We start from the raw sequence: 71,199 nt of genomic DNA on the forward strand, positions 1-71,199 counted from the left end.
AATTGGGATCAGGTTAAAAATCCAATTTTAATAAACTTTCCAAGTCCTGATTTAGATGGTGCACTAATGGCTCTTACTGCTGAATCACCCGAAAAGTCAGATGTATTTTTAAAAGGTCCTTGTTGTATGGGAAGCTTGATGGATACCGTCTAATTGTACCTTGTGCGTTCTTGCCTTTATAGAAAAGATCGTGTGTAAAACTGATGAGAACAGATAGGCAAATGCACCATCCAGAAAGCTGGGCAGAGGGGAGGGCATTGGGTGTGAAAGATGATTTTCGCTCATTTGACCGAAACAAAGAGAACATGATTACACTGTGTGAAAATGGTATCCTCAAATAACTCTGCTAATTTGATTGTGCTCAGGTCTAGGATTGTTTCCATTTCTTTTGATTTGCTAATTAGCTGGCGCAGTTGGCTCTAGAGAGAGAAAATGAGGGTCATATCCAGAAAACATATAGGATGGCAATTCCTCCCAACTCACCCCACCCATCATGTACCTCCCCCAACCACAGTGTCCAACTCCCAACTTGACGTGCGTCCCTACAAACAATCGACGCGTCCATGATTAACGGATTATTTTATGCCTTTCTGAAAGCCAGACTTTTATCCCCTTGTGACACCAAATTTATTCTTGGCATGTGTGGTTACAGGGTTGAATTATAACTTTGACCTTTGTGGGACCTAGCCTTCTAAATTAATTAACGAACAATTAAAAGTTAAATTTCATGGGGCGCCTGGGTGGCTCAGTCGGTTAAGCATCCCACTCTTGATTTCGGCTCAGGTCATGATCTCCGGGTTGGGGAGATCGTGCTCAGCCTCAGGCTCCAGGCTGACAGCATGGAACCTGCTTGGGATTCTCTCTCTCTCCCTCTCTCTCTGCCACTCCCTGGCTCAGGCAAGGTTCTGGGGACCGAACACAGAGTTCTCTGTGGTTCCCTTAATGGTCCCCACAACTCAAAGCATTTCTAGTCTAGTGGGGAAGACAAATCTCTACGCAGATATTTTCAATACAATATTTGTGTTCTTAAAGCTGAGCTGAGTCCTGGTGATACATAAATGCCTGAATAGGAAACCTAACTCATGCCCAGAAGAGGTCAGACGAGGCTGTTTAAGAGAAATGACAAATGTCTTGGCAGAGACCTAAAGCTAACAAAGAACAAAAAGGCCAATAACACTTTCTTATTTATCTGAACATAAGAACGTGGATCATTTTTAATTCACATTGACTGATTTTTTGTTTAAATGAGAGAAGCTGAAAATTCAGTCCTCAAATTCTTTTTTTTAATGTTTTATTTATTTACGAGAGAGAGACAGAGTGCAAGTGGGGGAGGGACAGAGAGAGAGGGCGACACAGAATTGGAAGCGGGCTCCAGGCTCCGAGCTGTCAGCCCAGAGCCCAACGCGGGACTCGAGCCCACTTACCACGAGATCATGACCTGAGCCGAAGTCAGAGACACTTAATCCTCAGTCCTCAAATTCTTGTCACTTGCCAGATCTACTTGGAGTTGCTTCCTCCAAGAAGTGAAGCTTCTAGAAGAGACTCGGGGCTGGGGCCTAAGGTTCTTGTTCCTTTTCAGGACTTGTAGTGGGGAACTAAGGGGATCAGTGAACCTGCCCTCTGGCTCCCAGGGTGCTAAATGGAATGACTGGCAGCCTCCCTGGGCATCTTGCAAATGAGAGGCGAGATTCCCAACTACGCAGGCAAGCAATTTGAACCCTCAAGGAAAAAAAGTAATCCTACCAACACAGAACATCAAAGCTGCCCCCTGTTTTGAAAGAACCCCTGATCTGCACTTGGCTTTAGCTGCTGGTAGGAGCTAAAGGATGTTGGCAAGGGGTTATCTCAGATGACCGTTTGACCTGTACCACCTCATATATTATTTCACACAGCTTCATAGAATGGGGGGGGGGGCCGAAGCAGTTCTTTTAAAGCTAATGTAAATTTAAATGCTGAGGCTTTTCAAAGTAGGGCTTTAAAATGACTTAAAAATTCATCTATACATGCATATATTACTCAAAATACCTATATCAGCATTAGTCTGGCTCAGAGAAATAGCCAGGGTCACAAAAACCCCTAAAAGCTTGTTTTCCAAAACAAGTCTCGGGTCTAGGCTCCCAGATGCTACTGGCTGCATCAGATAGAAAATGCCGGGGGTCATCGCCTCGCTTTCTAAGGGGGCAAATAGGTAACCTTCCAGGAGTAAAGGGGTCCATTTCCCCCGGCAACCGTTCCTTCAATGGGCAAGTATTTCTAAACTAAGTAAAATTAAGGAAAGATTGTTTTTTCAAACTTGAATGACAAAGTCGAATTCTTCCACATATTTATCTTCCAATATTTACGAGACGGAAGACGTGCTGCAATCTCACTGAGAATTAATTACCTGGAGGTGCATTTGGCGTGTTTCTTTGCGCCTCCCTTCCTGCTTACCAGCACGTTTGTCTGCCGACCTGCCTCTGAGGGCAGCTTACTTTGGCTCAGGTAAGCGGGGCAGGGAGGCGATCCAGCCTCCGCAAGGGGACCCCAGCCCCACACCCCTCGAAACCGTGACTCCGAAGTTGCACTACTGAGATGCTGGTGGAATTCTCACCCCAAACCTCCAGCTACTGGATCTGGGGAGGGGACAGAGAATCCCTGCTTGATTTCCGAGCAGACGTTTGCAACCCTGGGGCGCCAGCAAAAGCAGAGGTGAATTCTCCGCGCTCTCCCGGGAAATCCGCATCCACTCCCGGACGCGCAACCGAGCCGGCTCCGGGCGCGGATTCCCGCGCCGGCTGGGGCTCCCGGGTCGCTGGCGTCCCGGCCGGGAGGCGGTGCGAGCTCCCGGGGAGGGCCCCCTCCGCCTCCAGGGCGGCGCAAGCGGGGCCTAAGGTGGGTCACCTGCCAGGGAGGAAACTGGGGGTGCAGACGCACGTGGGAGGGGCGCCGACCCCGGGGCGGTGCAGAGCTGGAGGGTGCGGAAAAAGGCGGGAGGGAGGCTGGAGTTCGGACCTAGCCTTTCCCAGCGGGGGAGAGGGCGTGGATGGGACGTCCCAGGTTTGCGGCGCAGGCAGCGTCACCCAATCCACAGCCGACCCCACCCTCTGGGCCGCGCGGGTCCCCTCCCTCTGGACTGAAACCCGAGGAGCCGCCACGCCGCGGGGCCTGATGCACTTGTCCGCTGCCGGTCGGCGGGAGGCGAGAACCCGGCGCGGCCGCTCGGAGCGGGCCCGACTCGGGGCAGCACCGGAGCGGGCCGGGCAGCAGTGGGCGCTCGCGATCCTCCTCTGCCCAACGCGCTCTCCCTCAGGGCCGGGCCTCCTCCGTCCCCTCCTCCTGCTCCTGCTCCTCCTCCCGCTCCTCCCCTCCGCGGGACTGATCGCCGAGCCTCCCGCCTGCAAAGTCCCCGGCGCGCCGGCAGCTACCAGCCGCCGTCTCTGCTGGATCTCCGTGGGTGCCTGCGCCCCAGCCTCGTCCGCCTGCCCCGAGGCGTCCCCCTCCCTCCCGGCTCGCTCCGCCGGCCGCCGGTGCTCCGCGGCGCTGCCCATGGCCCAGCCCGAGAGCCGACTTCGGGCGCCGGACCGGCTGGACCGCGGCGCAGCTCAGGTGAGTGCCGCGCGCCTGTGGCGGGGGCCTCCCAGGCTGGGGAGTGGCAAGACTTGGGGCCGTCGGGGTGCCCTCACCGGCGTCCCGGATTAAGGGCGAGCGCAGAGCCCAAGGTGAGTCGAGGCTGGAGCAAGTGGAGTGGATTTGGGGGAACAGGGAAGGAGAGATCCGGGGTTTTCTCATCCTCACCTCCTGCCTTGCCCTCTCAGCTCTGCAAATCCCGAGGGACTTTTTTTTTTTTTTTTCCTTATGGACAGGTTTTCGGGTTTTTGACTTTGTGGATTGGATCCTCCCCCAGCAGAGCCAGGGGGCTAGTTCCTGCCCAGCGCATCTCCCTGGGACGGCTCGGGGCGGCCGGAGCGCAGCGCGCAGCAAAGCCCGGGTACCACTCTGGCCGGGAACTGGGGCAGGGATACAGTCAGCAAAAGTCAGTCGCTGGAGAGAGCACCCCGGGTGGGGAAACCTAGGTCTGCCTTGCCTTTGCATTTGGATGGAGTGGAGGAGACACGGGACATCTCCCAAGGGGCGGGGATGTTCCGGCGGAGAGAGATTAAGGCGATGGACCATAGGTAATCTCTTTCCCGAATGCCAGTTCTACACCGTCCTGCTTTTTCATAGTACTTTTCACCGATTTTTTTCTGCTTCTGTTTCTATTTCGAGCACCACCTTGGGTGGTGGCGGCAGATGAGGGTGGGGGGAGGCGGGGCGCCCACCCGCGATGGGAGCGCACAAGACCCCCTCTCGGAACCGGGGGCACAACTAGGCGAGCCTGACATCTCCAGGTGCGCTCTCTGAGCCAGCCGGCGGACTGCGCGCTGCTCCCCCTTCTGGCCCCAGCCTGTCCCGGGAGCCGGAGGGCCGGCTTCCAGAGCCGGGCATAGGATGGAGAAGCGGGCGGGAGCTGGAGCGGGGTTGCAAGGCTCGGGGTGGGGGGTGCGCTTGGCTGCGCGGTTGTTTGCCGGCGCTGTGCGTCTTCCATTTCACCCCCTTCGCTGGCGGGCGTCCCCGCTTCTTCGTGCGCTCAGGCCCCTCTCTCGGGAGCTGGGTTGCATCTCTCCTCCGCCCTCCACTGTGCAGGACAAGACGTAGCCTTGCCTCGCTTCGCCTTGCCTTGCGCGCGTCTCGCTCCTCCCCCAGCGTTATCCGCCGGCTATTTTTAGCCACTACTTGCAGGAAGGTGCTTTTGGGGGGATTCTGGGGAGGCGACTCCAAATCCATTCTCTTCGCACTGCGCGCCCAGAAGCGGTACCCTGCTGGCAGGGAGCAGCCGCGAGGAACAGCCAAGTGAGGATGGAGAGTATCCGCTCCTCCTCCCGCAGCCAGAGCTCTCGGAATCCGGGCACCACCGGCTCGGCTGCGCCGCCCGCCGCCCGCCACGGGAGCCGGTCCCGGGAGGAGTCCCTGCGTCCGGGCGCCGTCGTTTGGCTGGCTTTCGTGGCTGCAGCCCGGGCGCACGCAGGATCCTTTGGGTCCTAACTCTTGCGTTCTCGCTTTGCAGCCACATCTCACCCAATTTCATTGAAAGGCAATTACCAACTTCCACTCAAGGGTTAATTCCAGGAATTCCGTCTTAAAAGGGGGTGGGGGAGGAAGGGACATAACCTAACTTCTGTCTCCCTGTGTTTAGAAAGCCCATCCTTTGGCGTTTGGAAATACTCTCGTTTCCAGCAAGATTGGGTGCAAGTAGAAAAGCCTGACCTCGTGAAATTCCGGGAGATGGACGCTTCAACTGCAAATCCTCGCGTTATTCTTTGCATTTCCAGGGCTTACATTCTTTTACTTCCATAAGATTGCAGAAGTAACATGTTCAAATGGACCACTGTGTTACATAAGGTTTTCCCCAGAACTAGAAGAGAAAGATCAGCTTCTCAAGGAGCCTTTCTGGGCTCCAGTGGGTCCCTCTAACTCTCAGCCGGTGTTGATGGGGATCTGGGATTCACAACTTCGTGACTAAGCATTCCTAAGTCCTCGCAGTTAATTAGGACAGCAGCATTGAGCGAGGATTGGCCCAAGCTGCCTGGTGTATGGTGCACTGTAGCTTTAAAATGGGAGGTTTGGTTTTTTGTTTTGTTTTGTTTTGTTTGCTTGGGAAGCTGATGAGAAGGTGGTACCTTGAACTTGCAAATGGGATTGGGAAAATCCCAGGGCTCGAAGCTCTGTTGTTGGTACCCCTAGTATGAAGCCACAAGTCCTCCAGTCCAAAGCAGTGCTTTGCACTGTGTAGATGCTTAGGAACCCTTTGCTTGGACTCCCCAATACAGTTGAGGCTTGTGCTTTCGTTGTCAAAAGAAGAAAGTTCCTTACTGGAAAAGCCCCGAGAGAGCTCTTTGAAGGGAAAAGCAATGTGGAAGCTTTTCTTACCTTGAATTACCATCTGATAGTGACCGGAAGGGGCTGGAAGTACGGACGGGCTGATGTAGAATTGCTTGATCCGTGCACACTGCCTTTCCCCTGCCAGGGCATCTACCCAGGGTAACACACACCCACCTTGAGTACTGAGTCGTGAGTCGTGTTCTCTCTGTTGAGCCTAGAGACTGGAGAGAAGAACACTACAACGTATTGATATCCTGTAGGTGAGCCTGTCCCAGGGTCAGGGCTCAGACAGCAGGCTCCGGGGCCTGTCTCTAAGCCAGGATCCCTGTTCTGAGAGACAGTCTTGGAGGGGTGAAGACAAAGCTGGAGAGTTGTAATGCTCTAGCTGCTATGTAGCAAATGCAGTAACTTTTCAGTGGGTGTTGGAATAGACCAAGTTGTCCTCTGTGATTTTGGTGTATCTTCTTTGGACTCCACCAATGAACCAGTGCTTCCTACTGAAGCTGCCCTTTTCTAAGTGGGGAGAGTGGTGAGTGTGCTAGTGGGATTTGCAGGCCGCCTCTTGCCCCAGGCCCTAAGCAAATTAGCTTTCCCTCGGAGCCTTGAATTCTTCCTCTGAAAAATAAGAGGCTGAAAGATTTTTTATGAGAAAGTGAGAAAACGTATGTGCAGAGCATTTGGCAATTGTGAAACAAGGGTGAAAAATGTTCAGGGCTACTTACCATGTATTTCCTGCAAATTTCATTTGGTCTGTTTTAATGTTAATTACAGATTGCTAATGTCTGTGTCAATTACATATGCTAAAGGTTAAATGGGGGAGAGGATTTCGTATAATGGGCTGGTATCTCCTTGTGATCACCTCAAATTCGTCAGCACCAGGCCTCCCTGCTCCTCAGAACCGTTAGTCTCTTGTTTTCAGGGTCAGAGTTAAATTTTTTAGAGTATTTTTTAAGAGGTAACTTAATGGATTTTGTATCTTAACCTATGTATGTATGTATGTATATTTCGAGGATGGGAGCTGAAATTGATTAATCAGAAAAGGAGAAGAGTTGCAGATGAGTGCATCAGTTGGGGCAGAGTAATACATGATCAATTTCAGGACCGGAGCTGGGTCTCCCTTGTCTAAATCTGTCATCAGCATAAAGCACTGGGTCTCTGTTGCATTGTGGGTGTTCCAGATTTGTCCCCGGGACCTAGCTAAGGGCCTGGTCACTTAATAAATGGCTCGACAAGTAGTTTTGAATGAACGATTGGACGGAATCTCCACAGCAACCCTGTGTTGTGCACAGACAGATGGCATGATTTCTATTTTAGAGATTTGGAATGTGTAGATCAGAAGAAAAGTTAACTGGTTTTCTTGAAGGTACAGAAGATTCCAGATTGGAGTTCGGGTCTGTCTGTTCTCATCCTGTGCCGCTGCGCTGATCGTATTGCCCCATCCCTCCCATCACCACCTAAGATCCTCCTGCCCCACAGTGGACTTTTGCATTTTGGAAGGTGCCCCTGGAGGGACTTTTCAGTGGGAGGTGGGGCGCTCTTTCTCCTTGTCCATCTCTCTGGGCCCTGAACGGAGGCTCGATTGGAGGATCCCACCTGGGACCTGGCATCTTGAGGGACTTGCTAAGGGACGTCAGGACAGCTAAGTGTTCATTTACCACCGTGAGTCATGAATCAAGTGGCGTCAGCAGCAGCGGGAGATTTCAGGATTTCCCAGAGGTTCTGTTCCCATGGCATGACCCTGACATGTTCCCTGGCACCCAGGTTTCCTTCCTTCTCTTTTTCCAAGCCTGGCTTTTTAGCTTCTCGGCTTCTCATCAATTCCTGGAGGTAACCCTTAGTCTTCAAGGCAGCTCCTTTTTCTGAGTTAGCCGCAATCGTAACCGGCTCTTGTGCAGCCTCTCCCGATCCGTCTTCAGGCCTGCCTCCGGCAGGAAGCTTTCTCAGCTTCCTCTCCCCACAGGGAATTAAGCTCATAGCTTTTCCAGGCCGTTAGAATAATATTTACTGGGCCATAGTTTGTCAATGGTTATGTGGTACCACCAGAGTTCTAGAAAAATGAATACATTATTCTTCCGAGGAATAGCTTGAACATAATGGAAATAGATCCCAGTTGGCATCTTTTCTTTACTTTTTTTTTTTTTTTTTTCCTCCATGTTGCCTGCTTTTTGGCAGCTTTCCAGCAGGGGTCGTACGTTCAAATGCCTTCCGAGGCCAGGCCAGTACCAGCCTGAGTGAAACAGGCCTTAGCCGGTGCCTGGTTGAGAAGTGTGGGGTTTGGGCACTGGAGCTCAGCCCCAACATCGGGGTGGCCAGGACTTCTGGCCCTGTCCAGCCACATCTGATTTTTTTTTTTTTCCCAAGAGCTGTAAGCTCACCATTTTGCAAGGAATCTACTGAGTTTTAAGTACCCGCAGTTGAGTCGATTTTTTAAGAAAATAATACCATGTGGGCCAAACAGAGCACTTCTGTAAGTAGACTTTCTGTCTGTCACACAGGCCTCCAGTGTATGGCCTCTGGTTTCTGGGCAGAGAGAAGAAATCGGTTGGAATATGAGACTATGTACAATCAGTTACCCAGAATGTTGAAGCAAAAGTGTTATCGGGCGTGCTGTGTAGACAGCATTCCAGTGAGTTACCCTTCATGTTCATGGAGCGTTTGCTTGGCGGTTCCTGTTCCCTGTCCTAAGAGGCAGTTACAATGATCACATTTAGACCTTTAACACATGTGTACTGACTTCCAGCCATGGACCGAGGATTGCACTACTCACTGGTGGCACAGGAGGGAATAACACAGGTGGAAATCCTTGACCTTGCACTTACCTTCCAGGGGACAGGACAGATTAAAGCAAGATGGATGATAACCTGTCCTCCTTTGGATAGTGATAGGCTAAGGAGAAATCAGGAGAAGGCCATACGAAAAGCCAGAGTGCTAGGCTAATACCTTAGGCCAGTAGCCAGGGATCTCAAAGTTCAGTCTCTGACTCAATGTAATCAAAGTGAAATGTCATAATCTGACATAAAAGATTGTTGGTGTGGGAGTTTAGACCCTTGATCGTATTCTAGGAGTTGCTGTTGCAGATAAACCCCTGATAACAGACTGTACTCTTTAAATAATAATAATAATGTTTATTTTTGAGAGAGAGAGAGAGAGAGAGAGAGAGCAGGGGAAGGGCAGATAGAGATTGGGAGACACAGAATCCGAAGCAGGCTCCAGGGTCTGAGCTGTCAGCACAGAGCCTGACTTGGGGCCGGAGCTTAAGATCGTGACCTGAGCAGAAGTCAGACGCTTAACCAACTGAGCCACCCAGGCGCCCCAGACTATACTGTTAATTTTAATGAAATCGACTATTGAGTCCATTTGTTGAGTGTCTATCGGGTGCCAGACCCTGGAGTAAGTGCTGGAATCCATTAATGAACAAAACCCATCAAGGACTAGTCCTCAAGGAAATTGGAGACCAGCGTGGAAGACATTAATAAATGATCACAGAAGAGTAGGTAACTAAAGTGAGCAAGCATTGTGGGACGTCCGCCTTAACTATTGAGGTTTGCCACTTGGAACTCTGGCATGCAGTACCTTTGTAATCAAGCATCTGATCGGTGCTAGGAACCCTTTCTGTCTCTGCTTCTCTGCCTGGTGGAAGCCAGGACCCCACCATCAGTGAAGATGTTTTTGAACCTTTAATTTCTTTACCTGGCAATGACATTTTGTGTCCTTCTGAAAGTTCATTTTGTATCACAAAAACGAAGTATTTTAATTTTGTTTAATGTTTCTTTTTGAGCGAGAGAGCATGAGCAAGGGAGGGGCAGAGAGAGAAGGGAACAGAGGATGCAGAGAGAGAGCATGAGCCGGGAAGGGAGAGAGAGAGAAGGGAACAGAAGAAAAGAGGCAGGCTCTGCGCGCTGAACTGAGCCACTCAGGTGCCCCCAAAATGAGGTATTCTAAAAATTGTTTCTATGTGTGAAAGGTACTTGTGCCCTTTGAAACTCTGATACGTACTCTGCCAAATTTACCCTGGGCTTTGATGTTGACTCTAGTGTAGAAGATTAAAAAATAGATCTTACTCTTAAGGAACTTAGAGTGAGTATGGCAGTCAGATCAATTAGCATGTTTTTACACAGGAGGGTAAATGCATAGTGCTTGGGGCTTTGCCTGGGCCCTTGACACACCTTTCCTGGAGAATACCTCCCTCCAATCAATGTGTTGATTCCTTTCATTGCAGTCCTTTTCTCTCATAGCATGATTTTGTAGCAGTAATGTTTATCTGGAGTCACCGTGTTAACTTCTCAGGCTCTCTTGCTTTATTCTGTGACTCCCCATCAGAACATGTGCCCCAGGGGGGCAGACATCTGGCATGCAGGCATGTTTCTCCCACCAGCTCCTAGAACAGTGTTACTGGTTCCAAGTGGTTGCTCAGAAAAGAAACAAGAGGCAACATTTCTTTCCGGGGGAACTAGGGAAGGCTTCTTGGGGAAGAAATATTTAAGGAAAGAGAGAGAGGCATGGAGAGAAAAGCCAAAGAAGGATGATAAAACGGAGTCACCCTTTGTATAGACCCCCAAGCCCTCGCTGAGTCATTTGTCCAAGTTAGGGATTCCTAATGTGGTCAGCCCAGGTGAATAGCGGGTTAACAGGAACCCTTTGCTGAACAGATCTGGGCTGTTCGAAAGCATTCTGGCATACAAAGAATGAAAAAAAGAATAAAAAAATGGGGAAAAAAAAGAAAATCATGACACTGATAATTCCTTACTTCTATGTAGAGTGATAATACCCATATTCTCCTTTGTTTTTTGTTTTTTGGTGGTTGTTGTTTTTCCTGCACCCAGCCCTTCAAGGGAGCCGGAGAGCTCTTAGCATCTTCATTTTTTTTTTTTTTTTTTATATTTAAGGAAACTGAGGTCTGGAATTGAGGCAACTTTTCTTAGATCCCAGAACGAGGGAGGCAGATCCCAGATTTGCAGCCATGATTCCCCACCTGCACTGAGCAGATGGCCCAAGGTGGAGACTCCTTAAATCCCTGGAGGACCGAGGAGCCCGCATTTTCTTTAAAGGAAGAAATATATTTAGATTTAAAACATTCGCATCTCCTTTTATTTGTCAAGAACTTCCATTTCAGCACTTTCCGAGATGCATTTTGTGTCTTGTTGAATTTCCCCTAGAATTCCTGCCGATTAGGTACACGCGCAGTAAGCTGTTTCATGTAAATGTCTCCACTCCTTAGTTTAGGAGAGTCAATCAGAGTCCTGTATCAGCAGTTAAATACAGCGGGAGAAAGGTGATTGCGGATGCCGCTGAAATGAAAAGCATGCTTGCCTTGCTGTGCTCAGAAAAATAAATACTTGAGTGGCGAGGAGTGAGCACGGACTGGGCGTCTCCTTCGGAAAACTTGCTGGCACTTTATTTAAATTATGTCTTACACCAGGTATTTTTTCCCCAGCGTCCAGGATCGGAAGGAGGGAGAAGGTGACAGTGACAGATTTCTGGGATTAGATTTTGGAGTTACTGTTGTGGTGGAGAGCACGTGGCTTTTGAAGTCACATCCGTTTGAATGGCTGATGTCCCCCTCACCGACCGTCATCCTGAGAAATACAGTTTTCTGGGCCTCTGTTTTGTTAACGTTCTAATGAGAATTACAGGAGATTGCCATTAGAAAATGCCTAGCAAAATCTCCAGAAAACCTATATTCTTCTTGTGTAGAGTTGCCAGATCTTACAAGTAAAAATCTAGGGCCTCCAGTTAAATTTCAGTTTGAACAACCTGTCATGTTTTGGTATAGGTGTATCCCAGATACTAAGTATTAAAAAATTATCCATTGTTTTATGAAATATAAATTTGACTGGGAGAACTGTATTTTATTAAACGTTCCTATTCTCGTGGGGACTGTTCTGAGAGATTATTTTGGTGAAAGTCCTAGAATCCTAAGAAGTTAGAGAGGGGAGAACAGTAATATTGAAGGTGATGTAATCTTGACCTTGGACCGGGGTGTGGTCCAAGGAGAAAAGGAGGGGTTGTTTTCTCTGGTGAGCTAAGCAGCGATCAATCCAAGGCAAGCTTGTTTGTTTGCTCACAGAAGCAAAAGAATTGTGGCTCTAACCAGATCTCTCAGTGCATTTAATAAGTGAGACAGATTCTCTCCCAAGTGGTGACAGCGTGCACCAGATTATTCCCAACAACTTCTGGAAGACGGGGTTTCAACCCCGGGAGGCCACCAGGATACAGTCAAATATTGCACCGAGCACATTCCCGTAGGGCTGGGGTTGCAAAGACAAGGCCCAGACAAGGGCTCCGCTGAGGCCACTGAAGGAAACTTTGGACTTTGAAAACCCGCACCTGCCACTGCTCCCCCTTCCGCCGAATCCAAAGCTAATACAACTGTTACAGGGTCTTCCAGACTCGCTCCTCCCAGCAGATGACCTCAGGTGATAAATTGAGTCAGAAAGCTCCCTGAAGACTGCTGGAGTAGGTTGCTCTGAGGACGGCAGTGAAAATGCTGTGTTTCCATTTTAGGTAATAACCTGGTGGGGAGCGAAATTAACAAGGCTTCCGTGGCACGTGGACTTTCCAAAGCAGTTTTATGGTTTCCTCAGTAGTGAGATACTGCCCATGGCCAGGTCATTCGTTTCTGTTTCATAGAACATTACTAAGTCTTCATTTAACCTGAGCTGCTCACTAGCAGTGTTTATTTACCTGCAGCGCGCGCCAGAAAATAGGCGAAACAGCACAACAGTTAGCGCCCAGGCTTACCCAGCCAGGGATCTAGTTAGAATCCACTTTTGCTGCTTCTCAGCCACAAAGCAACGGGTGCTTCTTCGCGGCAGAACAGCAGGAGAGGCCAGTTCCTTCTCATCGCTAAGCCTCCGTCTCCGCATCTGCAAAATGGGCATAATTACAATTATAGCACAGGATCGCTTAGTGCACATTAAACCAAACAAGCAAGGCGAGCATCCCACAGTGCCTGACTCACAGTTAACGTTACCAAAAAAGATCCATTATTAAGGCGACAGAAGGAAGCGATACAGGCTCTATCTAGAATGTCAGGGACCAGGACTGATCTCATGCGTCGTTTTCAGGGGAGACTGAGTTTTTTGCTCTTTGTTTCTCGAGTGTTCATTTATAGAATTTAAACCAACCTTATTATTTCATTTTCCGGGCCAAGGGATTGGAAGCAGCAATGCAGAGAAGGTAAGGAAGGAGATGTGAGGGCAGGAACCGAGTGGAGGAGGGGGACCTGGGCAAGAGGGAGGGGGAGAGAAAGGAACTGGAGAAGCAGCCTTGGACGGAGAAACCATTAAAAGCAGAGAGCAGAGTTTGAAGAACGTGGAAGGCCGTGACCTGTTGTAACGGGGCAGTCTTCGGGAGCCCCGGACTAAATCCCAGTGCTGTCATTTCAGTCAATGCCACCTCCACTCCTTTCCCCGAAGCTTCTCAGGACCCCAACTGAATGTCCATGGCCTTGAGGGAAAGACACACAGCTGTAATGGTGGTCCTGGAAAGAACGGAGAATGGGATATAAAAGGTGAAGCTGGGGCCTCTCTCGAGTTCAGTGACAGCACAAAATCACAGGTACAGACTGAAGACCGGGGCACCCAGTGCTGTCTGGTGGAGGGACCGGCCACGGTGCCCCTCGTCGTCTTCCTCTGGCTGCAAGGGAGTTTTTTGCTCTTGAGTTGGCTTTAAATCGCCTTTCATTAAATATCAGCCCTTAGTAAAGAGGGTTTCAGGGGGCATCTCTTCTGCCTGATTATTCCCTGTGAAATGGTTACACCTCCCTGGTCTCTAAGCCCCGTCTACACACATCATAGGAACCCACCATTTCCATGGGGGATGGACCCATCCTCCTCAGTCTCTCTCAAGGGGAGAGCATCCTTGGGGCCAGGCCAGTCTAGAGTTCATAGTGACTCTGGGCACAAAAGGATACCCTTTGCCCCAGAAAGGAGTATATTATTTGACTTGGGGGAAATGATTTTGTTTTTCCAAACCTTATATATAGTCGCCTTACCTGTTCACTGGGTTTATGCTTCTCATGGACTTTTGAGGTGAGAGTCGCGTTACATGATGCATGTAAAACACCTATTTGAGAGCCTGGTACAGACCAAATGTCTATAATGCAGTACTGAGTGGCCCCGGTTAGCTTTTCTTGCTGGTAAGGCTGATTTTGTTTGAAAAGCAGATCAGGAATGTCCGTAAGGATAGTATTTCACCTTCCAGTCTGCCTCCTCCTTCCGGCTGACCCCCCCCCCCCCAAGCTGGTGAGAGGGCCATGAGGTTGTCCCCGGGGTGGCCTCTCTCAGTGTTCTGCTCTTACAAAAAGAACAAGGTGGGGGGACTCTCTTGTTTTCATTGGAGAAGGAAATCTTTCTCAAAAGCCTGTGCAGGATTCTCCTATAGGTCCCATTAGCCAAAAACTCGGTCACATGCCATGGGCCAGAATCACAGAAGAGGAAACGGAGGCACACAGACATTTGAAACAGTGGGAGGGGACAATTAATCAACTGCGTAACCCTGAATTGGTCCCTGTAGCCTTTGAGCAACTATTACGCTCATGTTTGTACATCGTAGTCCGGGAATTGATCCTGTTCCGCGTCCTGTCTCTTTTATTGCTGTCTTCAGCCGAAACACACATCTTGTATTCTTCCAGTTTCACTTTTATTTGCCTCCCCAGCTCCGTCACTTTTACAGCTATTTGCAATCTGCAGTATTTCTCTATGTTAAGCTCTCCCCCTGACCCAAGCAGACTTCGCAAAAACATAATCGGGTCCCTGCCCTGTCCCCCGGTGCAGAACATCCCAAGGAGCCCCATTATTTACAGTATCAGCGTTTAAGTGCAGGACTCTGAAACACAGGGAGAGGTCCGTGCCCGGCCGCCTCGCTTCACGGCGGCATCCCCTTGGGCAAGGTAGTCTCTCCAGAAGTCACATATTGTTCGTGATTTTTAATTATGCGTGTTTATACACTTATTTACTTAATGTTTCATCTGTTTCAGTAGGTGAAACTGTAGGAGGACAGAGGTGTTGTCTAGAGCCCCCAAACCGGGAACCAGCCTGAACCAGTGCCTGGCAGGCGGGTGGCACCTAAGAAATAATGCAGGACCCCAGTCCCCTCTGTTTCAGGGTTGTCGGGATTAAATGTGGTGATTCGTACAGGATGTTTCACGTGCATGGTGGGTGATCAGAGGCTAGCTTTCCTTTGGCTGTTTTGTCTTTTTTTATATAGTAAAAGGAATGAAATTCAAGTCCCCGCAGCATGGCATCCACGTTCCCGTCTTTCAAGCCTCACGCTCGCTGTTTGCTGTTCCGTCCAATGCCTCGTATTCAGACCATAGCACCACCACCCCGCGTTCCCCCAGATAAATCAGGAATGTGGACAAGAATTCTGCCCTGTGCAGTCTTGTGCCCGGCTGCCCTCTCCCCATCCTCCCCAGTTATGGGCCGTGTCACAGGCGTGTCCTGGATGCCCTCGCTGTCCGCTGCCCCCCACCGCGTGATGAATAAATGTGCGTGTGGTAGCCCCGTGGACACACACGAGGGTCGCACTTTTCCTATTGGAAGGTGGGCGTGGCCGTGTGACTTGCTGTGCACAAGGACAGTGAGGCCAGGTGACGCGTGTCACATCTGGCCCAGAGCTTTGAGAACCGCCCATGCATTGTGCATTTTCTCTTCCCCTCTCGCTTGTGATGTGCACTGCTTGAGACAGCAGGTGTTCTCTCGTTCTAGGTTTCTGGGAGACTTTCGTGAACCGAGACCTGCCACCAGCCCACTTGGGACGAGCAGCCAAGGGAGGAGGGGCTGCCTGGGGAGGGGGTGTTCATCTCCCTTAGCCTAGCGTGGCCCTGCCTTTGCAGTTGTCCTGGAGTGTGCCTTCCCACACAGGTGACATTACTGTCATCACTTGCTGGTTCGGCCGCATCCCTCAGGAAACAGCTTCCCTGGAGAGCGGGGCAAACCCCCGCTTCTAGAGCTGTGCACCCCCCGCGCCTGGTCCAGGAGATCGATGCAGGACTGCTGAAGAACGTGGGGACCTGCATGGTGAGAAGGGGTGTGGGAGGGTTTCCGGTGGAGTTGAGAAGTGAAAGTGTCATTATTATAAACATATATTTTTTTTAAGCTCACTTATTTTTGAGAGAGAGCGTGAGCGGGAGGGGGCAGAGAGAAAGGCGGCCAGAGGATCGGAAGCGGGCCCTGCGATGACGGCACAGAGCCCCACGCGGGGCTCCAGCTCACGAACCTGAAATCATGGCCTGAGCTGCAGTCGGACACTTAAGCGACAGAGCCACCCAGGTGCCCCGAAAGTGCCATTATTGTAAATAGAGATATTTCTGTTTCTTGGAGAGGAGGCTGATGTTTGCGTTCAGATGTCTCGAGCTTAGATGGGCAGCTCTCCTTTGTCCCAAGAAGATGTTCCCCGGGTAGAGCCACCTCCACCCAGTGGCCTGTCCTTTGTAGAGCTCCGGTAACAGCTGTGTGCACACGAGCCTCCCCAGCCTCGCCCAGCCTTGGTCCGGGGACCTCTTTACACTTTCAGTCTTGAGGGGTGGGGCCTGCCTTGCTGGCTGCTGATCCCCAGCGACCCCTTCTCCGCGGCTGATCCCCAGCTACTCCTTCTCCGTTGCTGATCCCCAGCTACCCCTCCTTCACCATCCATTTCGGCAAAAGTGGCAGAAGGGCTGTGGGTTGGCAGGGAGCCATTCGTGAGGATCCTGGTGACACAGGCCACCGGGCCCCGCTGATTTCCACGACCCCATGTGTTGAGAATCGGCTTCACCTGCTGCCTTTTCTTACTTGAATGGTGCTTTATGGTCCTTCGCTAAAGATGGCACAAAGGCTAATTATCTCATAATGGCTGTCCTTTAAAAACATTAGATTAAGAGCCACTTTATGCTTTTAATTCTGCTTTTTTCTTGTCATCTGTATCTCTCTGCCTGGCTATCAACACAGCAGAATTTCCTGTTTGCACCCAAGAGGGCTTTTTTCTTATGGCCAACTTTGGGAAGGGTGCGGTTCTCTCATTACTTGTGACAGTTATGTAAGCAGACCCGTTGTTATAAAACCTAAATTGTTGCGATTATTGTTCCTTCGGGCTTCTCTTCAGGCCGATGTCATCAAGCGCCGTTGACTGAGCAAATATTATTGTGTAGGAAGGATCCACCTGTCCTGTACAGGTGGGCCTGGGTTGCTGTTGTTGTTGTTGTTGTCCCCTGCAATACCTCATTTAATTCTTCAAAAAACATTTTTTGTTGTTGTTAATGTTTATTGGTTTTCGAGAGAGTGAGAGAGACAGAGTGCAAGCAGGGGAGGGGCAGAGAGAGAAGGAGACACAGAATCGGAAGTAGGCTCCAGGCTCCGGGCTGTCAGCACAGAGCCTGACTCGGGGCTGGAACCACGAGATCATGACCTGATCCAGAGTCGGACCCTTAACCGCCTGAGCCATCCGGGCGCCCCTCTCATTTAATTCTTGTAGCCACTCAAGATGATAAGAAAAGATGTCTGTCTTCGGGTGGGGAAACTGAGGCCCAGAGAGGAAAGTGACTTTTCCACGGGCAAATACCTAAGGCAGGGTCTAAATCCTGTTAGATCTGAACTCCCTTGCTTTGATCTTCCCTTTGATCTTCGCTCACCCCTGCATTCATTTCTCTATTTCCTTGTTACTGCTTTACACTGAACCTCAGTTAAAAGCATTGAACTTGAGGGTGTCTGGGTGGCTCAGTCGGTTAAGCATCTGACTCTTGAGTCTGGCTCGGGTCTTGGTCCCAGGGTGGTGAGATCAAGAGATCAAGACCTGTCTCACACTCCGTACTCAGCATGAAACCTGCTTGAGATTCTCTCTCCCTCTCCCTCTGCCCCTCCCCTGTTTGCACTCTCTCTCCCTCTCAACAAAAGAAAAAAGAAAAAAAAAAGCATTGAACTTGGTTTTTGTCCTCACCAGACCTCGGAATATTTCTCAGGGGTGTTTTCCATGAAGCATGTCCCAAACTACCCTCTTCTTGGATGGTTTTTAAGTTGCTAAAATAGTGTCCCTCCCATAGCCTCCTACATCTCATCGGGCTGGAAGTGCTTGTCTCCCTGTCTTGCCCCCTACACAGTGAGTCCCCTTGGGGCCGAGGGGACACATCTTCCCGTGTCCCTGGGCAATGCCGGCAAGAGGACCAGCACGCAGGAGGCCTGGCATCTGTGTTCTGAGTGGACGACCTAGGCTCCTGGGTTGTGTCTGAGGGAAGAAGGAAGATAGTAATGGTGAGAGGCAATCCTCTTGGAATCCGGTTTAGTGACTCAACATTATTCAATGTCTTAGTCTTTATGACTCTCAGCATTTGAAGACAAATGATGGAAAGCCAAACCAGAAATCTCAGCACGATCTTCAAGGCTCATTTAATTTGAACTATTGTTCCTTGTCAAACCTATTCCTTCTCCGGGGTACATTGGATGCTAATGAGCCTGCTGGTTTAAGTTGGGTGCCAGTCTGGAGTCCAAAGCCCGGTCTGCATGTTCAGACCAGTTGGTGGGGGAAGTGAAGGTGGTTGTCAAAGTCGAAAGGCAGCGTAGGGTCCGTCAGTTTTGTTGTTTCGATGCCTGTCGAGACTCCTGTCGCAGAAGCATCCTATGGGCTAGCAGGTTGCAGGGCCTCAAGGTATGGGTTGCCTTCATTAATGCGTTAATTTTCTTGAAGGCGTGTGAGAGTAGCAGGAAGTCTTGAAAATTCAGTTCCTCATTGGAGCTGTCACACAGGTGCGCACACACACGAACACACAAGCTACACTTCATGTAGTAACGTGCCCTTTCGTCCTCATGGCAATCTGCAGAGTAGGCGCTCTCCCCACCCCAACATTTCAGGGGAGGGCATGAGGCACACACGGCCACATCACTCGCTGTTGGTCACCCAGTGGGAGTCAGGGATGAGCCAGGACTCAAAGCCGCTCTCTGAACCACCAGCCTCCCCCGTCGCGATGATCTCTGAATGTCCTCCCCTGATGCCCGGTTGCTTCAAATACTTTAAGACCTAACAAGTAAATACTATATTAAGAGTATAAAGTAGAAATCATTCTGGCATCAACGTTCAGAGAGAATCATCAAGGTGGTGATAGATTTAACTTAACGTGTAGTAGGATGTTTCATCTGAAGGTACTGAAACAAGAGATAACAAGAGATCATTGGGTCAAGGGCAGGGTATAGGTGTTCTGGCTACATTCAGGGGCACTCCGGGAGAGAGAAAATAAGACAGGAACTCCCAGTGTAAGTAAACTCCTTATACAGAACGTAATGCTTCCGTCAGAGGCAGATGAAATACTGGCTCGTTTCGTAGAACCCAAAGCTTCAGAGTAGAGGATTAGTCAACTTGAATAGTGTTTTTCAAGTTGTTTCAAGCGAGGGGTAGAAGGAAATCACGGTCACGTGTGGGAATATGTGTGGTGGGGGAAAACACTACAAGCTGTTGCTTTAGTCGGTGCCATCACGTGAAGAGCAACACTTTAATTCAGGACAGGAGGAAATACGGCCGGTATAAAATCCAAACCAGCCACGGCCTCCCGGCTTTAATGGTCCACATGCCTGCTTCCCCTCAGCTGCTCTCAGGCAGGACCGGCTTCCTCATTGACCCGCTGGTGAGTTTCACGGTGCCTGGCAATGCCAAGTGCTCACTTCAGTGTCTGGTTTTAAACGATCGTGTGAAACCAAGAACAGGCACGTTCAAAAGGAAAGACGGACTCTTGGGCCAAACGTGCGCGGTAGTTTCCAAGATTTTCCGTTAACCCGCCCCCACTTGGAGCGTGTGAATGGTGCTGCTGGGATTCAGGCTCAGGACCTGATGCTGCCTTCCATTGCCAAGGCTCTTTCCCCCCTCCCCGTCTTTCTAAATCCCTGAGCCTGCCGCCTCTCCGGACCCCACGCCTGCCAGCTGGGGCAGCCTTACCACCGTGTCCCACAGGCTGCACCTCCGAAGCAGCCCCAGTGCAGAAACGGACCCCAGGTCTCCTCCCAGGTGGTGCCTGGACATTGGCTGCCTTTGCCGAGGGCTCCTACCGGGCCGTCCCTGCCCTCGTTCCAGCTCGGCGTTGCCTCTGGGCTATCGTGTAACTGTGGCTGCATCTACGCTCACACTGAATGCGGTGATCACTTCCCTTCCATGCTTGTCTTCTCCTCTGCAGGGTGCTTTGAGGACAGCGGCTAGATTCTTTCTATATCCCCAGTAACTCGGGACAATTTTAGAAACACTGTGGGCGCCTTGCCCAAGTGATCACCTCTGGGCAGAGTCTGGACCTCAGGCATCGGTCTCCGCAGCCTCGCCCATCAACCTCCCCACCTCCCGACCTTCACCACACTTGACAACTAATATCTGTTTGTGACGTTCATGAAAATCCGGAGCCTTCACGGAAATATTCACAGTTGAATCTTGGAAACCTCAAAGATCAGGTCACACAGGTCCTTCCTCTCCAGCATCCGGGGATTTGGCAGCTGCTGCCTCTTTAAGACAGATCACATCCACGGGTGCTGGCTGCGGTCCCCACTGTCCAGCCAGCTTTGTCCCTTGATGTCACCTGTTACCCCAGGACATACACAGCGGTCCCAGGAAGCCCACTTGTCTTTGCTTTTACCGGTAAGGGCTGTGTGTCGGTGGGCTTGGGCAGCTGTAACTAAGTACCATACACGACCCGCTAAAACACCAACAAACGTTTCCGCAGTTCTGGCATCTGCCAAGTTCAAGACCAGGATGTCCCCAGGCTCAGCCCCTGCGGAGAGCTCTCTTCCTGGCTTGCAGGCTGTGTCCTCACTTGGCAGAGAGATCGCTCCGGTCTCCCTTCTTACCCCGTCACTATCCCCATCTTGGGTCCTTTTCCTTACGACCTCATCGAAACCTCATTCTCTCCCAGAATCCCCACCTCCAAATGCCATCCCATCGTGGCTGAAGGCTTCGACGTGGGGATTTTGAGGGGAGACAGAGACGCCGTCCGTACAAGCTGGCTCAAGAAATGAGATAAATCCTCCCTCCGCCTTGCTCGTCTAGGGGAAGGATGTCCTTTGCTGTGCTCGTGTGTATTTCAGCAGCAAATTATTCTAACGTTCGCTGCCCCAGCACGAGACAAGCCTCAATTTCCATGTCTCTGGGATCCAGTGGGGTAGGAGTCGGGAGACCTGGATTTCCAATTCAGTTTAGCCCCCTGCATGCTTGACCTTGGGGTCCGCATGCTCCCCCTACCCTACCGACCCCTTCTGCCGGGATAAGGGTGAGACAGGATGATGGCAGATGGCCCTTTGGCTGCGGACGCCCTGTGTGTCTTTTCTGGGGACATGTGAGGGATTCATGGCTGTCCCCACCTATGGGGCCCAGCCATGCCCGTCCCCCCCAATCAGATGGCCCCTGTCGGGAGGTTGGGTCCCCCCTGGCCTGACGCTGCGCACACCCAGGTACGCCGAGGAGGCCTGTCTCCCGTCTTCTGTCTGCTAGCACGGCCCCTTTTCCACTCAGCTGCACCGAGTAATAAGAGAGGCCCCGTCCGCCCTCCTGTCACAGAGCTCTGCCGAGCACTGCCTGTGCCAGTGTGTTTCTGCCTCTAATGAAGGATTTATTTAGGTCACTGCTGCCTTCTGTGCACAGCCACGCAGATTAAACATGTTGAGTGTCTCTTCCTCCCTCTTCCCTCCCCGGGGCCTCACCGCTGCACTCACCTGGCTGTTCGGGATCCACCAAGGGGGGCATTTGCACCGCACACCCCTTCGGTCACAGAGAGCTGGAGCCTTCCTACCTGCCATTGTCCTTTCTTCCTTGAGCCCCTGCCTGGTTGAGTCACCGCAGTACTTTGGATCATGAACAAATGTGTTTGACTAATTATCATCTCCAGATCCCATTTATACCACACAGCCGCCTTTTTTTTTTTTTATTTTTAGGGACCAGAATAGCTACCATGATTTGAGGGCTTGCCATGGGCCAGGCAATATGGGAACATCCTCGGCATCCACGTAGGGTGTTTGATTTAATCCTTGCAATCAGTGTATGGAGCCAGTGCCTTCTATCTGAGGCTCCCAGGCTTCAGGGCTGTCTTGGGGGTTTGGAATCACAGAGCAGAGATGTGAGCCGGGGTTTTTGGCTCTGAATCCTCTGTTAATTCCAGCGTGGCCCCTCCACCCTGCTCTACAGATAATTCTACCTCTGTGGCCGGACCGATCCCTCTCTAGTTCGTCTGCCACAGTTGTTAAAATCCCGGTATTAAAAACAAACTGCCCCAACAATAGTAAGAAACAAACACCAGAGGAAAATTGCCCCCCACCCACCCACCCAAAGCCAGCGCAATCGGGATCTGAACCCGAATGGGCATGAGCATTTGGAGCTCACAGAGTCCTGGCCATTCTAAAGGGCTGAGGGTGGGCAGGCCGGGTTCCCTGGGAGCTGGTTAGAAACACAGACTCTTGGGCCTCTCTTCAGACCTCTTCCATTCGAGTCTGCATTTTGAACTAGATCTCCGGGGGACCGGTGGGCACGTCTGCCTGTGGAAAGCCCTGTGCTAAGCAATTGCAGTGGGGCACCCAGGGCTCCTGGGAAGGATGCTCTACTCACCCCACACCGGCCGCTCCTCACGAAGGTCCTTCCACCCTGATACCTCGTCTCGTTTGGAGAAGAACGTTGTGTGGGTTGGTTTCAGACTTCCTATGGGACAGGTTGCGTTTGTCAGCCTCATGATACCGTGGAGTTCTCAGAGGCCTAGAAACAACACTATCGTTGAAATCTTCTGGCCCCAAACCCCTTCCCCACCACGTTGCCCTCCCTGGCTTGCCCAGATAGCTTCTTCCTTGACTCCTGCAGAATTTTGTGCATTATCCTGGTAGCCTTTTGTAAATATGGAAACTCCCAGCGCTCCTGTGGATGCTAGGAGGCGTAGAAAGGCCGGAGGAGGCAGTGTTCGAAAAGTCCTCTTGTGTTTCGGGGGGGAGAATGGGGTCAGTGACCCTTCCTTTCCCCAGACAGTAAATGTGGCCCACAGAAACTTATTTACATTATGTGGACTGACCTTGGGTCTTTTCTGCCTTGAACCCTTTCCACCCCACGTGAGGTAGGCTTCTCAGCAATTACCATAAGTAAATCCGAACAAAAGTGAGTGTCAACATTTGTTGAAGAGTGTCATGTGCAGGCAATTTCAAGAAAATAAATATTTATGTAAGTCTTGAGATATCACTGTCCTTTCATAGACTGACAGGCACAAGCCGAATCTCCTTCCTCTTTCCTGCTTTCCAAGATGATCTGCCAAGGATGGAAATTCGACACCATCGCGACGTGCCCTTAAGAAGTTGCTTAAAGGTGAAAGTGAAGACGTTGTTGACTCCTAAAGATGAACGAAAAACCTTCACTGTTGATTGCCCGGAACTTTGGTTGAATGTGGAAATGACAGTTCTGTTGTTCAAACTGTCTTACTGAGGTTTCAGTACATTCCAGAAGATTTTTTATTTTAATTTTTGATGTTTTTATTTTTGCGACAGAGAGACACAGAGCATGAGCAGGGGAGGGGCAGAGAGAGAGGGAGACACAGAATGGGAAGCAGGCTCCAGGCTCCGAGCTGTCAGCACAGAGCCCGACGCGGGGCTCGAACTCACAGACCGTGAGATCATGACCCGAGCTAAAGTCGGACGCTTAACCGACTGAGCCACCCAGGCGCCCCAACATTCCAGAAGATTAAATCACTCAGCACTCTTGGATGCTTGTTCTTGTCTGGTAGTAGCATAGATCCCATCCTGTCTACTCTTCTTACGCTCTTGTGTAAGCTCTCCCCTCTGCCCCGAATGCACTCCCCGCTGCCCACAGGGATACCTCCCAAGTCAAAGGAAAAGAAGCACAACCGGCTTTAGAGACGGCCCACGGAGTGTTAGTTCCCACACCCCCGGCATCTGTGACCTTGAGAAGGTCTTCTAACCTGAATAGCGTGTTTCCATACGTGTCCTAGGGGAAAAGGCAGGCCACTCGCATTTGTTGAACGCCTCCCCCGTGCTGTGTATTTGGCCCGGGTGATTTGCTTTCATCATATGGAAGTAGATGGCACCCAGTTTGCAGAAGGGCATTTTGAGCCCCAGACAGGTAAGGACACTGGAGTTCAGAGAGCTGTAGGCAAACCAGCCCGGATCCGCCCCATTGCAACAGCGCCTTTGCTTTCCCACTACCGCACGTTACCTTTTCGTTGCTTCAGAGAAGTCACATAAAATTAGCATAACCACTGCTCAGTTTTGCTGCGAGTATCGGAAGAGATGATTTATACACTGGTGCTCGCCACCTGGCACCCAGTGGGCACCAAGTAAGAAATGTCTTCCTTTCCAACCCTTTTGCTACATCCCTGAAAACACTTGTGGTTGACTGTTTCGAGAATCCCTGTTATCCTAGAGAAGCTTCTGGTCTGTGCCAGCTGCACGACTAGTTTCTGTTGAGGGGCTGGGAAGATACAGGACAGACAGAGGGCTTACGGGCAGCACTCTTTCCGACGCGTTAAACTTCCCTCTCGTGGAATATTCTCGTTATTCCACTTTATCCACACATACGTTGCAGTGGTGGGAGTCGGGGAATATACTGTAGTTAATTACATTTGAAATCTAGGTCATGACGTGAATTATGTAATAAGAAGACTTACGGAGAAAATTAAAATATTTCGGAGGGTTATTTCGCTGCATCCCCCCCCCTTTTTTAATTAAAATATTTTCTCGATTCTCAGGTGATCTCGTCCAGTCACCATGAGAAATCTTGAGTCCCCCTTTCAATACCTGGCTTCTGCCTGACTCTCTCAGGTTGAAAACCTCACTACCGTTCGACACAGTCTTTTTCACGGACAAACTGTTGAGTCTGTCTTTCTAGTGAATTAAAAGCCTTTCTCAGTACCTTGGGCCATTCGCTTAACCTTGCACTGCCGTCGATATGTTCATTTAGCAAATAAGGTCTCTAGCACCTACCGTGCACAGAAATCGTGCCAGGCCCTGGGGGGATGGCAGCAGAGAGAAAGCATCAGGACACCGATGGGGGGCTCTGAAATTGGTCTTCTCGGGTGGAGGGGCAGACCAGACCATAAACAAGCATATCCAGGTTGGGCTAGTACATGAGGAATAGGAAACAGGGTGATGGGAGAGAATATGGTTACAAGAGAGCAGGCGGGCCCGTGTTGCAGGGAAAGCCGGTGTTTGAAATAAAAGCTAATTGGCAGGAAAGAGCCAGCCCCAGAAAGCCTTGGGACCCAGCATCCTGGAAAGAGGGAGCGGCAGATGCCAGCGCCCAGAGCTGGCGGGAGCTCAGAGTGTTCACAGGAACCGAAAGGTCAGCGAGGTGGGAGTGTGGCCTGAAGGAGCCAGAGGGACAGACCGGCAGCTCCCATCCTGGGGGAATCCCCAGGCCTGGAAAGGAATTTGGATTTAATTTCAGGTACCAGGAGACCTCCCTCTGAGAAATCCGTGGGCTCTCCCTGTGCCTCCCGTCCCTGGCAGGTGGTCAGCACCTTCACGGGGGGCCCAAGGAAGCTTCGTGTTGCTGATGGGAAGGACTCGTCTTTTGAATTTCCGTAGCTCAGGGCTTGATTGATCACTGTGTCCTTGATAAAGGGGAGTGAACAGCGAGGGGGCTGGATCTCTCTTTGGGAACTTCTAACCCATCTACAAAAGGAAAGAGAGGGTTTGTTTTGTTCATCCTTCCATGAAATCCTGCCCCTCATCAAAGGGTCGTTACCTGGCACGAATGTTCAACAGGACCGGGGAAGCATTCCGTCAGGGCCAGGAACTACTTGTACCCTCGCTCCGGGCATCGCTGGGGAGTGACAGGGACAAGCACATCCCTGGCTTTGCCTGCTCACACTGAGTTTGGATCCTCATTCAGCCTCGACCGTTCTGGACAAACCACCGAACTTCTCTGATCCTCTTTCTTGTAGTGAGATCAGTTCTGGTGAAGATTTGCAGTGAACATCGCGGGGGCCGAGTGTGGGACGATGCCAGCCCAGGGTCTGTTCAGTAGCAGGTACTGCAAACGGGAGCTGCCGTCATTGCTTTTGGCAAGGCAGGTGGCCTGGGTTCCAGGTGCCGTGGAGCATTCTTGTCCCTGCCCATGCCAGCTCAGGGCTCCACATTTCTAGAAGGTTCCATTTGCTCAATATTCGTTAGTTCGCTTCTGGAGGGAGGATGATCAGTTCATCTCTGTGCTGCCTAAATGTTCCAACTTGCCCTCCTCCTACTTCGTGAGTGGGGCATTTGGGCGGGGGGGGGATCTGACTTTCAGAGGGCACTTTCTTCGCTTAAATTGCAGCCCTACTCAGCGCTGTGAACCTCTCAGCGGCCACCTCGGCTGCTACCAGTCACGTGTGGCCTTGCGACGTGCTGTAGGAGTAAATAAACGGACACACACTAGACTCTGAAGACTTCATACAAAAGAGGTGGAAAGTGTCCCCTTAATATTATATAGGAATTATGTGTTGAAGTGATAGCGTTTTGGAGAACATAAAAATATTTGTTTTTGAATGTGGCTCCTGAAAGTTTAAAATTTTAGTGTGGCTCCTGGGTCATTTGAACACTTACAATAAAAGCTCTAATTATACATGCTTTGTCCTAGGGCAAGATGGGACTGTCAGGGATGTCTAAATAAATGGTCCCTGCCACCTTTAGGAGGGGTGACTGTTACCTTCATGAGCGCCGCTTGATTGCCTATAAATAATGGAATTTTTCTGGAAATGTAGTTAAACCTGTGTGTTCTACGTTTATTTCTATGCACAGCTACTAGGGGGAGGTGCTGTTTGGCATTACGGAGGGGAGAAGGTATTGGTAAAAACGGAAAGTTAATCTCGTAACTTCACTAAAATATCACAGAGGTAGCATACGTTCAATAAATTTAGATATTTGTTTGATAAATGAACGAGGGCATACATGGCTCACGTTCATATTTCTAATGGGGCTTATTAATACAGATCACCTCATTTCAGTCTCAAGGAAATCATTTCAGGTGGGTACAGTTATTACCATTTTACATATGGGGAAACTGAGGCTAAGACAGGTTAAGTCACTTTGTTTTTGTTTTTGTTTTTGTTTTAATTTTTTTTTAACGTTTATTTATTTTTGAGACAGAGAGACACAGCATGAACAGGGGAGGGGCAGAGAGAGAGGGAGACACAGAATTGGAAGCAAGCTCCAGGCTCTGAGCCATCAGCCCAGAGCCCGATGCGGGGCTGGAACTCATGGACCGCGAGATCGTGACCTGAGCCGAAGTCGGACACTTAACTGAGCCACCCAGGCGCCCCTAAGACAGGTTAAGTCAATTTGAATAAATCCAACCTACAGACAGGGTTCCTGACCCTACAGTCTGGCTGATTCCTTTCGACTCCTCTACTGAAGGGAACAAATGAGTTTGACCTCATGCTGTCCCGTTCCTACCCTGTGTGTCAGCTGATTCTGGAGGAGGTGGCCTGGGACGTTGTCACTGTTGACTAGATTTTTGAGGGCCTTTCCTCTTTAGGATGCCCAAAACTTTACCATTATTACCTGTTAAGGCCACATGCTAGGGAGACAGCAACAATAGCGGAAAGAGAACAGGACTGGAATGCTGGAACCATGAGGTCTAGGCCTGATTTTCTCTGTGACCTTAGACAAGCCATCTTGGGCCTCCTCACTGTGGCCCTCGTGTGCTCTGATGTGCACAGTCCCGTTGTCAGGATCAGTGTGGCTCCGATGTCCTCGCTTACAGGTTCACCTGACCTGGAAGGTCTTCTCTTTTCCAAGAGTGTTACTTAAAGGCCCAGAAATTCTGGCTGTGCCACTGAGTTCAAATTACCAAACTACTACACGAGAAAGTTGTCTCACAGTGGCCACTGTGTGTGTGTAATATATTATATATGTATTTAGGTGTCCATATATATGTATGTGTGTGTGTGTATCTATACATTTAGCTAAAGTTCCATACATATACATGCTATACATATGTATATAGCTCATACATATACATGCTTTTCTCCCTCTATATATATAGCATACGTGTATGAGACTTTAGCTAATTTTTTTTCCTATATACCTCAAATATTTTTGGAATGTACAAGACTTTAGACATAAGTAAATACATTTTTAGAAAGTATTAAAGTAGAAGTGAGGATTTTTTAGACTACTAACTGCCCAGGTTATTTATATATATATATATATATATATATATATATATATATATATATATATACATATATATATATACACACACACACACACACACACACACACATATATTTAGCTTCTCCTCTGCTGTTGGTAATTCCCCCTTTAGGAAAAAAAAAAAAAACTCAGATGTGCACTGTACTAAGCAGGATGCCTCATAATAGCGAAAGAAAAGCGTGAATACTTGGAAAATCTGAATTTCAGATCTGGCCCCTGATTCTGTCCCTTAGGTGTGGAAGGATTGGGGTGTGTGGTTGCTTCCTGAGTCCGAATCCAGAGGTATGGGATGGGGTCAGCAGCACTCATCACTAAGAGTGGAACGATCTAGTGTGGAGTAGTTACTCTCTCCTGCGTTTCACCTACCTCACCCCCTGCACATGGGCTCACATGGGCTCACACGCATGTGAGCGCGTGCATATATGTACAAACATATACAAGTATGCATATGCGTGGGCATACATGTATACCCCAGGCACGTAAAAGGCAAGCACAGCGGGATCCATCCATATATGGGTCAGTCCCACATTGAGAAGGAAATGAAATTTGACTGAAACATACTAAAGCATTTACTGAGTAAGCAAAATTTCCATTCGCTTGATATCATTCAATCAGTAGAACATTCTGCATCAACATCTTGCCTGGTCATCTCTCCTTAAACGTTTGTCTCTCTTTTTTCCACCCTAAATAATTAGGTCAACTGATCTTGAAGGTCCCCTCTCAAGTGCTCTGTGATTCTCTAAACATTTCCAGTTTTTAATGTTTGTTTATTTTTGAGAGAGAGAGACAGAGAGACAGGCAGAGCATGAGAGGGGAAGAGAGAAAGGGAGACACAGAATCTGAAACAGGCTTCTGGCTCTAAGCTGTTACACAGAGCCTGATGCGGGGCTCGAACTCACAGACCGTGAGATCTTGACCTGAGCCGAAGTCAGACGCTTAACCGACTGAGCCACCAGGCGCCCCTAAACGTTTCCAGTTTTTAATTGCTTTTTTAAGGTAATACATTTTAATATACATTTTTCAAAGCAGTTAATAGAGTTGATCTCTGAGGCAGGGAATTCGATAGGTTTGATTATAAAAATAGAAGACCATAGAAATTCTTCATTTATCCATTCTGGACACAGTGTTAAACTATTAAAGTGGATTTTAAACCTGGCATAAAGAAGATGATGGACCCTTTCGGTGGAGAACACTTTTACTGGCTCTATAATCCCCATAGTCCCCAAGGCAGGCCTGTCACTAACCCTTCCTTAACTGTGTTCAGACAAGAGCTTCCGATGCCCTCTTTCTGGAAGATGGTCAGACACCTCTTGATGATTGTTGTTTATCAGCTCCCTGAAACATGGACATGAGTCCTCTTGTTTGGGGGAACCCCTTGCCATTTCGCCCAGCAGTGGCTGTGTACTTGTGGGACTTCAGTGCCTCAGTGTCATAAATCTCAGGTGAAGAGAAGGCAGGCAGTTTGTGCAAAGAGGGCCCTGCGTTCAGAGTTTTGAATGGGGGCTATGAATTTTGCAGCAGACCAAATTCTTGTGTCCTTGGCTAAGACTCCTCTCGGTACCTGCCGTTCCTTCCCACCTTGTAACTGTCGGGTCAAGGTGCCAATCAACTGAGCAGACCGTAAAACCACTTGATGAGCAGAACGGCCTTGCACACAGGAAGGGGTTTTGCTCTTTCCAGCCGGCCTACCTGTCTGTCCCTCTGGGCTCGCTTCATACACTTCCTCTCCCGGGAGGCCGTGCCCAGTTGTTTCAGGCAAAATGAGTGGACCTGTGTCCACACGCTGCCTTGCGCAAACTATAATCGGGGCACATCCAGCCCTGACGCCTGCAGCCAGGTCATGCCGATGAGCCTCTGCCAAATTTATGCTGCGGTACCAACCACCCCACAGGTCAGTGGCTTACGGCCACGGTGATGCATTGTCACTCGAGCCAGGATGGCTGCGCTGTGCACGGTGCAGTGGTGTGGGGGCTCTGCTACACGTGTCTCCCGTCATCCTCTGGGGCCCAGCGGCTGGCCGGGGCGCATTCTTCTCGTGGTCATGGCCGAAGTAGCAAGAGGGCAGGTGCCAGCACGCAAAGCTTCTCAAGGCCTAGGCTGGCCACCGGCACGTTGTCATTTCCGCTCACGGGCCGTTGGCCAAACCCAAATCACATCGTCGGGGAGCACGCCCCGCCACATGGTAAGGCTGGATGCAGAGAGAGGAGGCGTGAAAGAATCGGGACTAGTCGGGGCACCCGGGTGGCTCAGTCGGTTGAGCGTCCGGCTCAGGTCACGATATGGGGAGTTTGGGAGTTCGAGCTCTGTACCAGGCCTTCTGCTGTCGGCACAGAGCCTGGTTGGGATTCTCTCCCTCTCTCGTTCTGCCCTTGCCCTGCTCTCTCTCTCTCTCTTTCTCAAAAATAAACCTTAAAAAAAAAAAAAACAGATCTAATCATTCAGTCTTCCATACAGGTTCACCTGCCCTATTAGATCAGGAGCCCCTGGGGGGTGGCAAGGGTCAGGAACAGCGTCTGCTTTTATATCACCAGCTCCACTGCCTGGGGCTGGCAGGTAGGAGGTATTTCACTGATGTTTGCTGAGGTCCAAAAGACCTTTCGGGCCCTTTCCTTCACAGCAGAGGCTGGGCAAGCTCTGACCGCAGGGCCAAATCTGTCCCCGTGTCTGTGCAGAGAGCTGAGCATACAGACTGTGGAAAACAGTTGTTGAGAAACTCAGAAGCGATGCATGAAAATGATAACGACATGCAGATTCCAGCATCCGTGAATGAAGTTTCATTGGGGCACAACCACACCCATCCCTCTGCAAATTGTCTGTGGCCTCTGGAGCCAAACGGGCATACCTGGGGCCGTCGTCCAGCCTGTGTCCCGCAAAACCGAAAACCTTTCCCATCCGGCCCCTTAGACAGGAAGTGTTTGCCACCGGCCCTGCCTTACGGGGTAAAGAAACAGGGCGGGGGAGCCCCAGGGAGGTGACCGCCTTGCCCGGGATCACACGGCATTGGCAGCTCCACGGAGGTCTGTGTGCGTTTGGGGTTAACATCTCCCCCCTTTGTTTCCTAGTAACTGGCGGCCCGCGACACCCATGTGTCACTGATCGGGAGGCTCTCCCCGCGGCAGCGCTTCATGACCCAGCGGCGCCCGGCCCAGTGAAGCCACCATGGTGTCCAGCACAGCGGCGCTGCTCCTGGGCGCCGTGCTCCTGGTGGCCCAGCTGCAGCCCGTGCCTTCCCGCCCCGCCGCCGCCGCCGCCGCCGCGCCCGGGGTCGAGCCGGGCCAGCCGGAGCTGTCGCGCAGAGCGGCCACCGTCCAGGGCGACGGCCGGGACGGCGCGCCCCCCAACGGCTCGGCGCAGCAGCTGCCGCAGACCATCATCATCGGCGTGCGCAAGGGCGGCACGCGCGCGCTGCTGGAGATGCTCAGCCTGCACCCCGACGTGGCGGCCGCCGAGAACGAGGTCCACTTCTTCGACTGGGAGGAGCACTACAGCCAAGGCCTGGGCTGGTACCGGGGCCAGATGCCCTTCTCGTCTCCGCAGCAGCTCACGGTGGAGAAGACCCCCGCGTACTTCACGTCGCCCAAAGTGCCTGAGCGCGTCCACAGCATGAACCCGGGCATCCGGCTGCTGCTCATCCTGCGCGACCCGTCCGAGCGCGTGCTGTCCGACTACACCCAAGTGTTCTACAACCACGTGCAGAAGCGCAAGCCCTACCCGTCCATCGAGGAGTTCCTGGTGCGCGACGGCCGGCTCAACGTGGGCTACAAGGCGCTCAACCGCAGCCTCTACCACGTGCACCTGCACAACTGGCTGCGCTTCTTCCCGCTGCGCCGCATCCACATCGTCGACGGCGACCGCCTCATCAGGGACCCCTTCCCCGAGATCCAGAAGGTCGAGCGGTTCCTGAAGCTGTCGCCGCAGATCAACGCCTCGAACTTCTACTTTAACAAAACCAAGGGCTTTTACTGCCTGCGGGACAGCGGCCGGGACCGATGCTTGCACGAGTCCAAAGGCCGGGCGCACCCCCGAGTGGACCCCAGACTCCTCAGTAAACTGCACGAATACTTTCACGAGCCAAATAAGAAATTCTTCGAGCTTGTTGGCCGGACATTTGACTGGCACTGATTAGCAATAAAGTGAGGCTCGGAACCTTTCCCGTTGTAAGTTCTGGTGTACGTCTGGGGGAGAGAGAGAAAAAGAAGAATTTTAAAAGGGCATTTAAGCTATAATTTATTTGTAAAGTCCATAAATTACTTCTGTACAGTATTAGATTCACAATTGCCATATATACTAGTTATATTTTTCTACTTGGTAAATTGAGGGCATTTTGTATTGTTTTTCATGGTTGTTAACATTGTGTAATATGTCTCTATATGAAGGAACTAAACTATTTCACTGCAAAAAAAAAAAAAAAAGCAACAAAAAAAAAACACACAGAAATCTGGAGACCCTGTCTTTTTTGAATATGATTAACTTGCCCCGACTCAAAATAGCTGTCTGTGTTATATTCGTTGCAAGATCTATATATTCCTTTGTTACTTTAAAAAGAAATGTTTTTCATGGCAATTATGCTTCTCTCTTGCCCTCTCTTTTCTTCATTGTTCTTTTTAATTTTTAATGTCTTGCTGTGGCCATCAGATTTATTTTTTACTTGCATTGTGAGATCTGTCTTCACTGAGATATCCCCTGTTATTTTCTGGAGGTTTCGGGTTCGCCCATTCTTGACAGCAGGTTCCGGAGCGTGGATTTTTTTTTTTTTAACCCCCGTAGACTCCGCGTGGACAAAGCAATATTAAGACTGGAAGAGTCGTTAATACCCGCAAGAGGCTCCCCGTTACACATCTCTGCCTCAAAGAGTGCTTGCATCCGTTTCTGAGCTCAGCAATGGGCAAAACGACACAATAAAGGGGATTAAACCGTTGGCCTTCAGCATGGTCTTGGGGCTGTGTGCTTGGCCCCACGTGCCAAGGGGTCTCCGGAAACTCAGAAAAGAGAAGTTGCAAAGTGTGCGTGTTCCCATCTTGTAGGTGCTGTGAAAAAGCCGCCTAATGGTGTAGACGTTTGCTTAGGTTGAAAGCTTCGTCTATTTCCTGAATGATCAATATCCATTTATAGATGCCTATTCCGTACGCACAGAGACAGAAATACGTGTGTGTTTTAAAACTCAACTCTGAGTGTGTAATCCTTAAATGGAAGGGAGATTTAAACCCCGAGGGTCACGACTGCAAAAAGAAACGCCCAGTGCGGGTGGCGATGTGTAAGGAAGAAGTCCTTGTACCTGTCCCTACAGGAGAGAGGCCTGATTTCACTTTCACTTCTGCTTCTGAACAGCTGGCCTGTTGGATGTGATCACACAAGCTCCCCCCCCCCCCCACCTCCCGGTTTTCTCATGCGCTCTTTATTCGGTCAGCCTTTTACAGGATTAAATACGTGGGTTGTTTTTTCTTACTAGGAAAAGAAAACATAATCATTATGCAAAACAAAAACTACAAAGAAGCAAAATACACCCGTTTCCTGACAAAGTTTATATTTAAGGCAGCAGAGTGAAATGGACGTTCTATATCAGCGCTCCTTGAAAGTTCTCCCCCAAACAGCCCCAGGAAGTAGGAATTATTATGGCGAGGAGTTCAAGGCGGAAGACATAGGCCCAGGGAAGATAAGGAACTTGCCAAGGTCACGGTGACTCCAAGCCAAGGCTTGGAGTCCACTGCGAGCCAAAGCACAGATTTCGGGCGTTTTGGTTTTTTCCTACTCTAGTCTTTCTGAACTGCAAAGGAAAGGCCCAGACTCAGAGACAGCTCTTCCTGACTTGACCTGACACATTCCTTCCCTGGTGCCAAACGTCTTCCGCCTCAAGAGGTGTGCCTGAGCCAAAGGAAAGGGACAAGAGGTAGCCTGCACTTTTCTCAGCCGCGTTATCAGGGAAGTGAGTCACCTTATTAGCTGTGGCAGCTGCAGCCTGGCCCGACCTTGATGTGGCCCTTGCCCCACCCCTGGCCCTGCAGGGACAGTGGAGAGACCGCCTTCCTCTTCAGAACCCATTAAGATTGCCATTAAACAACCAACTCCCAGAGGGGGTGGCCAAAATATTCATAGCCGACTTCACTTTGACAGGGTACTTTGCAAGGAGAGAGGGCTTCCTTCTGTAACACATTGCTGGATCTTGCTGTTTTCACACCTATTAAAAACTGAAGAGTACAGAGGCTGAGCATCCGACTTCAGCTTAGGTCATGATCTTGTGGTTCGTGAGTTCGAGCCCCACATCAGGCTCTGTGCGGGTGGCCTGAAGTCTGCTTCAGATTCTGTGTCTCCCTCTCTGCCCCTCCCCGGCTTATACTCTCTCTCTCTCTCTCTCTCTCTCTCTCTCAGACATAAAGGCTTTTTTTTAAATTTTATTTTAAATAAAGAACTAAAGAGTAGAGACATCCAGAGAGGTCGTGAGTTTTCAAGATTGCCCAGGAATTTGATGTGGAGACTCCAGTGTGAGTTCTGTTTTGTTTTGTTTTTTTCTTGCAAAATAGCTATGGAAGCCTGTACCCTAATGGGGATGGTATGCTTGAAGCCATGCAGTGTTGGGGCCAGAGGTGATAGGTAGAAGGGAGGGACTGAGTGTTGGTGACATGATCTAGGGGCTCAGGCCAGCACAGTTCCTGGTAGGGGGTGGATATGTGGGTACAAATTCAGTAATTGTTGATTTGGGTGCGGGGTCTTGACTGAGCATGGAGGTCTACCATGGGCAAGGGGCCAGGGGTCCTGGTGGTTTTTTGCCATTTATGGCAGAACCCCAGCCAGTTGTTTGGAAAGTACAAGGAGGAAGGAACCATCACTCCAGTAGCCTGGGCCCTTACAGCTCGCCTGAGCATTGCCAGAGTCAGAGGAGGCCCCACCCTGGACCTGGGCCCGCCTTCCTAGGGGCACAAATGCAATGATCCAGGAGCCAGACGAGCCCCTGATCCCGGGAAGCCTCTAGGTGGGGCCATCCAGAGGCAGTTGGGAACAGCTGAGCAGGGCCCCAGCCATTGTATTTGGAAAATTCGCTGCACTTGAGTCAGGACAGCCCCTGCCCCCTCCCTTCCTCCAGGAATCAGATAGCGCCAGAATCCCGTGGACAGTATTTAGCTACCAGCTCACAGCCTAAAAATGCGCTAATCTAGCAAAAATGATGCTGTGCCTCTGAATACAGGGTGGCTTGCCCTTTGAATCCTGGGAGACTAGTACTCACCTAAAGGGAGATGTCGCAGAGTCCATAGCTCCGGGTGACTGCCGTGTAGAGGCGTGGGATCCAAGATCACCACCAAGAATTCAGGTGTTCGCTAAAATTCGATTTTTCTTTTGAGACCTACTGTGTGCTTCGCATGGGATTAAGCCTCAGGAGCGTAACAGACAGTGCAACAGGAACTAATTGTCATTAACTGTTGTGGGTTTAAATAAAAAGCATGGAGGGCCTAGGAAGGAGGAAGGACACCTAGCTGTGTGGGGACTGGCCAGTGCAGTATGTTCCGCCCTTTTTCCTATCATTCGGGAACATCCCTGGGAGGAGTCAGCAGTCCCCGTTATGGAGAGAAAGAAACAGGTGTAAGAAGCGGACCTGCCCTCGTTCGCTCTCTCTGGGGGTATCGTGGTCCCGGAGATGGGAAGCGTGGCGTTGACGGTCCTCAACAGAAGGCGAGAGACAGATGGCAGAGGCGTGTCTCCAAATGCCACTACTCGGGAGGAGGAAGAGAAAAAGGAGCATCCCCAAAGGGCATAATCATTTAACTCCTGGGCCACAGGCCCCTGGTCTTTCCGAGGAAAAGCTTCTGTGAAGGATTGTTATGGAGCCGGAGCATGGAAGGCAACGGATGTAACCAAAGCAAGGCATTTTGGACAAGGGCAGCTTGAGGAATCCAGGCAGCGGTGATGGGGAGGGGAAAAGAGGAAGGGGAGGTGAGCAACAGACTTTAAACACATTGACAGCTCACTATGCATCACGCACTTATGGCCTCGACATCTGCTTTCCGAGCGGCAGAAGCTTTCTCTGCAGCCACCCGTGTAGCTCAGTCTCCTGCACGGGTGTATCTGTCCCAGAAAAATAACTCTCATTTATTGCACACCCACTCTGTGTTTGGTATTTTCTTTATTTTTAAAATTTTTTAAAGATGTTTCTTTTTGAGACAATGCAAGAGACAGAGTGCAAGCAGGGGAGGGGCAGAGAGAGAGGGAGACACAGAATCCGAAGCAGGCTCCAGGCTCCAAGCTGTCAGCCCAGAGCCCGACGCAGGGCTCAAACTCACGAACCGTGAGAACATGACCTGAGCCGAAGTCGGACGCTCAACCAACTGAGCCACTCAGGCGCCCCTGTGCTTGGTATTTTAAATGCGTTGCTTCTAATCCACAGAACAGTTCCAAGAAGTAGGAAATACCATTGTGCTATTTTTACAGAGGAGGAAAACTCAAATTCAGACCTTGAAGGGCTTGCCCAGGATGTCAGAGCCTGAAACTGATTGTTACAACTGGAACTTAGTCTCCGATGACCTCGCTGTACTACTTTGTGGCCCGTGAAATCTTGGGCGAAGGGAGGAAGAAGTAAGGCACAAACATCCGTCTAGTACGCAGAGCAGAACATGTAAGAGAAATCACGGGCCCTCAGGATGTGACGATGCACAGATAGGGTGATACCGGGAGGTCCTCAAACAAAAGAATGGCTGGCTGGGGCCCCTGGGTGGCTCTGTCGGTTAAGCGTCTGACTCTCGATTTCGGCTCAGGTCAGGATTCCATGGTTCGTGAGTTTGCACATCAGGCTCCCCGTCTCTCTCTGCTGCACCCCAGCTCCCTTGCTCTGGGGCTCTCTCTCTCAAAATAAATAAAATTAAAAAAAAATAAAAAAGAGTGGCTGGGGAGTTGATACAAGGGGCCCATGCTAAAGCAGGCTCCTTCCCGCTAACACAGAGCAACCCCAGCAGAGCTCTCCAAATGGCAAACAAGGAGTGAGAACCACAGGTACAAACGCTCACCGGAACTTTGAGTTGCTTGGCTGAAATATTTAGATGTAGGAAATGGCCTCGGTCCTTCCATTCGTGCTCATATCGAGATCTTCACTCCTTTTTCTCCAAGTCCCCATTAGGTCACCCGAGAGAAAAAGCATTTAGAGCCAGGAGCGCTGTGCCCGTGGGTGTCCCGACCTCGCCGCCGAGTATCGGACATGTGATGTGGCCTTGGGTTCAAATTCTCAGAACCTCAACTTCCTTCTCGATATAAGTGGGCTGATATTTCCTTGATTCTGTTTTGGGGTGGGGGGGGAGTATTCAATGGGCTAAAGTAGGTAAAAACTATAAACTCTGTGGGGATGTGGCTCAGTGGTGAAAAGCATTTAGGGTTTTAGGAGAGACACCAAAACGGGTTTTGAGCCGGTCCACAGACACCCACTGCTGCTGTCTCCCTGTCCACTTCTGGCTGTGGGACTGTTTCCACTGCTGCTCGTACCCCATTCAGATCCCACTAGGGGGGGAAGTATCCCCACCTCCACCTACCAAAAGGATTGTCTGCTCAGGGCTCACCCTGTACCACGTTCTGGAGGCTTCCTCTGCGTTGAAGGAGCTGCCTTACCTGGAGGTGCCTGGGGAGTTGAGCTCAGCCAGCTTCCCTGCCTTCTTGGTGGTTGCTTATGACTAACGATTGATGGATGTGGGGAGGGGGTGGGGCTGGGGGACGGCAGCCCAGCCTCCTACCTTCGGGGCAGGACAACCCGTGTGGTACAACGCAAGTTCCAGAACTCCTTGTGGTATCAGGCCCAGGCCAGGCTTCTCCTGACTCCACACTTTGTTTTCTTAAATATTTATTTATTGGGAGAGCGCAAGCAGAGGAGGGCAGAGAGAGGGGGACAGAGGATCCGAAGCAGGCTCTGTGCCGACAGCAGTGAGCCAGGTGCAGGGCTCGAACTCATGAACCGTGAGATCATGACCTGAGCCGAAGTCGGACACTCAACCAACTGAGCCACCCAGATGCCCCCCGAAACCACACTTTTGCTGAAGCTTCTTTCCCTCCCTTGTCCTGTGCCCTTCATTGCCTTACCCATTTCTTCCATAATCCTCTTCTCAACAGGTGACTCGCCCAAGGATCCAGGAATCCCCATCCTAAGGCTTTGCTTCTACGGCACCCGACCTAAGACAGTCAGTTTGCAGAAATGTTTTATTCTCTCTGTACTTCGTGTGCATAATATGACCAACCCGCAGGCTTATTATAGTTCTTCCAATTAAACAACAGACAAGAGGGAATGAGTCCATTTTCTTGGCTGATACATAAAAATGCTGAATTTAATAGTAGATCTAACTGTTACCAAGTGATAGTCTCTTATTTTTTTTTGGCTTCTCCGACTATGAAAATCGTGTTAATGCATCAATATCAAACTTAAGCAGCACCTTCCTGAAAACCTCCTTATTCTCACAAATATGAAGGCATCACTCCGTCTTACTTATGGGGCATCGTGTTTCTCTTGTTTGTCAAATATTTCATTGGGAGCTGGCACATGAATGTCTCTTCCTCTTGACTGTGACACCCTCCTGCCAAGCACAGTGCCTGGCGCAGGGTAGATAGGAAGGACTTGTTTGTGGATTGAATTGTAAGTCGAGTCCAGGAGTCAGTTGGATGGGAAAACCCCCTCCACCACGTCCCAGATTTGGGGTCTGACTTGCCTCCCCGGAACACCATTTCACAAGATACCATCTCATTTAACCCTTACAAACCTCTGGGCAAATAATCCAAGCTCCGTGCTTTTGCTGACCATCGTATCCCCAGCAAATAAGACCCATGCTCGACACAGGAGTTACAGATGGGTACTCACTGAATGGCTCACTGTAGTGCCCAGGCTCTTTCCACTATGCCGTACTTGTGTTGCACTAACGGAGAATCTAGTGTGCTCCAAGGCAACCCAGGACGTCTCCAAACTGGCTCTTAAAATGCACGCTTCCTGTACCTAAACCTCTACTCCCTAGATTCTTCCCGTGGATGTGACCTCTACTACCGGGTGTCAGGAAGAACAAGTCTCATCCCACTTTCTCATGTCAGTACACTGGAAAGAACGCCAGCCTTGGATGCTGAAGACCTGAACTTACGGGTTTGGCTCAGCCTTTTCCATAGCTGTGTGTGTGTGATGCTGGGCGATTTCCTCAACTTCTCTTCATGTGTGGTGCCTATCTGTAAAACAGGATAAGCGATGCTGGCTTTACAGAGATTCTTGGAGTATTACCTGGTTAGCGGACGATGTACAAATAAAAGAGATCATAATTCTGTAAGCACTCTTCCGATATTAAAAAGCAACTCAACTCTCATGATCGGTGTCATCCACTGTAGAGGTTAACGCGATAATAGCTGAGTGTTTACTCAAAAGCTAGGTAGGTATTACCTCATTTAATCTTCACATCAGCCTATGAGATGGGTACTACTATTAGCCTTTTATTGATGGGGAACCCAAGGCACAGAAATGTTGAACGTCGCATGGCTAGTAAATGGTAGAGCCAGATTTGTCCCCTGGATAGTCCGTCTTCAGGGCTACGATCCTTACCCTCCAGGCTGCATTCTCTTTCAATGCAAAATAGACTTTCTTCTCCAACTTATCTGCCCATGGAAACAGCTAGAACCCAAAAGGCAAAAACAGAGATCAGGAACTTAAGACAAATCTCAGCAATAAGACTATATTCACGAAGGGCAGAATTCACAAATGGCTCCCCAGTGCTCCCAGCCCTTGCTGGACCCATCCTGTATAGTCCTCTCCCTTTGAAAGTCTGTAGGACTTGAGATAAGATGAGATATTTACTCTCGTAATTGGGTTACTTTAGATGGCAAAGATGGTGACATTGGACCATATATGGTATATGAGACTAACTCAGTGGACTGGAGAGAGAGTCTCCTACTGGCTTTGGCAATGTCACCTACCATGTTGTGAGAGGCTTAGGAGGGGGCAGCGTAGCAAGGGACGCTGGTGGCCAGTAATCCTGAGAGGGCTCCACCCCACCGCCCATGCCCTCCACCCCTGCCAGCCAACATCCAGCGAGAAAACAAAGCCCGCAGCCCCACCTCTGTAAAGAACTGGGTTTTCCAACAGACTGTGAGCTTGGAGGAGGGCCCCAAGCTCCACATGACAAAGCAGCCTGGCTGAAGCATTGCGCGTTGCCTGTGAGACCGAAGCGACGTTAGGGCTTGTTCAAACTCTGCCCCATGGAAACCGAGGCGCTACATGTAGGTTGGTTTAAGCTGCTGAGTTTGTAGTCATCTGTTACGTGTGGATAACTAAGGCAAAGACAAGTCTATGTTCTTGCCATTCATCTTGGCTCACGCTCACTTTTTTATAATCTCTCTCGAAAACAAACACAATGCAGGGCTTTTTTTTGTCACCCAAGGGATACGTGTCTGTTGTATGACAACCAGATCCTTCAAGTGAGACTATTCCGGGATAACCTTGCCAACATTTTTGGTTTGCATGGTTCCAGATTTTTCCAGCTCCTGAATGTGTTTGCATCTGTGCATATATATTAAAATTAAATTACATCTTTTTGATAACTCACCCAAAACTGGAGTTAAAAAAAGAAAAAAACAACAGTTGATATCTGTCGATACAGTTCAAAGGGATCTTAGAGGTCATTTAAGCCAATCTCCCTGTTTTATGGATGAAGAAGGTGAGGGTGTGGAGAGGTAGTTGCTGGTCACACTCACGTAGTTAATAGCAGAAAACAGATGAGAACTCAGAACAACTTCCTGGTGCCTTCCACACTGTATACTTGTTGTCCAATCACCCATCGAACTCCCCACCTACACAGTTTGCTCCTCAGGCGGACCATAGTGCCTCCCACAGTGATTTGCGTAACACGGATATCTAGTTGATAGTGATCCATGGAAGTTACCCACCTCACGTAGTCATGTTTCTGGTGCAGTGGGACAAGCAATCAAAGCTAAACAGACCAAGTGTTCCAGTTCCCCGTGGCCATGTAAGAAACCACCCCAAAATGTAGTGGTTTAATGCCACCATCTGTTCTCTCCCCTAGCTCTGTGGGTGGTATGGGAACAGCTGTGCAGGTCCCGCTTGGACGCTCACCTGTGGTCAAGTGGTGGCTAGGACTGACACTGAAGGCTGGACTGGCTGGGTTGGATGTCCAAGGGATTTCTTTCGCTGCACGTTCGATGTCTCAGTTGGGATAACTACATCCCCTGGGGCTGCCGAGGCATCATTGTCGCTCCGTGTGGCCAGCTTGGGCTTCCTTGCAGGGTGGCAGCCTTAGGGTCATGGGTGGGACTTCTGACACGGCAGCTGGCTGTCCCGAAGAGTGCGTGCTCCAGAAGCCCAAAGCCCAAGTTGCAAGGGTTACGTTCCACACTATTACCACATCCCATTGTTTCAATAGGGCCAGCCCAGATTTGGTGTGGGAAAGGACTACAAAAGGAGCTAAATAATAAGGGGTGTGGTCCTCGGGGGTGGGTCCTCTTTGGAGGCCCATTACCATACTTGGCTGCTCCTTGACAATAAAATGGACAGAACACCCACCTAATGGATCTTTGGTCATACTTAAAAGGGAGATTAATATAGGTGTAAGCTTTCATGAACCTTAGAGTCCATTATACTAATGTAAGCTATCATTACTGTAAGTCCTTGGGCCTGCTATGTAATTTCAACTATTTTGACCTAAAGCATTTGACTATTTTCAGTTCAATCTTTTGATCGTGGGTGATGGTGATGAAGTGATTGTGCATGAATCATTTGTTCCAGAAGTAGGGTGCGGGCATGCACACTGAGCTTCTTTCTCTGTATTTTGATAAAGCCCAGCCAAACCATCTGAGAAAAAAAAAATATGCTTAGAGCAAACTGTGGACTGGGATCAACGTGGAAAACTTTGTCTTATGTAGGTCAGAACCCTGGCAAACCTACAAGACCTCTTAGATCATTTGTCCAGCGCGAGAGGATGCTGCTGGGACCTTGAACTCTGCATGTAAAAAGCTTTTTACAGAATTTAAAAAAGAATGCATGGCAGACTCCATTTCCACTTGCCTTAATTTGGAAGTTCTATCTTTAGTAGCAATTTACATTTTCCACACAATTAAAGACTGTACCTAGGTCTGATTTGCACTTCAAGTATCCAATTCAGCTGTGATTTACATTTTTTTCTCCCTCTATTTATCTGCTTATCTGCTTCCCAGTAAGAACACTGGGTTTCTAAATCTTGACATAATCACTTAAAATGTGGCTAACTCTGGGCAAATTTGATTAACCGTCTCAGAGGGTCAGTTTGCTCACGTATTAAATGGGAATAAGATTTTGTTTCCTGAATTATTGTGCATCTCAAAAGCTGTGGTCCCATCCAGGGACAGAGTAAGCATTCAGTACATGTACATTCATTGCTCCTTTTTTTCCTTCGAGTTTATTTATTTTGAGAGAGAGAGAGAGAGAGAGAGAGAGAGAGAGAACACGAGTGCGCGCCCACGAGTGGGGGCTGGGCAGAGACAGAGGGGAAGAGAGAATCCCAAGCAGGCCCCACACGTCAGCACAGAGCCTGACACGGGGCTAGAACTCAAAAACTGCGAGATTATGACCTGAGTGGAAAAGAGTCAGAGGCTTAACCAACAGAGTCACCCAGGCGCCCCCAATGTTGTTTTAATATACCCTTTGTGGACCCATCCAAAGGGTCTGTGAATAAGAACTCACTCTTGGTAATAGAACAGAACTTCAGCATTACCTTTCATCATGAACCTCAAAACCTACACATCCAAAGTCAGCGAGTTTGTCTGTGCCTCTAAACATAAACGTGCATATAAATCCAAGCCATAGACAAACAAACACAATCTTTGAGACAGTTACCCAGATCATAAAGCTCTTTTTATTTTCCTGAAATATTCAAATAATGAAGAAGAAAATGGTCTCTTTGTTTCTTTGTTCTCTATACATGACAGATGCAGATTCAAGGGAATTTAAAAAATAAAATAGTTTGGAAATGTACCTGTTTTGGTAGAGAAGGCTCCTGTTTTGCAAGGATCCAAAATAACTAGTTTTCAATGAGCTTCCATTTCTCTCATTTTTACCAAAATTTCTCCTTTAAAATTTGGTTTTTCCCACTTCCCAATGTACAATGTCCCATTTATTTTTAGTATTAGTATTTTTTTTTTTACCTTGCTGGGGAGGGGGGTTATGGTAACTTTGGAAAAGAAACGTGAAGAGTTTTAAGGTTCAGGGGATAGTTTAGCCATGCCAATCTATTTATTAAACTCCAATCTTACAATCACCAAAAGGCAGAAGCAACTCAAGTGTTCATCAGAAGATGACTGGATAAAGAAACGTGGTCTCACCACACAGTGAAACACTATTCAGCCGGGAAAAGGAAGGAAGTTCTGACCCGTGCTACCACGTGGACAAACTTGGAAAACGTTATTCTAATTGGAATAAACCAGACCCAAAACGACACATACTGTATGGTTCCACTTACATGGAATATCTTGAATGGGCAAATTCATAGAAGCAAGAAGTAACGTAGAGGTTCTCAGGAGCTGGAGAGAGAAGAAGGAGTGAAGAATCATTGCTTGATAAGTGCCAAGTCCCTGCCAAGGTAATGACAAAGTTTTGGAAATAGACAGGGGCGACGGGTATATATTTTGAATGTAATTAATGATCTCCAATTGTACACTTAAAAAAGGTTAACATGTCAAATTTTATGCTGTATTTTTATCATACACACACACACACACACACACACACACGCACACACACACACACACACATACGTAAATACATACACCCAAATAAGAAGGCAAAAATGCACCCTTAGGCTCTATACTACCTGTATTTAATTGCAACCAGCCCAACCACATTCTTGGTTCATTTGCAATATATGCAGAAGGACTTCCAGGAAAGTGCTAACTCTGTGCCTAATCATTGACTGACAGTTGCACTTTCTAATTGCTACATTATTTATCAGTTTATAATGGGAAATAAACATGATACTTGACGTGAAGCAGACCTAATTACACCCACTTTCTGTGTTCCTAACTCGTGGCTGGCTTAGCTTCAAACCAAATAAATCATTCATCCTTATCATTTCGGCGACTGTACAGAGTTTTCACATTCCCTCCATCCTGCAAAGGACGTTATTGCCTCTCCAGATGAGGCTGTTCCCAATCTATGTGGGAAGTGGTCAGCGTCACCACTGCAGGGTATGTGCATCATCCGTCTGATCTTTCCAGGGTGAAAATGAACCCCTGGCCTTGTCAGTTCTGTTTCACAAAAATTTACCATCACGGGTTGAGCTTAGCTCACCACACTATTTGAAATAGACGCTAAAAAGATGAGGTCAGTAGTAAGCAAAAACAAATGATGTGCTTAATTAATGCCTGTTAAAAGGAACTGAAAAAAATAAAGTAACTGAAAGAACAAATTAATAGTGGGGGACACATTAACATACCAGGTTTTTGTTTGTTTGTTTTTGCTTTTTATCCATCATTCATATAGGTGCAGTGATTGAGTACCTACCATTATGTCTCATAAACCAACTTCTTAGATATTGAGTGCGAAAAAGCTGTAGAACTAGAAAGGAGACTGCTCTATGTTTAACTTCATAGAGAGTTGCTTGTGCAAATACACACAGTCTTGTAAGGAGAGAATTTGACACCTTAGAGTTTATAGTTTGATTTCTATAACAGTTCAGTAGTTTAAAAGAAGTCCTGGGGGGGGTGGGGGGGGCATTTCTCCTAAGAGATGCTTCTAAGTTTAAAGGGTGAGAGGGGTTTGGGGCTGATCAAGGGAAAATATTATTTACTGAGTGGCACTTGGACAGGGTAGCACCGGAGGGGAGTCCACACAGCGTTGGCAAGGGGGTCACCATCCAGAGGGGGAGTAGGGCAGGGGAGCCTTGAGGGAGAGGGGTATCTCAATGGGGCTTACAAATCTAGGGGATGTCACTCAGACAATGGGGCTTACAAATCTGGAGGATGTCGCTCATCAGCATGGCCAGCAGTCTCTGAGTCAGAGAACTCTGGAGGGCGGGAGCTGCCTGGGGACTTGTAACTACAAGGCGGTCTCTTATCAAGGGCTAACAGTTGCTGGGTGAGGTTTTCCCCGAGAACACAAAGCAGGCAGTGTCCCCAGGGCTGAAAATCTGCTTGTTTGGCTGTTAAAAATAACTGGATATGTAAAAATTTGTGTTAGGGGCCAGTGGGCTTTTGAGCTCAGGGGTCTCAGCCTGCCATGAAGAAGTAAACAAACTAGGTGCCAATGCACACAGGCCAGCTTTGGGTCATTTTTTCTACTTTTTTTTTTTTATAACAATGAAGTCCCAGAATGCCTGCCTTGTATAGGAATGGGATCTTCTCCTACAAGTGGGCTTCTGTTAACCCGAAAGATCTAGCAGGGCACTTGTATTCATTTTCTATGGACACAAACAAATGACCATAAACTTAACTGATGGCAGTAGACAATGCACGTTTACGATCTTACATTTCGTGATCTTGGAAGTCCAAAGTCAGAATCAGTGAGCTAAAGTCAAAGTGTGGGGAGGTTCCGGGGGAACTGTCTTTTTTTTCGCTTCTAGAGGCTGTTTTCATTCCTTGGCCAGTGGTCCCACATCACCTCAGTCTTCTTCAGACCTCTGTGTTCCTTTTAAAAGGGTCCTTGTGATTACATTGGGTGACCCTGGTAACCCAGGTAACCTCCCTGTCTCAAAATTCTTACCTTTAGCACATCAGCAAAGTCCCTTTGCCAGGTAAGGTGACATATTCACAGGGATTGGGGGGATCAAGGTGTGGACATCTTGGGACCGTTATGGGGCCTCCCACAGGGCTTGGGCCTATCTCTGATGGGCCCCAAGATGCAGACTCTTGATCTTTGAAGGGCCTCAGGTTTAGAACACAAGATAAAAGGAGGGTCACACCCAGCCACACCCGGGGACCTCTGGAAGGGAGTGCAGTTGTTTTGCGAATGGAGATGGCTGGGAGAGAATCCTTGGTTTAAGGAGTTCTTCTGCTTGGAGCTTCTTTCTGAGTCTCAGCCTTGGGGCAGTTTGAGAGATGGGAGCAGGTAAAGGTAAAGTCAGGCCAGTCTTCGCTCATTTTCTTCCTTTCCCAGGCCATCCTGTCCCATCTCCTCTTTTCAGTTTGTGTCTTTAAGTCTGCACCCTGAAACCCTACTGTATGTCCTTCTGGGCATTCTTCTGACACATTGCGTGAGGCTTCTGATATACATCAAAATGGGGACCAATGGCTCAGACAGTTCCTGCTCTGGAGGAGGCCATGGCCCAGAGGAGGAGACAGAAAGGAGAGGGAGACTGCAGTTGGATCTTCAAGCCCTGATAGAGTGGTGGACAGAGACAGAGGATCCATAGGGGGCATGGTGGTCACCTGGATTGGGGAAGGTATCACAGGACAGGGGACATTTGACCCAAGACTTGATGGATGGTCTTGCGTTTGCCTCCCTCCTACCACTGGCCACAGCCCCCATTCTTCAGTAGATTCCTGAAGGCTTTCTTAAATTCCCTCTCCCCTCCTCCTTCTGTGTTCTAATGATGCCTTATACGTACAAGGTACCAAGGAGCACATGTACTCCAATGTTTACAGCGGCACTAACAACAATAGCCAAAATACAGAAAGAGCCCAAATGTCTATTGACTGACGAATGGATGAAGATGTGCTACACACACACACACACACACACACACACAATGGAATACTATTCGATTACCGAAAAGAATGAAATCTTGCCATCTGCAACAACATGGATGGAACTAGAGTGCATTATGCAAAGCGAAATCAGTGGGTCAGAGAAAGACAAATACCGTATGATCTCACGCATATGCAGAATTTGAGAAACACAAGAGAGGAACACAGGGGAAAGGAAGGAAAAAAATAAGATAAAAACAGAGAGGGTGACAAACCGTAAAAGACTCATTTAAATACAGAGAACAAACTGAGGGTTGCTGGAGGGGAGGTGGGTGGGTGGGGGTAGGTTAAATGGGTGACGGGCATTAAGAAGGGCACTTGTTGGGTTGAGCGCTGGGTGTTATATGTAAGTGGTGAATCAGTGGTTCTGCCTCTGAAGCCAAGACTACGCTGTAGGTTAACTAACTTGAATTAAAAAGAAGTGCTTAGGGGCGCCTGGGTGGCGCAGTCGGTTAAGCGTCCGACTTCAGCCAGGTCACGATCTCGCGGTCCGGGAGTTCGAGCCCCGCGTCGGGCTCTGGGCTGATGGCTCAGAGCCTGGAGCCTGTTTCCGATTCTGTGTCTCCCTCTCTCTGCCCCTCCCCGGTTCATGCTCTGTCTCTCTCTGCCCCCCCCCCAAAAATAAATAAACGTTGAAAAAAAAAAAGTGCTTAACTAAGTAGACTCCACTTCCGACAGATGCTGAGTTACAGGAATGGGGCTGGGCTTAGGGAATCTGATTTTTTCTTTTTTTTTTTTCTTTAAGAGCCACGGGTTCTTCTGAAACACACAGAGTAATCAAACACTTGCTCTGTAGTTGGGATCTCAGGAGGGGAACTGGAGAGTGTACCCCTACCTGATGGGATTGAGGGGGCGCCTCCTAGTGGCTGAATCACAGCCCGAGTTTGAGTCTCTGTGTTCGGCATTTCGTGTTTTGTGTTCATTCCTGAAGCCTCGGGACCTACAAAAGTGCCTGGTTTATGCTGCCGATACTTGATGAATGGACAAATGGCTCTTCTTTTTTTATCAGGCACATAGATACTGACACCAGAGAGGACAGGAAGGCCAACTTTGAAGATCACCAAGAGACAAAGAACTTGAGTGACTGGATGCATCTCCTACATCACCCTCAGGATTCCCTGCGGTCTGTGCTTTGTCCCTGCGGTCAGCTCTGGAAAGTGAGGCCCAGAGATGGCAAGTAGCTTCCTCGAGGACACACAGCCAGATGCGGACAGGGTCGGAACTCAGAATGGCACAAACTTACTGCTGAGAGACCGGAGGGCATCGCGAAGGATTGGCAAAGACCTCAGTCACACACCGCGTGTCTGTGTGCGACACTCCAGGGAAAGCAGACAGATGCTGGCATCTCTAGACAGCTAGGGCTTGAACACCTGAAGAGATAAATCACTTTGGGGGGTGGGAAGGAAAGAGGAAGAGGAGGAAGAAGAAGAAAGCTGGGCGGGGCGGGGCGAGGGGGCAAGGGGAGGAGGAAGGGGAGGAAGGACGGGCGAAGAAGAGGAGGGAAGGAGGAAGAAAAAAGAAAATAACAAAGTAAGACATTGAACCCACTTTGTGTTCACGTCAGTATTTCATCCTCAGCCGGCAACTATACACTTGGACTTGTTTACTCTCTTGGAGGGGTTTCTTAATAGTTTCCTGTGCAGGATTCCTCTGCACTCCTCGGTGGGGAGCCAAGACTCCTCCCAGCCAGGAGTCTCCCTCCCGTTCCTGCGGTCCCCTTGAACCCTTTCCAGGGCCCTGCTTCCCTGGCTGGTGGCCAGGGGCTCAGACAAGCACTTCTCTCTCAGCGCAGAAACCAAGTACCTCTGTACAGACGGGAGGCTGGAATCTTTGGTTCCAGCCCGGAAGCGATACTCACGCGAGCTGGTGTTTCTCTAGACAACAGCAGGGCACCAAGTCTTGGCCCAGCTCTTCACCAGCTCTGTGATTTGAGACCAATACCTTCGCCTCTGCAAGGCTCAGATTTCCTTCCCCGGTAAAGGTCACAGAACTAGACCTCTTTTAAGGGCCTGGCAAGTTCCAGAATGTTGTGACTTCTCCTAGGTGAGAAAAAGAGGGGAGCTTTGTCTGTTCTTCTTCCTATCTGCCCTTCTCTCCCTCCCTTCCTTCCTCCGTGCTCCTCTCTTTTTCCCTTTTGTCTTTCTTTCTTCTTTTTCTGTTTGTCACGTGCCAAGATTTTAACTCGCAGGCTGCTCCGGCTGAAATTAGTACCTTAGATTTTTTTTTTTTTTTTTACATCATCCTGGATAGGAGCCAGAAAAATGATCTCCGAAGAGCTGTGACCATTTTGGGATGCTCTTCAATGAGGAGACTGGAGGATCTCTTCGCAGCCATGGCTCCCTCTGTCCTGAGACACATCTACTTGCAAATCTTGTTCTAGAAAAGTCACCCCTGCCCTGCAGAGGGTTTCAGCGGAGGCGGTTAGCAATGGTTTGGGAGGGCAAGCCATTTTTATTTCATACGGGACATCAGTCAGTCATTGCAGTGGGAGAGGCTAAGTCAGCGCTGCCCTGGTACCCAGTGGGGCCTGGCAGGGACCGGCAGAGGGCAATGGATGTAGGATGTGCTCTAAACTGTACCTTACCGCTGGGGAAATGGAGATGGTCCTTGAAAGTCCTTTCTCAGACTTGCGTGCAGGAGAGGAGGCATGGAGAGTAGCAGAAGGATCTGGTGTCATGAGATCTTTTGGTGGGGCTGTGGGCGGAACAGGGTTTCTTTGCGGTCCAACGAAATGGTAGCTCCGTGTACACATCCCAGCCTCTTTCCTCCCCAGCCGCACGGGCAGCAGGGACAAGTTACAAGGGGACAACTGTGCCAAAGTCCCTGGATGCTCTGCAGATTTGTGGGAGCTAGAAACAAAGGTTGGATACCAAGCCTTTGAGATTCAGCAACGTTGCCATTGTAGATGCCTTGGGTTGTATGATACAACCTGAGCTTCAGCAGGCAACTCACTGGGCAGTGATGACAGCTGTTCACTGTGAGCATGTGACATGCTCCTGTTGGGGATGGAGGAAAGAACTGGAAGACATGGATGAGAAGAACCGGGACTCTGCCATCAAGCCAGGGGCGTCAATGGCACTATCGTTTTGAACTAAACGTATATGTGGCCTTGCTTGGACGCAGAGCGGACATCTTCGGTGTATTCTGTCTCCGTGAACCTTGACATTGATTGCCTCCTTGGAGGAGAGGAAATTGAAGCTGGGGTTTGAGCCCAGGAAGGTCTCTCTCTCCGGAAGATTCTCCCCATCACAGGACACTGAATCTGTCCTCCGTTTCTCTCTGCTCTGCTCCCTTTGCCTGCACGTGCGTCATTTTAATACAGTAAAACCTTGGGGCGCCTGGGTGGCGCAGTCGGTTAAGCGTCCGACTTCAGCCAGGTCACGATCTCGCCGTCCGTGAGTTCGAACCCCGCGTCAGGCTTTGGGCTGATGGCTCAGAGCCTGGAGCCTGTTTCCGATTCTGTGTCTCCCTCTCTCTCTGCCCCTCCCCCGTTCATGCTCTGTCTCTCTCTGTCCCAAAAATAAATAAACGTTGAAAAAAAAAACAGTATTAATAAAAAAACCTTGGATCGTAACTGGTTTGTAATTTGGATTGTAACTCGCAGTAACTGGTTTCTGCGAGTGTTCTGCAGGACGAGCAAACATTCCTAGTGAATTTTAACTCGATAAATGAGCGATGTCTTGCAGTACGAGTAGTACGTGACACCGAACATCACATGGTCACAACTGAGCCAATGGTTCCTGGAAGTTGCTTCGATATATGAGTGGTTTGCATTACAAGCGTGTTTCCAGGACGAATTATGCTCGCAAAGCAAGGTTTTACATTTGCATTTGATGTACACGTAATCATAGCACGTTATGTATTTTACTAGCACTACACAAGAGACAATGGACCTTTCCTGCCCAAGACCCTGTCATATTCATGGCATACGAGGCAACAATCAATGTTGGGAACACCTCAAGCTTGGGTCCTCAACCCGTTAGAAGCACTTGGAGTTTAAAAACCCTTACGCTCTTGCTGCGAAGCCATGGGAGCTGGTAGAACTGAGAGGGGTTCGAATGTGGAGGAATTTGTTTTTCCTTGGAAATCTCATCCTTTAATTTTTTTTTAGCGTTCACTGAGCCACCCAGGCGCCCGGAAATCTCATCCTTTAAACAACCTCCAGTTTTTAGACACCACTCTCCTGTGATGTACTCTAGACTCTCATTAATAAACACGAATGAGTATTTGAGGTGTAGATACACGGCAGTCAATAAGGGACAGGAACACAGATGCAGAAGGCAGGTGGATGGCGTTGGGGCTCCACTTCCGCGGCTGGCCGCCATTTACACGGGGTTCTGCTTCACAGGAGATCCCTCCCCACTTACGTACCTTGTTGGCTGACCATTGAGGGAAGGCAAATTTGCTTTTTGTTTTTTGCTTTTTGAATGCAGCACTCAAGGCCTTTTGCAAGCTTGGCCTGACTGTACCCTCTTGTCCCCTTTCTCTACTCCTCCACGTACTTAGCGGCATGTCAAGCCACGAGAGTGGCAGATACACCAGCCGGGATTCCCAGACAGACCATAATTTTTCACACCTCTAGGCCTTTTTGGCTCGAAACATTTTCCTCTTCTTGGTATAGTGGCCTGTGTGACTTTCAGAGCCCAGCTGATATGCACCTTTTGGATTTAACCCCGTAGGTAGAAAACACCTTCACAACGTCTCTGAAGCACTTTTTAAGTGTGTCCAGACCTTATCATTCAGTGTCCCGGTCATTCTTGGCTGGAGTCCCCAACCAGGCACAAAACCTGTGTCGCCTTGTCTCTCTCTTTTACCTCACGCAGCCTTGGCCTCATCGCGGGTGACCAACAAACGTTTGCTGCGAGGATATTTCAAGAGCCAATAGAGAGTAGACAAATACTCGTGTCCTCCAAGGGGGAGGATATTTCTTTCTCTCCATCTAGAAGAAGACATGCTTCTGAATCCTGTGGTAACAAGGGCAGGGCAGGGGGAACAGTCTGCCTTGGATGTGGGCACTGATGGGCACATTGTCTATCCAGAGTTTAAAACCAATAGTGAAACGAAGTAAAAGTAGGTCTGCTTTTTATTACTCCCATGCACTGGTGATGCTAACCCACATGAGTGATAAAATATTCTTCCATACAGACCACTCTTGCCCCTCTCCTCCACTTTATAGGTCTCCGTCTGGATCGCTCATGATCTCCTCCCTTCTGCAGACTACTTCCATCCTGCACCCTGTTTCTGTCGGGCTTTCTCCTGAAGCCCATTCGTTTATTCATTTGACACGTACTCATGCAGCTATAGTACACGGCAGGTATCGGTACACGATGATGAACAGGAAACAGGCATTCCAGATCTCATGGAGCTTGAATTCTAGTTGGGGGCCCAGGAAACAGGATGAGCATACACGCGCACGCAATTTTAGGGGTGACCACTGCTCCTCGGACAGCATCCCGGGATGATGTGGTCATGGTGGAGGAGGGGTATAGGGTCATCAGTGCCAGCGACGGCATCTGGGGTGGAGTGAGATGTGGGCTGAGCTCTGAGGGGTGAGAAGGAGCCAGACACGTGAAGTGCGAAGCCTTGAGATGGGAAAAAGTGCTGCAGGACAACCCAGTGAAGCACCTGCTATGGTTTGATGTGTCTGCTGTCTTTGAATCTCCCCTACTCCGGCTCAGCTCTTCAACTCAGCTGTGCCCCGCACATACTCCTGACCTGTTATCTGGGCGCGGAGCAAAGCCCGGCGGAGAAATTATGTATGTTCTGTCTCCGCGCCATTTCTCCGTGGTAAGTTGTGGTGGGTGGTAGAGCAGGCATAGGAGTCCAGATGGAGGGCTCAGCCTGTCCCCGCTCAAGCATCATTCTCTTCCTCTCCATGATAAGGCCTAAATGAATGAAGGGTGCGGGTCCGACAGCTCCCCGTCACATCTAGGACTGTGGTTCATAGATTTTGACACCACTCAATCACGGAGCTCTCTGAAATGAGCTCACGTAACATCTTAACTCAGTAGATAAAACAAGTAAAGCCCAGAGAGGTTGAGTTGCCTACTTGAAGTCACACAGCTCTACAGGGGCAGTGCTCGAGTCAACGTATACATGATCCTTCCTTAAGCAGCGATCAGACGCTGGACCGTGTGAACAGCACTTCACATGGACTGTTGTTCCTCAAGCATCCTAGATGTCAGAGAAAAGAAAACTATGTGAGGGAACTTAATTAGGTGGCTTTTAAGAGAGATGTTAAGAGGAGAATCTCTCTTCTTTCTGTATCTCACATTCTCAAGATGCATATGCTTTTCAAAAACCACAAGCCAACGTTTCATAGGCACTTTGAGAGGACCTTACTGATGTAAGTTAGATTTTTTTAAGGTTATTTATTTATTTTGAGAGAGAGAGAGAGAGAGAGAGAGAGAGAGAGAGAGAAAGTGCAAGTCAGGAGAGGGGCAGAGGGAGGGGGAGAGAGAATCTCAAGCATGCCCTGAACTGACAACGCAGAGCCCGACGCAGGACTCCATCTCGTGAACCGCGTGAGATCGTGAGCTGAGTGGAAGTCGGACGCTCAACTGACAAGAGCCACTCAGGCGCCCCTGATGTAGGTTAGGTTTTGATTTAATATTTTGCAAGTATCAGATCCACTTCTGTCCTTTTTTCCTTTTCTCTGCTTTCTCCTTTTCCCCACGCCCCCCTCCCTACCATTTTTTACTGGTTGTTTAAGATGAAAAATTGAATAACATTAAAGATGTATAATTCATCTTCAGAGGAAGCTTGAGCACAGTCAGTTGAGGACAAATTAAAGCCTATCGTGCTTCATACAACACACTCAGAGAGCATGTAGCCTCACAAAGCTAAGCACACAGGAGTGTGTTTTCTTAAGGAGTGGCAAGGACTGAAAATATAAGTAGGTTGTTAAAAGCCTCAGATAAGTTTTTGAATGGAAGGTATACAAGAGATGTTGAGCTCAGCACAGCATACGTAGGGAAAACGCTCCATTCAAATTTGATTTTTCACAAAATGCCTCTCAAAATATTTGTCACAAAAGCCTCAACTTGAAAGTGGCCATGTCCAGATTTTTAGGACTCTGTTGGGGTCTTAGTCCTTGTGGGCTTGAAGGGATACGATTTGGGCAGATGCGTGAGATCCCTTCTGTCTGACTGCAAGGCATGGGACAAGGGGGGGGGGGGTTCCATCACCTGGATAACGGAGAACTTTCTATCAGTTAGGGACCGTCTATGGCAGAATAACAGTAGGAAATAGATTAACTACAAAGGTGCGGGGGCCTGTGGGCAAAGTATGAAGAACACTGTGATCATTTGGATTAATAAAAAGGACAGGATGAGATGGTTACAAGCACCCACTGTTTTGAGAGGAGCAGTGACTTCAGTCAGGGACCTGCCTGTCCTATACTACCCTTAGGGCAGGAACCAAGGAAGCCGGTAGCCTGACTTCTCTCCTCCCACCCACCAGTATCCTGCTGGATGTTGCCTAAATCTATTGGCTCAATCCAACTAGAAGCAAGAGTACATTCCGCAGAGACCAGCCTCATGGAGAGAAGCATGGGGTGGAGAAGAGTGAAGAGACCATCTAGAGCCAGACTGAGGGTAGGCTGACTACAGTCCAAGAAAGAAGGAGCCGACCTTGCGAAGCACTCTGTTTTTCATCACTGCTGCTTATGAAGAGAGGCCGAAGGACCATTTCTTTGGGAAACCTCAGCAGAGGTGGTGTTTGGACCAGATGGCTTAGAATGTTCCATTTAATTCAGAGACTTTGTAACGCTAGGGTACCTCAACCAAACTAGAAGCCCACAAATAACCATTACAAGTGCAATTGCATATTACAGTCACTAGCCTCAAGTCCAGGAAAATTGAGTTCTTTTTCCCTTTTATAGAGCAATAACCTTTTCTGGCATCCGTGTTCATGTTCCTCTGAAGATTTTTTACAAAGCAATAAAATCAATGGTATATTTAATTGAGGTGCGAAGGGACGTTGATGGTCAACAAGCCCAACTTGGGATGAATATGTAATGGGAGCTCTTTAAGTTTCACCCAAAGACCAGGGTGCGTGATAAGTACATTTTAATAGGAGCTGATATATATTAAGTGCTCACCGTGTGCCAGGCACCAAGCCATGAGCTTTGTATTAACTCATTTAATCCTGCGAAGAGTTTTTTGAGCTAGGCACTATTATTGGTTTCTCCTTCTCATCTATGCCTTGAGCACCCATGGAAAGGTACTGTCTGGATCTCTCATGGTAGAAAGTACAATTTGCTGAGAGTCCCAGCTGCTGTCCCCGTGAATGGACTACCGTGTCTGAAAGAGCACAATTTCCCTGGGCGACTTCCAACCCAATGGCCAAGTAGGGCAGAAGACTCCACATCTGTTCCAGTGAGTTGCAAGACTCCTTCAGTAGGAGACTGGCCCAAGTACACCTATTGGCTCAGCCAAATCTTCCCTGAAGCTGTGCTACAAAGATCCTTCCTCCTCATCAAGTCTTCTTCTCTTCTCGTCTTTCACAGACATCAGACCCCATAGAATTCTGTAGGTTCTCCCAACTTCCTCCTGCTCCCTCCTCACTATGGATTGAATCGGGACCCCCTCCACCATTCAGATGTTGAAGCTCTACCTGCCCCCCCACCATCTCCAATGTAACTGTGTCTAGAAATAAGGCTCATTAGGAGGTAATAAAGATTTAATGATGTCACAAGGGTGGGTCCCTAATCCAATAGAACTGTGTCCTTGTAAGAAGAGGAGGAGAGAGATCACACTCTGTCTCTCTCTGTCATGTAAACACACAGCAGGAAGGTGGCCAACTGAGAGCCAGGAAGCGGGTTCTCACCAGAAACCTGAATGCCTAGCACATCCAATCTTGGACTTGGCCGTCTCTGGAAACTATGAGAAAATAGATTTCTGTTGCCTAAGCCATCCAGTCTGTGGTATTTTATTTCAGCATCACGGGCTGACGCTAATACATTCCTTCATTAAATCTCTTAACGTGTCTAACACCATATTGGCATTGGGGGCTCAGGGGACCCGAAGGAACACATGTACCGCCAGGAATTTCAGGTCTTTGCCTAAGTTCATACACCAGGGCTGGGCAAAGCTGGGGCTCAAGGCAGTGGGGCTCAGGCTGTACCTGCCTACTCACTGAACTACCCTGCCTTGAGTCAGTAAGTGACTTGACTTGCCTCGGGGCACTTCTGAGGGAACAACTTCTATCCCCACTTTACCAAAGCGTTTCTGTTGTTATCTATCTTGTGGAAGATAGATGGCTTGAAGTCAGACCCCCGTTGTATCCTACTGAGACTTCTTCACTCCAGCAAACTCCTCTGGTACTTTCTTTTCATTGTTTGTGATGACGCAGGGCTCAGATGCCCCCTCCGTCTGCCTCCTGCTCTCCAGAGGCAAGTTAGACAGACGTGAGCGTAAATGGGCTCCAACATTTCCCAGCTGTGAAAGCTCAGACACACTGACTGCCATGAAGCTTTGTTTAATTATATGGGGAAGAAAATGAGAATATCCGTTCCTAACTCGTGGGTCACTTGGAGTGCTAAGTGAGTTAACATTTAAGGACCTAGGAGTCAGCTAATACATACAGCCATTTATAAATAATATATCCTACCCCGATTTGGATGTATGTTTTGATTTATTCAAACCAGTGGCTCATAAATCTCTTGCCCCAAAATGCATAAAATATTTTCACTTGTGATGGTGGCCTTTTCTACTCCTCCCTTGCGGTGAGATTTCCAATAGAGAGACTCAGGACAGTCCATTCAGAAGCTCTGCCTAGAATTGACATTTTCCCATATGTTCCTGTGAACCAAAAAGAAGCATTCTTGTTTCCTAGCTGGTCATCTCATTCCCAGAATGTCTCGCGGACTCGGTCCTGACTAGCACCTGAGTTGCTGTCACCGGCCCGTGTCAGACGTTGCTGTTTCCGGGGCGGGGTGGGGAAGAGTTACGGAAGCCATTCTTCGTCGCTACGATCTGATCTTCAATGAAGCATAGTCTGCTTTCAGCTACCTCTAATCGTTCTTTATCTGAACCCATGTTGAAAAGTTACAAACAGACAATCGTTGGGGCACCTGGCTGGCTAGGTCGGTTAAGTGGCCAACTCTTGATTTCGGCTCAGGTTATGATCTCACTCTTCATGGGTTCAAGCCCCACATCGGGCTCTGCATTCGCTGTGAGGGGCCTGCTTGGGATTCTCTGTCTCCCTCTCTCTCTGCTCCTCCCCAACTCGATCTCTATTTCTCTCTCTCTCAAACTAAATAAACATAAAAGAAATTGTTTAAGCGATCCTTAAAATTGAAAATGAGATGTAGTGTCCCGTCCTGGGAATAGAATGACCTTCAGAGCCCTAGGTGAGAACTTGGTCTGACGCTAATGAGCTGAGTTACCTTCGGCGATTTCCTTAACTTCTCTGTGTTTATTTTCTGCAACTCTTCCCCCTCCTGAGACCTTCGGTGGGGATGGAATGGGATTGGGCACCTGAAGGCCTCTGTGTCAACATGCAGAAGCCCCCACAATGGTCATTGGAACTGTGCGTGCACGAGCCTGCTATTTACGCGACACCCACACCATCTCTTCTCATTCCAAATTGTGACGTGTTCAAAACTCTTCAGGGTTTCTGAGAACTTCTAGGGGAGGATTTCCACTGTTTTATTCCCAAGAAAGTCGAGGATGGCCTGTTAGAACTTGAAAGTTCCACTTGTGATTACTATCATTAGAAGACACCGTGAACAGGCTTTTTGTTCGTTTGTTTGTTTTCAGTAAAACGAATTGTTAATTCTTGCCATTCAATGTGGGTTTTGTTGAGAAATCAAAGTTTAGGTGTCAGGTAATACTCCTTTGGCTGTGTTTATTTCCTTGCTTAACTGATCTTTATACTGATCCTTTGGAATATACGAGAATGCCTGGAAAGTCCCACTGGGTTGTCCCTTGGTTATTACCTGCATTGCCAAATACCTGCGGCAGGTACTGTTTCCTGTTACTGTAAGTTCTGAAAGAAGGCCACTATTCTCTGAAGAATGATACACCCTATCCAATCATTTCTTAAAAGTGATCTTGTTGAATGCGTCCATACGTCTAAAAAGTTTCATTTCAATGTTTGTTCTCTAGCTCATTTCTTCACGTGTGTCTCCAAGCGACAAGCTCTTATGTTGACAAGCGTATGTCTGTGCCCGTGAGACACTGTGACTCCTTCCGGACACCAAGCTTCTGGAGCGTTTTGGCCACATCATGGTCAGAGGCACCCATGGCCGGGGTGCGAGGACTCTGTGACATGTTATAATGGGTGGCTTTCATGAACCATAAGTTGGTGTTAATGGCTTTTCTACATATTGTGGTATGACAGTTAAGACTTCTTTTCCACAAGTTTCATCCACTGAAAAATAAACTATAGGGCAAATAAAATATTGATTTTAGGCCCTTGAGGAGAATTTGTAAGCGTCAACCCCTGCCATTGCCCTTCTGTCACCCCAGCTCCTGAGTGGACTGGAGACATCTTTCTAGAACACGACACATCCCTGTGTCTGCAGTATTTTTGCTCAAGGCAGGACAGGTGTCAGCAGCCTCAGCCCCTTCTCCAGTGGGAGTCTAGTAGAGGGGTAGTAATCCTAGAATTATGCCTCGGTCACTCGTTAGCTCTTTGAACTTGGGCAAGTTAACTCATCATCTGTAAAATAAGAATATTCCCTCTTTCGATGGTTTACTTTGAAGACCAACTGGGGCATTACATGTAAAGTGTCTGACCATGGTAAGCCCTTAATGAATGTAACTTATCATCATCATTATTTTTCCTCTCCCTCCAGGCGGCCATGTTGCTGAGTCAAGACCCATCGACTCTGTTCCAAGCTTGCCCCCATTCTTGTATAAAGCATTATGACTGACACACAGGGTCACGGGGCCAGGCTGAACCTCCTCACTTCTTGGTGACTTTGGAAATTTATCTCATCGGCAACTTACTTTCTCATGTGTGAAAGAGGTGTCATATCTCCATTAGTGGTGCCGTAAAGAGTACATGAGCTAATTTTATGTGAAGTGTTCAATAAGAATTCCAGGCAGCATTGGTACTCAATACTATTTTTTTTTTTTAATGAAAATAAGTGTAGGGGTGCCTGGGTGGCTCAGTCAGTTCAGCGTCTGACTTCAGCTCAGGTCATGATCTCACAGTTAGTGAGTTCAAGCCCCGTGTTGGGCTCTGCGCTGACAGCTGAGATCCTGGGGCCTGCTTCGGATTCTGTGTCTGGCCCTCCACCTCTTGCGCTCTATCTCTCTCTTTATCAAAAACAAATAAACATTAAAAAGAATTAAAAGAAAAATAAAGTGAAAAAAAGAAAATAAATGCAAAACTGAGTACGTCTTGGTAAGTTTTGAACCAACAGTATATTAGGTCTGGTCTTTTAAGAATCCCCGCCTTGTGTCCACATGCTAGGGATCACTCTTGCTTTCCGGACAGCATCATCAGATAACTAATTCAGCCCCTAGCACTGTGTTTGTTTTCAGTTTTGTTTCTGCTTTTTCCTGGCCACTGTTCTGAGAAATGGAGCTCTCACTTGTCTTTCGGAGGCTGGAGGCACAGAGCAGGCATCATCACCTCTGCCCTTACTGCTTTCCATAGAACATCACAATTCACAGAGGGGCACTAAATACATTAAAATGAGGAAAAGTGAAACTCTGCTAAGTAAATATTCATAAAGCACAATTTGCCAAATGAAATTCTGTACTAAGTGAACATGCTTAAAATAAGACCTCATTGCACAGGTACAGAATTTAACCAAGTTATAAAATTCATTAACCAATGAGTACACTCACCCATTAACAAATTAATTGGCTTTCCCTACTTTAAAAATGCATTCATAACGGAATGGCTTATTATACTGATCTTTCCTCATTGAAGGCTATTCATACAAGAACGTCAAATGTGGAGGGAAGAAGGTACAGCTCGCATTTTTTTCCCCTCTCCTTTTCCATTGGTTTACTGATAAACTCGGTCTTAAGTCAAGACCCTTATGTCTTCACAGTCAGGAAAAGACACAGCATGTTTTGGGTTTGCTTTTTTTTGTTTGTTTTTGACATTTACTAAATATCAATGAACATATTTCATTTTCAGAGTAATCCTGGTGGGGGTAGAAATCATTAACCATCTTGATTGGCCTAAACAAGGTCACGTGCCATGAGTCCCTTTCAGAGCAGGGACTTGGCCAAGGGCTGTCTGTCTTGAAGCCTGGGCTCCCTCTACCTCAGACCCCGCCAAGCCCCAGTCTTAACCGGGAACAGCCCTAACTGATGGATGTTAGATAGACTCTTAGGACAAATCCGTCCTGCAGGTGTTTGCCAAAGTTCAAGGACTTGCTTCCCAAACCTGCAGTTTTGGGATGGTGTTCTTGGCGATCTTGGTGATCTTGGTGTTCTTGGTGATCTCAGGGCGCTGATTTGAACATGGCTTCCTTACACTGGAACCTCTCTAGGTTCAAGTTAAGGGGAGCCCTGGGGTCCTCTTCCTTCACACAAGCTAGAATCAATCGGATTCATCTTCTTGAAGAGAAACAGTGCAAGCATGTGAGGAATGTCAAGGTGATTGTGGGTCATAGGAATTCAGAGCTTGGTATCTACCCCATGTTCACCCCCCTCATCCGCTCATAAATGAGGAAACTGAAGCTGTCTCTTTTATTGGCCAATTTGAGCAGCTTGGAGAAGGAGTGCTTCAACAGTGTTTCAAGCTAAAACCAAAGCTGTTATGGGATGAAGCGTGACTCCTAAAATTCATGTGTTGAAGTCTTAACGCCCAAGAACTCAGGATGTGACCTTATTTGGAGACAGAGTCCTTACAGAGGTAATCAGGTTAAGGTGAGATCATTAGGCAGCCCTAATCCAATGGACTGGTGTCCTTATAAAAGGGGATTTTTTAAATGTTTATTTATCATTTATTTTGAGAGAGAGAGAGAGAGAGAGAGAGAGAGAGAGAGCATGCACAAGCCAGGGGAGGGGCAGAGAAAGAGGAGCGAGAGAGAGAACCCTACGCAGGTTCGGCACCTTCAGCGCAGAGCCCCAAGCAGGGCTCGAACTCACCCAAAGCGGGGGCTGGAGCTCACCCAATGTGGGGCTCGAACTCATGAACCATGAGATACGACCTGAGCCAAAGTTGGACACTCCACCAACTGAGCCACCCAGGTGTCCCTGGAGACGGGATCTTTAAAGAGGAAATGAAATTAGAAAAACATCACTGGGGGAGCCTCATCCAGTAAGACCGGGGTCCTTATGAAACGGGAACATCTGGACTCGGAAAAGCCTAGAGGCAAGAGCACATGAGGAGACATAGGTAAGAGATGGCCATCCAGGAGCCATGGAGAAAAACCTGAGACGCATACACTCCTACAGCCTCGGAGCCAACCTTGCCAGACCTTCAGTGTGGAGTCTAGACTCCAAAAACTGGGAGAGAAACTATTTCTGTTGTTTAAGCCACTCAGGTCGCGGTGCTTTGTTACAACGAATGGCCCTACAAACTGATACAGCGGGTCTCGAGGATCTCGTTCTGCTCTGTCCCTCTCCCCAGGCCCTGTGTCAGTATCCTTTTCCTCTATCCGCAAAGCTCCAGGTTTAACCCTTGTCAACACCGTCCTCTACCTCTGACTGCCAGCTACTCCCGGCACAGGGCTTGCCCTGGAGCAGGGGCTTCATAAATATCGATGGACTGGATTTCACTTGCAAAGAGCGCAGATCAGAGCAAGGAGTCTTAAGGAACTCAAGGAAAGTTCCACTGGTCCTGCCTGGGTCACACCCCAGAAGGATGTGTTGCTACATAAGGGCACCGAGTAAGGTCGTTCTGCATCCCAAACACAGTATCCAGAAAGAGCTCTAGGGGCGCCTGGGTGGCTCAGTCGGTTAAGCGGTCGACTCTCGATTTCAGCTCGGGTCATGATCTCGAGGTTCGGGGGTTCGAGCTCTGCATCAGGCTCCTTCCTAACAGTGCAGAGCCTGCTGGGGATTCTCTCTGTCCCTCCCTCTCTCTGCCCCTCCTCCACGCATGGGCACGTGCGTGCGCGCTCTCTCTTTCTCAAAATAAATGAATAAACTTAAAAAGAAGTAAATTGTTTAAAAAAAAAAAAAGAAACAGCTCTAGGAAAAGCGATTAACCTGGAGTTTGCTGGTTTGTTCTGCATTTGCTGTCTGTTCCTGGTAACCCTTGCGATGGGTAACGTTTGTAAGAGATGATCACAGGGATTATGTTCTATCTCTGGATACCACAGTGGACTGGCGTAGATGTCCTTTCTGGCATCTTGGAGGACGTGGGGCCTGAAACTTTCCCGGGGAATCTTGTTTCAGTCAGCATAACTTGTGCTCTCTTACCCTGTTCCCCAGGTGGCTATGCCCAAGTAATAGCGTAGGTAGAGTACGTTTGTGCAATGCTTACTTCCTTGCATCGCAGGAAATCGCATTGCCTAGAATGACCACATTTTTTTTTTTTCTGGAACTGGTAAAACTTGGCTCATTTAAGCTTTTCCATTTAGAATGATAATATTCTTGATGGAGCCTTCCACCGCATCAGAGCCCATTTTCCCACGTGTGAAGGTAGGATCATTCTTTTCTGAAAAATTGTTTTCATATTGGTACCTTGGGGGATCATCAAATGTACCGTAAGTAAGACCTTACCTTTGGTGGCCTTGGGCTACTATTCTTCTGGAACTCTGGTATCCTCTTGGAGGCAGCTCATGTTAGTGGAGAGATGGTACATGTCGGAATAAACATTTGAAGTCAGAGGAGTTTGGTTAGGCAGGAAGGGTCGATCGTCGCCGTAAGGCACACACACAGTGCTGGAACACGTCCTTGACTCTCAGGCTAGGTGGGTGCTGAGCACAGTGCTTCAAGAGGAACCTGGGACTGAATCCTGCTGTTTGAGGGGGCTAGGGCCGCCATGCCAAAGTACTAGAAATTGAGGGGCTTAAGCCACAGAAATTTATTGTCTTGCTGTTCTGGGAGCCAGAAGTCCAAGATCAAGCTGTCAGCAGCCCCTGGCGACTGAGAGAAAGGATCTGTTCCACATCCGGCTCCCGAGGTCTGGTGCTTTGCTGACAATCTCTGGAGTTTCTTGGCCTATGGAAGCCTCACCCTGATCTCTGCCTTCACCTTCACGTGGTGTTCTCCCTATGTGCGTACCTGTCTCTGGACTTCCTCTCCTGATGAGGACACCAGTTATAGCCAGAACCCACCCTGATGGCCTCTTTTTAATCTAATGACCTCTGTAAAGACCCTGTCTCCAAATACAGTCACATGTGAGGTACTGGGCATTAGGATGTCAATACTCGGATTGTGGGGGGAAGAACACAATTCAACTTTTTTTTTTAATGTTTGTTTATTTTGAGGCGGGGGCGGGGGGCAGGCAGAGAGACAGAGAGGCAGAGAGAAAATCCCAAGCAGGGCTCCATGCTGCTTAACCCACTGAGCCATCCAGGGGCCCACACACTTCAACTTTTAACGTCTGGCAAAACAGTGACCAGCTCTGTTGTGGAGACAGTCACTTGAACTCTCCTGTCGCCTCACATGTGATAGGAAGCAAGGACCGCACGCCTCCCGAGGGGGTACGTGAGAATTCCTAATGAAGTATGGAAAAGCTTCTTTGAACCGTCTAAGTGCTACCTGTGGTTCTAGGGCCAGGACAGTACCACCGTGTCACAGAAGAGCGTGCGTGTTAGAACATGAGGGAGTTGTCACGGGAGCCATATGTCAAATCCTAATCAGGGAAGTGAACCTCTTTTGATAAGCACCTACTATGTGCCAGTATGGTGCTGGTTGATACTTCTGGGGATCTCCAGGTTTATCTGGCTCTGTCTGAAGAGGGCTCGGTTGATTGGACTATAAGCACCTACCTGCTCACCCTGGACATATTCCCGTTCTTGGCTGAAATAGGAGGGGGAAGGAAGCGCATTGGGGGATTCATAGCGACAGCCATCGTTCCTACCTATGGGCCAAACTTAGAAATGAAAGGAGCCCTTCTCTGGAAGCATACTAGGTCCTGAAGTCTGCACCTACCCCCCACCGGTGTACCCGAGGGTTTACAGGTTGGAGGTTCCCTGGAAGGTGTCTCTCTAGCAGGGCAGTGTTAACTTGTAAGGACAGCAAGGGTGGGTGCCGGAGGCACCCGCCGGGAGACACGTGCATGGGCTCCCTTGTTCCCGACGTCAGTCATCAGCTCACGTATGAGCACCTTACAAGGGAGGCGGCTCAGAAAATTCCCAGAAGGGGCTGCTGGGTGGCTCAGTCGGTGACCCAGGTCATGATCTCACGGTTCATGAGTTTGAGCCCCGTGTCGGGTTCTGGGCTGACAGCTCAGAGCCCGGAGCCCGCTTCGGATTCTGTGTCTCCCTGTATCTCTGCCCCTCCCCTGCTCATGCTCTGTCTTTCTCTCTCTCTCGCTCTCAAAAATAAACATTGAAAAACAAATGTAAACATAAAAAATAAAAATGTACCTCAAAATAAATACGTAATTATTAAAACTTAAACCCGTTGCCCGGCAATCCCACTCCTCGGTATATACCTAAGAGGAGAATACATATCCACGCAGAACCCTGTATATGAGTGTTCAGGGCAGCGTTATTCATAATGACCCCGAGATGGAAACAACTCAGATGGCCATCAGTGCATAAGTGAGTCAATAAAAGGCAGCGTATGTATAAAAGCAAATCTTTATTCATCCGCAAAAAGATTACTGATTCTACAGTGGGGGTGGGCCTCCAAACCTCCGGCTCAGTCAAAGGTCACATAGTGTTATGGGTCCTTTTCTATGAATTATCCAGAATAGGCAACTCAATGGAGACGGAGCGCAGATTAGAATCCACCAGGGGTCAGGAGGAACAAAGAATGATTTGATGGGTACGGGGGATTTTTGTGGGATGAGGAAAAAGTTTTGAACCTAGACAGAGATCCTAGTTGCACCAGATTAGGAAGGTACCAATGACGCTGAATTGTTCGCCGTAGCATGGTTAGCTCTGTGTTACCTGAATTTCGGCACAGCTAAAGAGTCACCGTCCATGTGTCATAAAATTGCCACGTGAATCCACAGAGGCATGAAGCAGGCACTTGGGGCAACACAGGCCTCGGGGCCTTCGCCCTCACAGCGGGGCGACCGCGATTCAGGCTTGTTAGTTTTGGCTCAAAGCCCTGCCCCGCTTTGCCTGCGGTGACCACAGTGTTTGCAACGGAACGCCCGGCTTTTGCTGCGGCAAAAACGTTCTTGGGCCGCAAGCTCTGCGATGGCACGGGCAGGGAGATGTCAGGTCCGAGAAGGAAACAAGGAAAGCCTTGGAGCCAAACGGGGGAACCTCGCCCCCAGCCAGAGCCACACCCGCACCCCCTCAGTGATTGTCGCCTCGGCCCGACACCCTCAGTTTCAGATGCAGATCGATCGTTGTCGGCAGATCGGAGGCACGAAGGACAGGCCGTGGACCCGTCCTACACAGCCAGTCACACAGCCAGACTGAAATCACTCCGGACACACCGACCATCCTTGTCGTTCCGAGGGCTGCTGGGGGTGGGGCCCAGGACTGCGATTTTAACAAAAGACCCCGTAACCTCGTGTCCCTACCTATCACGCTTCTTCGCTTTTCAGTACAACTCTTCCAAAGGGTTTCCCAGCCCATCTTCCTCTACCTCTCCCTGTCTCCCCCATTCCTCCATCCAAAGGTCCCTGGGTGCTATCCCCAGCCCTGCAAACGCTGTCTGCATTTTGGCATCGACCTTGCAGGAGGTGCCCCGGGGGGAGGACCCCCTACAGAAGGCCTTCCCCCCACACCCTCTTGTTTGGGATGCTCCCTTTCTTAGCACCCTCGATACCTGTCTCCTGGGGCTTGTCTCTTCTGTCCCCTCCATTGGACTCTAAGCAAAGCGAGGCAGGGGAGACCCTGGCTTCATTCTGTATCCGAGCACTGGGCAGTGCCTGCGTCTTTTCCTCGCGGGAGGGAACGAATGAATACTTCCATTCTTCCCGGTGAAAGACTGGGATTCCATTCTCTAAGATGAAAAAAACAAAACACAAAACACACAACAAACGAGCAAACAAACAAACAAAACCCAGGAGCCGTGGCCTGTGTCGTGCTGTAAATTTCCCTGGATAACATCCAAGCTCTGAACGTTCTTGTTGGAAATCTTCAAATGCTCTGTGGAAAGCCGGCCCTGACTCGGTGACTCTCCTGCGTCCTAAGGGAGTAGGTGTCTTCCGTTCGGGAAGCACCATGATGGAGAGTCACATGAGCATCAGGCTGAGCAGGGTTTCATTTCAGCTCTGTCACAGAGTAGATAGGTGACCTGGAGTGACCGAGCCCTGCCTCCCACATCTGTCAACTGGGGAAAATAACATCCACAAAGTAAATACTGACATAATACCCACCTGCCATTATTAAGCTAAATTAAATGAGATGGTATACAGCCAATTTTGCTGCAATGTTCATTACACTATGTACCATCAGGCAATAAAAAACCCAGGGCTCAAGCGAAAAAACGCAGTTGTTGGCACGGCACTCCAAAATCTCATCACTGACACATTTTAACCAAACGGCTAGGAACTTAATAAAAATGGTAGCACAGCTTTACAAGTAGTAAGTGGATAAAAAATAAAATGCTTCAATAAATAGGGCCCCATGCCCTTGAAAAAGACTCAGCGTTTGGAGCTCGTGAGTGATTGGAAAGTGGATAAAACTGGGTGGACCGCTGGACAGTTTTTATTATTATTGTTTCAAGTTTATTTATTTATTTTGAGATAGAGAGGCCAGGAGGAACAGAGAGAGAGGGCGAGAGAGAGAGAGGGAATCCCAAGCAGACTCCGCATTCTCAGCGCAGAGCCCAACCTGGGGCTCGAACTCATGAACCGTGAGATCGTGACCTGAGCCAAAACGGAGAATCGGGTGCTGAGTCCAGTGAGTCACCTGGGCTCCCCAAATTGGGTGGCAGGTTGTAGCACAGGATGTGGACAGGAGGATACGACTCGTGTCCCACGCGAGGAACCTGGGGGCTAGTAGGTGTCACAGGTGTTTGATGTGTGCGTTTCACGTATTCCCACGTGGCTCTGTTCCTGCGGATGCAGTTTTCCGTATTTATCTAGTGTTTCTTGTGGACAAAATTCCACGAAGCAAACGCAAAATGTGTGTTGTCCTCAAATTGCTCCCTGATACATCAGTTGGGCTGGAAAACATTTGTGTTATAAAAATAAGCCTTGAATCAGAGCCGGCTGTAAGTAAAGTACGCGTAGCGTCCCTGGCCTGCAATAAACATTCAATAAATGCTTTCTGTTTTTCCTTTCTATTTCCACCCCTCTTCCCCATAAACTCTGATCTTCCTGAGGGCAGGCACTATGTTTTGCCCACATTTGTGCCCCCAGGGACTGGCATCCATTAGTCCATCGATAAGCACTGTTAGATGGTTAAGGGCAGGATGGGCTGCAGCCTTTGGGGAAAAGGCTGCTGTGTTTGACAGAGGCTCGATCGCAAGGCGTGACTCAGTGGCCCTAATGCCTGAGGCCTGCGGGTTAGTGCAGCCCCAGACCCGGCTGGCCCGGTGCCGGATCCTGCGCACTGACCTCCCCGGGAGCCTCCCTGGCAGGTGGACAGGCAGGTATCTGTCACAGCGGGAAGTGGAGTGCTCCAGAAGTAAGAAGGAGCCATTCTACAGCTCTTGAAGGAGTCTCAGGGAGGTGACAGTGTCGCGAGTTTGGTAAGTGACAGAGTCGGGGGCACGAGGGTGTGGAGAGCTGGCCGTGTTCTCCTGCGGAGCAAGGCGGGGATGGAACGGGCCGCCTGTCCTGCAGGGCAGGGGTGGGTGGATGAGGGGCGGATGATGGATACCAAGTGCTGTCTGCTCTTGGCGGAGGGCACTCACTGCATCGGCACCGAGCATCATTCTGCTCTGGCCCTAATAGAAGCATAACTATGGCCCTTCTCTGCCATGAGCAATTTCCTCGGCTCTGCTGACACAATGGGAAATATCCTCGGCGAGAAAATTAACTATTGGTGTCACAGGACTATTAGAGAAACAAACGACACGGCGCACTTCCTCTTCTTGCTGCAACCCCATCTCTCAGGCTGGCACGGAGCCCTTGCACAGGGGCCCGCTCTCCCAGCCTCCGAAGCGGAGATTGTTTTGAGGTGTCTGGAGCTTGCTTTCGTAAGGTGATTCATTCGTTCACTGTTTTGACACATTCATTCACTGTCTGCATCCGTGTAAGGTTTTACCTGCGATTCACGTGCGTGAGCTCCAGTCCGGGCTCTGCCTCTGAGCAGCTGTAAACTTGGGCAAAGTCTCTCCGAGCGCCAGGTTCCTCTGGACCCATGTCCTCACCTGTGACATGGGGATCGTCATCATCAGTATAAACATCATCACGGAAATACCTCCTGCACTGGGTTGTTTGGAGATTTAGCTATGTTCACATCTCAAGTCTAGAAAACACTGTGCATACAGTAGGCAGGCGCTCAGGAACGTGACTTTCTTTTTTTATGTTGACTTACGTATTTTGAGAGGGAGTGAGAGCGGGGCAGGGGCAAGGGGAGACAGAAAGAGAATCCCAAGCAGGCTCCACTGTCACCAAGGTGCCCGACACGAGGCTCCATCCCAGGAATCCCAAGATCATGACCTGAGTTGAGATCAAGAGTCAGACGCTTAACCACCTGAGCCACCCAGCCGCCCCAGGAGTGTGATTTTCTTTTCTTTCCCAGGGGGCCCCAGGGCCTGTGCTCAGCAGTGTGGGGAACACGGACAAGTGCCAGGGAGAGCCCTGTCTTCACGGAGTTCACTGTCTGGCCCACAGGGACCCATGGGCCTGTCTCCCAGCCTGCGGAATTATACCCCAAATCCAATCCTGGAGAGACACCTGCCTCCCTTTCTCTTGAAAAACAACTACAGCAACAACCACAACAACAACCCACAGTGACCGACAAGTTTTGTGGTGAGGAGATGAGACCCCAAGTGCCATGAAGTGTCCAAAGCTGTGCAACGGCCCTCAGTGAGCAGGCAACAAACCCAGCGTCTCAATAACACGTGCAGAGTGCTTTCAGGACATTTCGGAACAGGAGTCCGAGCCGCTCCCCAAGTAGATCCCTGTGCATCGGTCACGCACACGGGAAGGAAAGAACTATAGAAACTGATGCACTTCGGGAAGATCACCCAAAATTAGCCAGCCATCTCTAAACGAAGTGTGACGTACGCTTCCTTGTTGGGGGGCAGCGTGCAGGGGGGTCGTGGCAGTGACACATTCAACACTACGTGCGTTAACTTTCGCTCCTGCTTTGGCTCCAAATGCACATATTCGGCCACGTCTAACATCTAAAGGCCCGTTGAAGTAGAAATCAGAGAGCTTCTGAGGGTAGGAGCATAAAACTCACCTGGAAATAATTGTTGAGTTGTTACTCTTGCCTGACACTCAAATGCTTGTAGGGGCACAAAAAGAAGTCTCCGATGTGGTTTCCGGTAAAGATGGTGGTAAGGATTCGATGTTCCAGGTGCGGGCTAGTGGCATGCATCAAAAGATCCCTTGCAGATGTTAAATCTTACATGTTGAAGGCATCGCTGTCACTCCAAGTCATAGCGTGAGCTAAAATCATTTGGGGCGCCTGGGTGGCTCAGTCGGTTAAGCGTCCGACTTCAGCTCAGGTCACGATCTCGCGGTCCGTGAGTTCGAGCCCCTCGTCGGGCTCTGGGCTGATGGCTCAGAGCCTGGAGCCTGTTTCCGATTCTCTGTCTCCCTCTCTTTCTGCCCCTCCCCCGTTCATGCTCTCTCTCTGTCTCAAAAATAAATAAACGTTAAAAAAAAATTAAAAAAAAATAAAATCGTTTTCCATTTGGGTACAAGAATGGCTTCCTAACTGGTCCTAGTTGGTCTCATTACCTTCATCTCACTTCCCCCCTGCCCCCAACCCCATTGCCATCATCCGCCATCTATGCAGCTGAAGTATCTCATCAGATCACATACTCCTCTGCTGGCCTGGCCACAAAGCCCTCCCTAATCGGGGTCCCCCTTCCTCTCTGACTTCAGCTTGGACCTCTGCCTTCCTTGCTCACTGGCTTTCCTCCTGTGCCTCAACATCCCAACCTTAGGCATTCTTCTCATCATTTAGATTTTAGCTTCAAAGTCCCTTCTGCTCAAAGGCCTGTTTTCTAAAAACAAATGCCCACATGGGTCATCTTTTGGTCACGTGCCTCGTTTTTTTTTTTTTTTTTATTGTCGTCCTAGCAACTGTTTCTATCTGAACTTACTCTGTTTATTTGTTTGCTAATTCATATATTGCCTGTGAATACCCTACCACAAAGCAGACTCTGTGAGAAACAGGGCCTCATCTGTCTTGTTTATACCATGTCCCCAGTGCCTGGAACGTGGAGGGCGTGCAATTAACTTTTATTGAATGAATGAGGGAATGAGTGAATGGGTAAAATGACTTAGTAGAGCCACAAGGCTTTGGAATGGTCTGGGGAAATCTGCGAAGCCTTTGTAAAGAACAGAAGGCAGACCGTCAGTGGAGACATGAAGGGTTAACTAAGATGCGTCCCCGCAACTGAGTCATTTACCATTTGCTTCCCCACGTGGTTTGCCACAGCTGCTGCCGGAGGTAGGTAAGTCATGCACAACATCAGTATGTCCACTCTAGATCAGATCCTTCAAATCCCAAGATGATCAGCCTAAGTCAACAACATGAGGCTGAGAGAAAAGTGCTGAGAGAGGGAAATGCAGCCATTCTTCATAATGAGTTGGCTCCCAGGGGTTCACCATAGGCTTCCATACCCAGGTCGGTCTCTGCAACAGCTTCAAGAGGTGGTAACTCTCCCTGGCAGTCAGGGGGACATCGCACAGAGGCAAACACAGAGGGTCTGGAGCTGGAGCAGGGTGCTTAGGTCACATTCCAGCTACTTGGCCTATGGCTTTGGGAATGTCATTAAACGACTTTGTCCCTGGGCCGCCTCTTATGTAAATGAAAAGGTACATAATCTCCTCAAATGAAGGTGGAGATTAAGTGAATTGACTCACGTAAGGTGATTAGCGAGGTGGCTCGCACATAGGAAGTGCACAGTTCAAATTTACTACATTATTATTACGATTTTTGTACTAAACCGAGACTCCGAGAATGACGAGACTTCCTGAAGGTCATGTAGTGAGCAAATGGCAGAACCAGGAGTCAAACTCAGATCTGGAACACTGTAAACCTGAGACACATGGCTGCCCTCCTCCTAGGGACTCAGTCACTAACACTCAATTCCATATAATTTATATACTTGGACCATTCTTTGATATTCATTTTCCTCAGAGGAGCAGTAGGCATCTAGAAAGCAGATTACCTATGTGTAAAGCAGGATGTTTGGTGCTCAGACACATCTTGTCGATTCACGAACTTTGACGTAAAGCATCCATTTACGGAAACCATCCATTCTTCTTATCGCCTGATGATTCCAAAGGTGAATTTCCCTCTAAGCCAACATCGTTGGTGTCCCTGTGGCGTATGTTGCCTGATTTTAGTCTTTCTGGTTTTTTGTTTCAATACGAAAGAGCTCAGTCA

The 71,199-nt window shown here is 49.0% G+C and overlaps 1 protein-coding gene across 5 annotated transcripts; it reads left to right on the forward strand.

The window, feature by feature from the left end:
- The first annotated feature begins 3,185 nt into the window (after positions 1-3,185).
- HS3ST1 (heparan sulfate-glucosamine 3-sulfotransferase 1) lies at positions 3,186-39,322 on the forward strand. Of its 5 annotated transcripts, XR_006597229.1 has the most exons (4): positions 3,186-3,585; positions 31,082-32,176; positions 36,438-36,621; positions 38,097-39,322. XR_006597229.1 is itself a non-coding variant. In XM_045056584.1 (3 exons), exon 2 carries the CDS (start codon positions 31,179-31,181, stop codon positions 32,139-32,141), a length of 963 nt encoding a protein of 320 aa, XP_044912519.1. In that variant the 5' UTR covers positions 3,186-3,585; positions 31,082-31,178; the 3' UTR covers positions 32,142-32,176; positions 38,097-39,322. The 5 variants fall into 5 exon arrangements, 4 of the variants coding, with proteins under 4 accessions (XP_044912519.1, XP_003985564.5, XP_044912518.1 ...); XM_045056584.1 differs by lacking the exon at positions 36,438-36,621; XM_003985515.6 differs by lacking the exons at positions 36,438-36,621; positions 38,097-39,322 and having other exon boundaries at positions 31,082-32,945.
- The last annotated feature ends 31,877 nt before the right edge of the window (positions 39,323-71,199 follow it).

Source organism: Felis catus, chromosome B1, assembly GCF_018350175.1.
Source record: "Felis catus isolate Fca126 chromosome B1, F.catus_Fca126_mat1.0, whole genome shotgun sequence".
NCBI lineage: Eukaryota > Metazoa > Chordata > Mammalia > Carnivora > Felidae > Felis > Felis catus.

What these genes read in the sequence shown, in the direction of transcription:
- HS3ST1 (XM_045056584.1), top strand. Translation starts at nt 31,179, where the DNA reads ATGGTGTCCAGCACAGCGGCGCTGCTCCTGGGCGCCGTGCTCCTGGTG.